General features: G+C 37.2%; 2 long non-coding RNA genes across 2 annotated transcripts; one reads left to right on the top strand and one right to left on the bottom strand.

Moving 5' to 3' along the window:
- Positions 1 to 46,372: 46,372 nt before the first annotated feature.
- LOC131251967 (uncharacterized) lies at positions 46,373 to 49,619 on the bottom strand. Its single transcript, XR_009174072.1, has 3 exons — positions 49,574 to 49,619; positions 47,785 to 47,835; positions 46,373 to 46,430 (listed from the first exon to the last, which is right to left on the bottom strand). It is a non-coding gene; the product is annotated as an uncharacterized LOC131251967 (long non-coding RNA).
- Positions 49,620 to 51,702: 2,083 nt separating this feature from the next.
- Positions 51,703 to 52,054, top strand: LOC131251966 (uncharacterized). Its single transcript, XR_009174071.1, has 2 exons — positions 51,703 to 51,846; positions 51,944 to 52,054. It is a non-coding gene; the product is annotated as an uncharacterized LOC131251966 (long non-coding RNA).
- The last annotated feature ends 20,035 nt before the right edge of the window (positions 52,055 to 72,089 follow it).

Genomic DNA, 72,089 nt, shown 5'->3' with positions numbered 1-72,089 from the left:
GAACCACTATTATGACCATGATGAAGCTGTCCATTTTTTATGGACAGTATTGGAAGGGCCTAGCAATTTGTGTCGGATGGCCGTGTTTATATCTGTATTTGCAGGGACCATACCCTTAACCTAAACCAAAACTTATGACCTAAAACCTTAACCTATAACCTAAACCTCAACCTTAACCTAAACCTAAACCTAAACCTAGACCTTAACCTAGACCTATAACCTATAGCCTTAACCTAAACCTGTAACCTATAGCCTTAACCTAAACCTAAAACCTAAATGTATTCTCAAATCCCTAAACCTAAACCTACACCTAATCCTAATCTCAACTCCCTCACCTAAACCTAAACCTAAACTTGAAAACCAAAACCTAAACCCGACCCCGAACCCGAACCCGATTTCCTAAACCTAAACCTTAGCCTATTCTCAATTCCCTAAACCAATTGCTTATAACCTAAACCGAAAGCTAAACTTATACCTTAACCTAAACCTATAACCTATAACCTAAATCAAAACCACCTTTCCCTAAACCTAAACCTAAACTTAAAACCTATAACTTAAATCAAAACCAAAACCAAACCTAAACCTAAACCTAAACCTAAAACCTAATGTATTCCCAAATCCCCAAACCTAAACCTACACCTAATCCTAATCTAAACTCCCTAACCTAAACCTAAACTTAAACTTGATAACCCAAACCTAAACCCGATCCTGAACCCAAACCCGATTTCCTAAACCTAAACCTTAACCTATTCTCAATTCCCTAAACCTATTGCTTATAACCTAAACCGAAACTAAAAATTATACCTAAACCTAAACCTAAACCTAAACCTATAACCTATAGCCTAAAGATAAACCTAAAACCTAAATGTATTCTCAAATCATTAAACCTAAATCTGAACCTGAACCTAAACCTTAACCTAGACCTATAACCTATAGCCTTAACCTAAACCTGTAACCTATAGCCTTAACCTAAACCTAAAACCTAAATGTATTCTCAAATCCCTAAACCTAAACCTACACCTAATCCTAATATCAACTCCCTCACCTAAACCTAAACCTAAACTTGAAAACCAAAACCTAAACCTAATCCCGAACCCGAACCCGATTTCCTAAACCTAAACCTCAACCTATTCTCAATTCCCTAAACTAATTGCTTATAACCTAAACCGAAAGCTAAACTTATACCTTAACCTAAACCTATAACCTATAACCTAAATCAAAACCACCTTTCCCTAAACCTATAATATATAACCTAAATCAAAACCAAAACCAAACCTAAACCTAAACCTAAACCTATAACCTATAACCTAAACCAAAACTTAAAACCTAATGTATTCTCAAATCCCTAAACCTAAACCTACACCTAATCCTAATCTAAACTCCCTAACTTAAACCTAAACCTGAACTTGATAACCCAAACCTAAACCCGATCCTGAACCCAAACCCGATTTCCTAAACCTAAACCTTAACCTATTCTCAATTCCCTAAACCTATTGCTTATAACCTAAACCGAAACCAAAACCTATACCTTAACCTAAACCTATAACCTATAACCTGAACATAAACCTAAAACCTAAATGTATTCTCAAATCCTTAAACCTAAATCTAAACCTTAACCTAAACCTTAACCTAAACCTATAACCTATAGCCTTAACCTAAACCTGTAACCTATAGCCTTAACCTAAACCTAAATGTATTCTCAAATCCCTAAATCTAAACCTATACCTAATCTTAATCTCAACTCCCTCACCTAAACCTAAACCTAAACTTGAAAACCAAAACCTAAACCTAAACTTGAAAACCAAAACCTAAACCCGATCCCGAATCCGAACCCGATTTCGTAAACCTAAACCTTAACCTATTCTCAATTCCCCAAACCAATTGCTTATAACCTAAACCGAAAGCTAAACTTATACCTTAACCTAAACCAATAACCTAAAACCTAAACATAACCTAAAACCTAAATGTATTCTCAAATCCCTAAACCTAAACATACACCTAATCCTAATCTCGACTCCCTAACCTAAACCTAAACCTAAACTTGAAAACTCAAACCTAAACCCGATCCCGAACCCGAACTCGATTTCCTAAACCAAAACCTTAACCTATTCTCAATTCCCTAAACCTATAGCTTATAACCTAAACTTAAACTAAACCTTAACCTAAACCTATAACCTATAGCATAAACCTAAACCTAAACCTGTAACCTATAACCTAAACCTAAACCTAAAACCTAAATGTATTCTCAAATCCTTAAACCTAAACGTAAACCTTAACCTATAGCCTTAACCTAAACCTATAACATATAACCTAAACATAAACCTAAAACCTAAATGTATTCTCAAATCTCTAAACCTAAACCTACACCTAATCCTAATCTCAACTCCCTAACCTAAACCTAAACCTAAACTTGAAAACCAAAACCTAAACCCGATCCCGAACCCGAACTCGATTTCCTAAACCTAAACCTTAACCTATTCTCAATTCCTTAAACCAATTGCTTATAACATAAACCGAAACCTAAACTTATACCTTAACCTAAACCTAAACCTAAACTTGAAAACTCAAACCTAAACCCGAACCCGAACCTAATTTCCTAAACCTAAACCTTAACCTATTCTCAATTCCCTAAACCTATAGCTTATAACCTAAACTTAAACCTAAACCGTAACCTAAACCTATAGCATAAACCTAAACCTAAACCTAAACCTGTAACCTGTAACCTAAACCTAAACCCAAAACCTAAATGTATTCTCAAATCCTTAAACCTAAATCTAAACCTTAATCTAAACCTTAACCTAAACCTATTACCTATAGCCTTAACCTAAACCTGTAACCTATAACCTAAATATAAACCTAAAACCTAAATGTATTCTCAAATCCCTAAACCTAAACCTACACCTAATCCTAATCTCAACTCCCTAACCTAAACCTAAACTTAAACTTGAAAACTCAAACCTAAACCCGATCCCGAACCCGAACCCGAACCCGATTTCCTCAACCTAAACCTTAACCTATTCTCAATTCCCTAAACCCATTGCTTATAACCTAAACCGAAACCTAAACCTATACCTTAACCTAAACCTATACCTATAACCTAAACATAAACCTATAACCTAAGTGTATTCTCAAATCCCTAAACCTAAACTTACACCTAATCCTAATCTCAACTCCCTAACCTAAACCTAAACCTAAACTTGAAAACTCAAACCTAAACCCGATCCCGAACCCGAACTCGATTTCCTAAACCTAAACCTTAATGTATTCTCAAATCCCTAAACCTAAATCTACACCTAATCCTAATCTTAACTCCCTAACCTAAACCTAAACCTAAACTTGAAAACCAAAACCTAAACCCGATCCCGAACCCGAACCCGATTTTCTAAACCTAAACCTTAACCTATTCTCAATTTCTTAAACCTAAACCTAAAACCTAAATGTATTCTCGAATCCCTAAACTTAAACCTACACCTAATCCTAATCTCAACTCCCTAACCTAAACCTAAACCTAAACTTGAAAACTCAAACCTAAACCCGATCTCGAACCCGAACCCGATTTCCTAAACCTAAACCTTAACCTATTCTCAATTCTCTAAACTTTTATCTTGTAACCTAAACCTAAGCCTAAAGCTATACCTAAACCTGTAACCTAAACCTAAGCCTAAAGCTATACCTAAACCTGTAACCTAAACCTAAGCCTAAAGCTATACCTAAACCTGTAACCTATAACTTAAACCTAAACCTAAACCTAAACCTAAATGTATTCTCAAATCCCTAAACCTAAACCTACACCTAATCCTAATCTCAACTCCCTAATCCAAACCTAAATCCGATCCCGAACCCGAACTCGATTTCCTAAACTTAAACGTTAACCTATAACCTAACATAAACCTAAACCTATTACTTGCACTTATAACCTAAACATAAGCCTAAAACCTAAACCTAAACCTAAAATCGAAATGTATTTTCAAATCCTTGAACCTAAACCTACACCTAATCATAATCTCAACTCCCTAACCTAAACTTAAACTTAAACTTGATAACCCAAACCTAAACCCGATCCCGAACTCGGACCCGATTTCCTAAACATAAACCTTAACCTATTCTTAATTCCCTAAAGCTGTAACCTATATACTATAACCTATAACTAAAACCTAAACCTTAACCTAAACCTATAACCTAAGCCTAAACCTTAACCTAAACCAAAACCTATAACCTAAACCTTAACCTATAACCTATAACCTAAACTTATAACCTATAACCTAAAACTTAATCCTGAACCTAAACCTAAAACCTAACACCTAAAACTTAAAACCTAAACCTGAACCTATTTTAATGATCAGTTTTATTTTCAAAAAGTGCTCACTTTTTTGGAAGAAGTATATGCAATTCTTCATGATTCTAAATTATAATGTTTTGTTGGTTTAATATTTTTTTTTTCAGGTGAAAGACACAAAAAGAAAATTGTTGCTGATTTTTTTTTCTTTTTTTAGTTATGATGTTAAACTTATATATATTTATGTGTGGATGAATGTAATGTGGATAAGATTGCTTGTGTTTGGATGAATGTAATTTATGTTGGATTTACGTAGTTTGGGTTTAGATGAATGTAGTTTATGTTTGGATGAATGTAGTTTATTTTGGATTTACGTAGTTTAGGTTTAGATGAATGTGAATGTGAATATGATGAAATATATTATATAACAGGTGTATATCAGGAAGAATATGATGATGTAACAGGTGTATATTGACCCTCTTATAAGGGACGGTCCATGACAGTCGTTTTGTAGGACGGTCTATGACAATCCTTTTTAAGGACGGTCCATGACCGTCCTTTTAAAGGACGGTCTGTGGCCATCCTTTGAAGGCCTAGTAAGAGACGGACCATGACAGTCCTTTAAAGGCTCATCAGAGACGGTCTACAACAGTCTTTTTTAAGGACGGTCGATGGCCGTCCTTTAAAGGCTCATAAGAGACTGTCCGAGACCGTCCTTTTTAAGGACGGTTCACGGCCGTCCTTTTTTAGGACGGTCCATGACCGTCCTTTTTTCGTCAATAAAAATGACGGTTTTTGACCGTCCTTTAAGTAATACGACACGTCAAAATTTGACGGCCCTTGCGACGGTCCATGACCGTCCTTTTTGGTCATTTGAGACGGTTTTGGACCGTCCTTTTTTCGCAGTTTTGGCGTAGTGAACATGAACAAAAACTGGTCGCAGTCCAATTTAGCAATTTAAAGAAGTGTACTTGCATTGATAATAGTTGATTTCTATCTTGATGGTTATATTTCTTCAATTCAAGGATCCGTGTTGGTTTTGAGTTTTTTTTTTTAGTGATTCTTGTCATATTGTCGATTTTTGGAGATCTTTGTTTACGACAGAACTTTTTTAGGCTTTCAAGCGTTTTATTTCGAATTTTCTGGTTCTTTTGATTTATACCTTTTTAGGATTTTGATTTTGCTTTATTTTGTAATGTTTGGTGAATTGGGTTCTTTTTCCATGTCTTAAAGCATGTCATTGTTCTGATTTTGGTAGATCACATAGTGGGTTGTTAGTCATTTTCATGATATTATTATTATTTTAAAATATCTTATATAGGGGGGATTCTGATTTTGGTAGATCACACAGTAGTTATACCTTTAGCTACCCCACCAATAGCGACGGACGTGCTACAGATCGTATCTGTAGCAAAAGGGCTTTTGCTACAGTTTTTGGCCGTAGCCTTTGCTCATTTTTCTTATAGTGTCCTCTCTTAAGACATACATCCCCACTTTTTCTCTAGGAATGTGTTTAGTTTGGCCTGGTTTAGCAGAGACATCCCATGTCTGCGTATTTTTTGCTAACATGTCTAAAAAATCCCAAGCCTCATTATGATCCTTGTCAAGAAAGGTTCCACCACACATCATCTCTATGAATTGATAGGTATCTATGGTAAGCCCCTTTCGGAGCTGTTCACTCCCCAAGTATAGGGTTGTGATGTAGTAATAAACTCGGTAAGACTGAGGTCGAATCCCAAGGGACTGAAACCTGTGTGTAATCTGAAACTCACTAGAATTAGAACTAGATTAAGATGAAATCTAAATCGAATGAATTTGAGAAAATAATGGTGAAATATTAATGTAAAACTTAAAAAATTTAGAGATAGAAAACTAGGGATTCAGAGGATCCACTTGTAGAGATCAGGGAGATCTACGCTTGATTCATGAACTCAATTGGACTTCGAGTCCCATCTTCATCCAGTTGGAAGATATGTCACTAAAACTCAATCTGAACTTCCTTCGATCTAGTTTTCAAAGAGATGAAAGGTATGGGAATTAGAGTTGATTCCATCACAAAACCATGCCCATGAGACAAAGTAAATAACAGAATTACACTAATCAACAATCAATCAGATAGATGTATGAATGTTAGGAAGGATTCCATCATCCAACCATGCCCAGGAGACGATGGTGAACAATGGGACTTCCTGACTACATAATCAAGATAATGAAAAGGAAAAACTCACGCCATCGCAGATTTACTGTAATACTAGTCACAATAAACCATTAAAAACTAAAGCCTTCCTTAAAATCAAACCAATCAATAACAAGTTCAACATGAATCAAACCGTACGATCATTCCATCATGCCACAAGCTTCACCTCTTAGCCCTAGCTAAGAGGTTTAGCCTAACATAATCAGACTAAATCTCAATATAATTCATAAGAAAAAGCAGAAAAAAATAAAGAAAATATCTAAAAATTCCCAACACTTCTCTCTTAGCCTCTCTTTCTTTCTCTGACGTCCCCTGTTCAAGCCCTCCCCCTTCTCCACGTTTTGGAACTCTTTTTATAGCTGATGGAGTGGTGGAAATAGGATTTGGAAAGCTATCGCTCGCGCAGCGAAAGCCTTTTCATAGCCAAGTTCGGGGCTTCATAACTCTTGCGTTCCTTACATTATTTCTGTAAATACAACGTCTCTTGGAAGTATTTTGGCTGGCCTACACGATGGACGGTTTAGATCTGCCATATGATCAAATATGGTGGGCCACAACCGCTTAAAAAATCGAATTTCATGATGGTGCATAGCCTTTCCCACGTCTAGCGCTTCGTGATCGGTGGGCCCCACAGAGGTGCTTTCATGGAAATCCACCCCGTCCATTAGATTGCCCTCGAAATTTCGATCAGAAACGGATGGTTTTTAATGTTCATTGACTCAAACCATAGAAGAAATCATGCTAAAATCAATTTGAACATTGCAGGGCAGTCCACTTATGGCCTCTGTATCACACACGTGTGCTTTCATGGGTACAAACAGTCAGCATAGGTTTGATGTCTTCGAGGCCCTCTACACGATGGATGGCTTGGATCATCCGTACGGACAATTTGTGGGGCCCACTAGTGTCCGCAAAATGGACAGCGTCTGTCCGTTACACGTTACAGGAAATGGAGGTTTCCTTTTTGAGAAGAAGGTCGGGTCAACGCCTGCTGACCCGTCTCTCAATTCCGGTGCGACGCAGGCTTGTGCACGCTCCATGCACATGCTGCATGTACGTGATCTGCTATGATGTTCTTGCCAAATCCAATCCATTCATTTAATTAATATCTCTATTTAAGGCGTTGAGACCAGATTTGAGGTAGCTCCAGATATCAGGTGGGCCTAGAATCAATGGTTTATGGGCTGATTTGTTAGTTGGGGCACTTCCTTAATGATTCGAGGGCTGAAATTTGATATGAACGGTTAATTTATGGCCCTCAGGCCATGTATGAAGTTTTGAGCCAATTAGATGGCGGGAACTATGTGATCTTGCATTCTTCACCAATTTCGGGCCTCCTTAACATGAATGACTTGATTTCTTCAGATCCTTGGCATGTAAATTCTTCAGTCTTGGTTCTCTGGAGTGCGTCCCTTGCTCTGGTAACTTTGGAGTGTCAAATCCACGCTTTTAGTGTTATTTTTCAATCCACGCTCCTGATTACATCCTGCAATAAAAATACAATTAAAATATGACATTAAGCATTATCATGTACGTAAAATCAGGCAATAACTGGGGTCTGATATGTAATATTTGACCCTCAACACAACCCCCAACCAGTATTTTGCTAGTCCCAAGCAAAGTATGAGAAAAATAAGTTGAGAATTACAGGACAATTTATATGAACTCGAGTGATTTTTGAAGAAAACAAATCAAATACTAGAATTTTAAGATTCATGAATGTTGGGCATTACTCTTTCCTGGCCTCATGCGCACGGTAAATTTCATAGTTAAGATCAAAGTATTAATCCACCAATTAGAAAAAATTCTAAACATTAGGATCCATGAGTGTAAGTCTAATCTCGGCTTATCATCATTAAAATTCACTTCTTTATTTCAGGATATCATTTGTAACCAACAAGAGAATTCATGACAACCAAACCTAAACCCAAACTTACTTCACAGATCATCCTTTATCTTTTTTTTTTTTTTTAATCAGCTTTTGAAATTTCTAGTAGAAGTAACGCCAAGAAGGGGAATCGAATCCTCACCTATAGGGAGCAAACCTATGGTGAAGACTATACACCCAACTTTTTTCACATATCATCCATGGGGGATTGAATCTACACCTATAGGGAGCAAACCTATGGTGTAGACCATTCGCCCGATCCTTTCAATTTCTCAGGTTGGTTCCTTTCAAGCTTAGTGATCACCAAGTTAATCCTTTAATATCGAACTGAACCCTTAATGTGCAAGCGAGATGTATTTTGTGAAATCATGACTCAATCAATATTTAAAACTTCTAATCATGGATTAACAATTCAAACTTAACTGAGAAATCTAACAAATAACTGAATTCAATAATCATAAATTACCAACATCACGTATCTTGAAATTCTTAGTGCCCTAGATGGTCGTCAAAATCACTTCGAATTCATACAAAATTCCAGAAAAATTTAAAAATTTTCATAATTTTCGAGCTTAAGACCAAGAAAACACTGATTAGGTAACCTAATTTCCCACCCCCAACTAAAAATCTACATTGTCCTCAATGTAAAAGATATGCTCACAATGTACATGAGACAATGAAAGTAAATGAGAAGTGATGGAAAAATTGTACCTGGATGAAGGATTCAAGAAGTTTTTATACAAGGATCTCAGCATGAAAGCAAGTCAGCACAAGAGAGAAACCAATAAAAGAAAACTATCCTAAAACAATGTAGAAAGCGAATGAATCTAGAATAACATAAAGCAAACTACCCTAGTCCTATGAAAACAGGAAACCTACCTATACCTCCATCAGACTAGGAGGTCAATCCTGGTAAACAGGATCAGTTAGAGGTATGGACATGTCCTCTGAATCAAATTTCTCGACAAATGGCTTTAAGCGATGTCCATTTACTTTAAACTCCTAGCCATTGTCCGGATCTCTTATCTCAACGGCCCCATGAGGATACGCAGTGACCACAATGTAAGGGCCAGTCCAACGAGATCGAAGCTTACCTGGAAAGAGATGTAATCGAGAATTATATAAAAGGACTTTCTGACCAGGTGTGAATGATTTTCGTAGAATACGTTGGTCATGAAACGCCTTCATTCTATTCTTATAAATTTTCGAGTTCTCGTATGCATCGTTCTGGATTTCTTCGAGTTCATTCAACTGAAGTTTGCGTAGCGAGCCAGCGTTGTCCAGATTGAAATTCAATTTTTTTATTGCCGAGTAGGCTCTATGTTCCAACTCCACAGGCAACTAGCAAGCCTTCCCATAGATAAGTCTAAAGGGAGACATTCCAATGGGGGTTTTAAACGCAGTATGGTAAGCCCATAAGGCATCAGTCAATCGGATTGACCAATCCTTACGGTCAGGGTTAACCGTTTTCTCCAAAATGTGTTTGATCTCCCTATTGGAAATTTCAACTTGCCCACTTGTCTGTGGGTGATATGGGGTGCTCACCTTATGAGAGATATTATATTTCTTCATTAAATTCTCGAATGGCCTATTACAAAAGTGTGAGCCCCCATCACTAATGATAGCTCAAGGCGTTCCGAATCGGGAAAGGATGTTCTCTTTTAGGAATTTAATGACCGTGCGATGGTCATTATTTCGACACGGAATCGCTTCAACCCATTTAGTGACATAGTCTACAGTGAGCAAAATATATAGATTTCCAAAAGATTGGGGGAATGGTCCCATGAAATCAATGCCCCAGCAATCAAATGCCTCGATGATAAGAATGAGATTCAAGGGCATCATATTTCGATGGGATAACGCTCCCAATTTCTGACAACGCTCACAAGCTTTGCAAAACACATGAGTGTCCCTGAACATAGTGGGCCAGTAAAAGCCACACTACAAAATCTTGGTTGTGGTCTTTTTGGTAGAAAAGTGACCCCCACAGGCCTGTGAATGACAAAAAGAGATGACACTCTGATGCTCAACGTCTGGCACATATCTCCTTAAGATTTGGTCTGGGCAATATTTAAATAAATATGGATCATCCTAGAAAAATTTGTGCACCTCGGTGAAAAATTTCTTCTTATCTTGCGCAGTCCAATGTGTCGGTATGGAACCTGTGGCAAGATAATTAGCAATATCAGCAAACCAATGTGAATGGGAGACTCTGAACAATTGTTCATTAGGGAACATGTCGTTTCAAGGGAATCAGAGGGATTAAGGCGAGAAAGATGGTCAGCCACTACATTCTCTACTCCCTTTTTGTCTTTTATTTATAGGCCAAATTCCTGGAGTAGGAGGATCCATCATATCAGGCGGGGCTTAGCATCATTCTTAGATAGAAGATATTTGAGCGCCGCGTGATCAGTGTAAATAATGATCTTGGATCCAATCAAGTAGGACCAAAATTTGTCCAAAGCGAACACTACGGCCAAGAGTTCCGTTTCCGTAGTTGAGTAGTTCACTTGGGTAGGATTTAGAGTCTTACGCACATAATGAATAACGTAGGGTTTCTTATCTTTTCGCTGGCCTAGAACCGCCCCAAGAGCATAATCAGACGCATCGCACTTAAGTTCAAAAGGAATGCCCCAGTCAGGTGGTTGTATGATGGGTGCACTAGTCAACATGCCCTTAAGCTTAGTGAAAGCTTCCTGACATGTCTCAGTCCACTCGTATGGTGTATCCTTTTGAAGTAGATTACACAAAGGACGAGAGAGGAGACTAAAATCCTTTATGAATCGCCTATAAAATCCTGCGTGTCCTAAGAAGGATCACACGTCTCTAATGTTCTTGGGTGGAGGTAGGTTAGAGATAAGATCGATTTTCACCTTATCCACCTCGATTCCTTTGGACGAGATAATATGTCCAAGGACAATTCCCTTATGAACCATGAAATGTCACTTCTCCCAATTAAGTACCAAGTTCTTTTCTTCACATCTTCTCAGCACACATTTAAGACTCTCCAAGCACTCGCTGAAAGATGAACCGAAAACAGAGAAATCGTCCATGAAGACCTCTAGATATTTCCCCACCATGTCAGAAAAGATACTCATCATAGATCGCTAAAAGGTGGTAGGGGCATTACATAATCCGAATGGCATCCTTCTGTAGGCAAAGGTGCCGTAGGGACATGTAAATGTAGTCTTTTCCTGATCCTCAGGGACGATTTCAATCTGATTGTAGCCCGAATACCCATTGAGGAAACAATAATAGGAATGACCAGCTAGCCTTTCCAAGATTTGATCAATGAAGGACAAAGGAAAGTGGTCCTTCCTTGTGACGGTATTCAGCTTCCTGTAGTCAATGCACATTCTCCAACCAGTAGTAACTCTAGTTGGCACGAGTTCATTAGTGGCATTGGCTATGATGGTGATCCCGGACTTCTTAGGAACCACCTGAGTTAGACTCACCCATTGACTATCGGATATGGAGTATATGATACCCACATCTAATAGTTTAAGAACCTAGGCCTTAACCATTTCCCTTATGTTTGGATTTAGTATACGTTATGATTGCCGAGCGGTCTTAGCATTATCCTCAAGATAAATGCAGTGAGTACAAATCGAGGGGTCGATTCCCTTGAGGTCCACTATCGTCCATCCAAGGGCTCCCTTATGCTCAATAAGAGTAGATATGAGCATACTCTCCTGTTCTTTCTCCAGGTGGGCAGAGATCACCACCGGGTATGTCTCATCTTGACCTAAATAGACATATTTCAAATCAGAGGGCAAAGGTTTTAGGTCAAGCTTCGGTGGCTTGAGGTTAGACGGTAGAGGCACTACATCAGTTTGGGGTAACTCTTCAAATTGTGGCCTCCACTGGTTACCTTCAAGTACCGGTGCAGTATCAAGTAAGGCACATGTCTCCCTAATCATGTCATCATCAAAATCATGGTAAAATCGAATTTCGTGGACGTGCATAGCCTTTCACATGTCCAACGCTGTCGTGATCGGTGGGCCCCACAGAGGTGCTTTCATGGAAATCCACCCCGTCCATTAGATTGCCCTTGAAATATCGGTCAGAAACGGATGGTTTTTAATGTCCATTGACTCAGACCAGAGAAGAAATCATGCTAAAATCAATTTGAACGTTGCAGGGCAGTCCACTTATGGCCTCTGTATCGCGCACGTGTGCTTTCATGGGTACAAACAGTCAGCATAGATTTGATGTCTTCGAGGCCCTCTACACGATGGACGGCTTGGATCATCCGTACGGGCAATTTGTGGGGCCCACTAGTGTCCGCAAAATGGACAGCGTCTGTCCGTTACACGTTATAGGAAACGGAAGTTTCCTTTTTGAGAAGAAGGTCGGGTCAGCGCTTGCTGACCTGTCTCTCGATTCCGGTGCGGCGCGGGCTTGTGCACGCTCCATGCACACGCTGCATGTACGTGATCTGCTGTGATGTTCTTGTCAAATCCAATCCATTCATTCAATTAGTATCTCTATTTAAAGCGTTGAGACCAGATTTGAGGCAGCTCCAGAAATCAGGTGGAATCAACAGTTTATGGGCTGATCTGTCAGTTGGGGCACTTTCATAGTGATCCGAGGGCTGAAATTTGATGTGTATAGTTAATTTATGGCCCTCAGGCCATGTATGAAGTTTTGAGTCAATTAGATGGCAGGAACTATGTGATCTTGCATTCTTCACCAATTTCGGGCCTCTTTAACGTGAATGGCTTGATTTCCTCGGATCCCTGACATGTATATTCTTCAGTCTTGGTTCTCTGGAGTGCGTCCCTTGCTCTGGTGACTTTGGAGTATCAAATCCACGCTTTTAGTGCTATTTTTCAGTCCACGCTCCTAATTACATCTTGCAATAAAAGCACAATTAAAATATGACATTAAGCATTATCATGTACGTAAAATCAGGCAATAACTGGGGTCTGATATGTAATATTTGACCCTCAACAGGAGCGCATCAATCACATGCCATGGTTCATAACCATGATGTGGATAAGTAAGTAGGTCTTTGAAGCGCTCCCAAGCTTGGAAAAATAGTTCATTCCCCTTTTGGGAGAACGACATGATTTCCTGTTTAAATGTATTTATTTTGTGCTCGGGAAAGAATTTTTTCAAAAACTCTCTACTTAAGGCTTGCCATATAGTGATGGTATTAGGTGTTAGAGAGTTGAGCCATTCTTTGGCCCGATCCTTTAGAGAAAATGAGAATAACCTAAGCTTAAGTGCATCCCTATTGCCATTGTTACTTCTAATGTTCCAATTACTTCCTCAAAGTACTTGAGGTGCAAGTAGGGGTTTTCAGAATCCAAGCTATGAAATTTAGGAATAAATTGAATCACACTTGGTTTAAAATCAATGTTCCTTGTGTGAGCAAGGAACACTATGTAAGATGGTAAAATTGATCTCTCAGGGTGTAGACGTTCACGTAAAGTCCGTGGTTGGTTTAACACATTCTTATGAACTTCATTTTCATCCTCAAGAGGAGGATTAGGTTGAATTTCTCTATTTTGATTTATAGTTAGATCCGACATATTTGGATTTAGATTATTAACTGGGTCTGCTATAGAATCCAAGTGATGTTGAGTGCCTCTTCTAAGTGAATGATCAAGGCCTGGAACTAGTCCCCCTTTGGAGGAAAGTCAATTGTTTTAATCCTTACTCCAACGGGATATAAACCATCCACACCACACAACAAATACCACTAATTCAAATAGCAAGTATGATACTTAAAATAAAAATAAAAACTTAACTAACAACCCAAGCAGCAGGGTCGATCATGAGGGTTCAATCCACAAAGCAAAATAAATTAACAACCCACGCGGTAAGGCCGACCATGAGGGTTCAATCCACAAAGCAAAAATAAATCAACAACCCAGGCGGTAGGGCCAACTATGAGGGTTCAATTCACAAAGAAAAATTAAATCAACAACCCAGGTGGCAGGGCTGACCATAAGGGTTCAATCCATAAAGCAAAAATAAATCAACAACCCAAGCGGTAGGGCCTACCATGAGGGTTCAATTCATAAAGCAAAATTAAATCAACAACCCAGGCGGCAGGGCCGACCATGAGGGTTCAATCCACAAAGCAAAATAAACCAACGACCCAGGTGGCAGGGCCGACTATGAGGGTTCAAACCATAAAGAAAAAATAAAAAATAAATCAACAAAAGTAAAACTAATGTAGAAATTAAACTATGTTAATATGAAAAATAGATTCAACGGATGATATTTGTGATCAAATAGCAACTGTAGGACAACCATAGCACGTGGGTGATAAAATCCCAAGCAAGGCAACCTTACGTCACAGTTAGTGCTTGAAAGACCCGATTGAATTTACTTAAAAAAACAGAAAATCTACAGAAATTTTGGAGGGTTTAAAAGAGAACTTACCTTAGCTATCTTGCACAGATCTAATTTATCTCAGTCTCTCCCCAGCAACTGTGCCAAAAACTTGATTGCTTGCCTCCAAGTGCAGAGGTTCGTAAGTAATATCCCGTGAATACAGGGTTGTAACGCCCTGAAAATTGGGGGTCGAGCATAAACTCAATCCATGAGTTCCAACGCATCACTTATGCAACATAAATAATGATGATTAAATGTTGTTTGTGTTAGTGCATTAATCATGAGTGGGATTATACCAAAACAGTAATTCATACTCCAGATCAATTCATATAATGCAAGCGGGAGACTGAAAAATGTATATAAACGTGTATGAACCAAAAAGATCACGATCGGTCTCCAGAGTATGAATACATCACTGAGTCATCATATACATGTAATAGTTCAAAATAGTTCAACTACAAAAATAAACCCTGTAGCCCCGTCGATCCGGATGGCCTAAGCGAAACCCCCGAAGAACTGCATATATGAGAACTCATCTTGATCATCATAATAATCGGGCCCACCTCCTGAGTCGCATCATCATCTGCAACTAAGACAGTCTGATGGGTGTTCAAAACACCGTCCTAGAACATGGGAGTGAGTGATCAACTTAGTGGAACAATAAAGCAAAGGTTAACATGTTCTCAATTCAGTCAAGCAATAATGATAAAGCAATACAATCAAACATCCCTAAGTACTCTGATTAATGTAAGGATGAAATGTAAGCATGATGCATGCCCTCACCTACACTCCCTCATGCGACACCATCTTACAGCCTCGGCATGCTTTTTTTCCTCTGTGCTCTTTAACCTGGGGCACATGCAGTGCGATGACATGAGCATGATTACCGAGTTATTATTAGTCCTTTTCATATAGCAGGATTGGGAAGCTAAGGTACCTCCCTTATATCAATTTCCAAACAATGATCCATTCTAGGGTCGTCAGTCCTAGTAAATCTCATACGATGATACGGTTCTAGGTCACTGCAAAGGGCTCGTCACCTTATCAGTGCAGGCCCAGTGTACTCTTGTTGCTACGTAAGGGCTCGTCGCCTCTACGCAGTCTTAGTGTTCACTCGAGATTACTACAAAGGGCTCGTCACCTTATCAGTGTAGGCCGATAGCTCGAATACAGTGTCCCATACCACCGTATTCGGCTTACGAGATTGGGTTGCTCACTGGTCACTACGGGGAGGCTCGTCACCCCAGCGTAGGCTGACAGCTCGACCACGGTGTCCCATACCACCATGCCCGGCCCATGAGTCTTAGCGGATCGAGGTACCAAGGTTAAAGTGGTTTTCACTGGTGAGTTTGGTACCTTAGATTCAAGCAGTAACGTCCATACATGGTGAAATACATTGGGTCAATCGGGTTACTTGACGAGCTCGATTAGTACGAGCGCATGTTGAGTTAATCGACATGAAGTGCGTAAGCACTCCGTGTGGCCTAACCACTGCCGACATCCCAAGTACGGCTCGGATTCATCAATCACATTCTATGTGACGAGACAACCTCAGCCACCTATTCAGTACCTGTTACCGATTGCCTGGACTATTTTGTAGTCCCAAACACATTCAATTATAACAGATAATCATACAGGCAAAACAGAATAGTAATGAATCAACAATTTCATTCGTACAAGCATGTAAGCATTTGATGAATTTCAACTTAAATATGAATTCATACATAAGCAGTGTCTAAGTAAAACAGTCAAAGAATGTAAGTTACATGGAGGAAATCATACAAATTGTTAAGGTAGTTAAGAATCTCTTCTCAACGCCCATATAAAGTACAATATATTACATACTTGTTCATTCAGACATTTCTACAAACACTTAGACTACATATTCCAACATACATGATGTATGTTTGTGATGGCACATATTAGGACAAATCCTTTCGCCAAGGAGTTGTTACACATACAACTAGCACAAACACACGACAATTAATCATGGAAAACACATGTTCAAATTTCATACGTATACGATACTTTCTACATATACATGGAATACACTAAACTCAATATAGTTCATATATATCAGAAACGCGATACAAACATCGCATTTGGCATGTGAAATTGCACCCACATCAGTAATAAACCATTAACCGACATTGAAAGCCTTGAAAACCATAACCTATACATTTATAATTCGCACTTTTCGCCGGTAGACTTGTAACGATCTCAGTTTTAAAGCTAAGTCTGTCTATGGCAGATTGGCAACCTATAGCATAAATTAGGTTAGCTATTTCATAACTTACACTATCTTTTTTTTTTTTCCAGCCTTAAGACAAACTTGCCTAATGGATGGACGGTTTGGATATAACACATACCTCGTGATCGGATTGATCCAAATCTTTTTTTGTAATTATTATTTATTATTAATATTTATTTTTATGGTGTGGGCCGCCTGAGTTCTGTGTACGGCTGAAATTTGGGGGTGACCCATTTTTAAATGGGACCCATCAAATGCACAGTGCTGATGTTCGTCATACATCAAGGTGGGGCCTGTGGTGAGGCCCACATCCTTCCAGCGTCAGACGCTGGCAGCAGTGCTATTTTTTTTATTTTGTTTTTTTTATTTTTCATATATGGGGCCCACAAAAGGATGATCCACCATCTATTGTGTGTGTCCCACTTGATGGAGGGGACGGTCCAAGTTTGAGATGCATCCAAATTTCAGGTGGGGCCCTAAGAAGTGCTTTTATATGTTTTAGCCATGTCTGCACATTATTTTAGATGGTGTGGGCCACCTAGGTTCTTTGTACGGTTAATTTTTGGCGTGACCCATTTTTAATAGGGGACCCATCAAATGCACGGTACTGATGTTCAATATACATCAAGGTAGGCCTGTGGTGGGGCCCATTTTCTTCCAGCGTAATAGAGACGTTGCAGCAGCAGCATTAGAGTGTTTTTTTTTTCTCATATATGGGGCCCACAACAGGACGATCCAGTCCATATGTTGTGTGTGTCCCACGTGGTGGAGCGTTCAATCCAAGTTTCAGATGCATCCAAATTTCAGGTGGGGCCCAGCAAGTGCTTTTATATGCTTTAGCCATGTCTACACATTAGTTTAGATGGTGTGGGCCACCTAAGATTTGGATTGTCTTCATTTTTCAGCTCCATGGCTAAAATGAGCTGAGAAATTAAATGGACAACGTGGATTAAATACATACATCACGTGTGGGGCCCGTTGGGGACCCACAACCCCTGCCCCTTTAAATCAAATGGCTGGAAGTGTCTCTCTCTTCTTTTTTTTTTTATACGTGTAAGTGTGTGTGAGTTTGGCCAGCCCAATGGGCCAATGGATGGGTGATTTGGATGCCATACAAACATTTTGGTGGGGCTCACTATCAATGGGTCCCACATGAACTCTATAATAAATTAATTTTATATGTTTTCTCCTATGCATCCCCACCATTAATAGCATCATCATCATTATTGCAATTATCTTCACCATCAATCATACTATCTTCATCATCCACACCATTAATCACATCATCATTAACATCATCTCTACCATACATAAACACAACAAAATAAAATAAGAATGAGTAGGGTGGGTGTACTCACCTTGATGAATTAGATGGATGGTTGAGATGAAATTAATGGTTGAGATGGATGGAAGGGATGTGATTGATGGCCCACCAAGATCAATCCTCTCTCTCTCTCTCTCTCTCTCTCTAATTGTAGAAAAATGGTGAAAGGCTAAGGGGTGGAGGTGTATTTATAGAGAAATGGATAAACTTTTGGTTAAGTTAGGCTAATGTGATTAATATTAGCTTAGGCTATAATTTTGATAATTAACTCATGATTTGTAATTAATGGTGGATTAAAGAAGCATGGGATGACATGGTTTGATGATGTCATACATGAGGTGTGGCATGGAGAGATGTTGACTTTGGGGAGCACATGAGAGATGGGAGGTATGGGTATGTGACATCACACACATGGGTAGAGATTCTCTCACCCATGTGTGGCATGTACATGTGTGCTTGACATGTGTTGTGCACATGTGTGGAATGAAATACATGGTGCCATGCGCACATGATACACTTATTATTCTTCACGACGTATCTCACTAATGAAGTATCATACCGACGCACGGGTGGTACCTCCACGATCGCGGCGATGGGGCAGTCGATATGAGATAGGTTTCAAGGTCTTGGGGTTCTGGTTAGTTGGGTGTGTATTATGAACGGTCAATCTATGTCTAGCTAAGGACATCAATCATCATGCACATATGCATGGAAAATAGTACCGAATGGACCAGGTGTTACAATCTACCCCCCTAATAAAAATTTCGTCCTCGAAATTTCTAGTCCTAAGCACAGTATCAAACTCACAACATAGAATCCAAACATACATCACCAAATTTATCAAACAATCATCCATCAAACACTAGAGGTATTGCTCACAGCTATTCCCTCATGCCTGGGTGATAGGTATAGCCTCTACATTCTCAAATAGAGGATCCTGTTTTAACTAGGTTCTCAAACCGGGAATCTTAAATTCATGTCTCTAGATTCATACAAATCAGGGGTACTAACAGCATCTAGGTTTTCGATCAACGACACTAGGAGACCAAGTTTAAGTTCCTCTATGTTTTCCACTTGCAGACCTTGCTTGTAATTGATCCCAAATCTTATGCTCTGATACCATCTTCTGTCATGCCCCAAACTCGGGGACGGACAGCTTCCGTGATGCCCCGAATTCGGCACTCGACTTCCATACACCAAGTCCCGAGTTCGGCGCACCACAAGGAAGATTTTTGACTGAATTTTTTTTTTATATACATAGTAATACCTGAGCATGAAGATCCATGATCAAACTACCAAGCAACACTCTCCATCATAAGTCCCGATGGTTATAAGTATAATGCTTTACAAAATATACGCAACGTCAACATTGCCAAATCGAAGAATAAATGCAATGCATCGAGAAAGCTAAGTCTTCCAAGCTACTCCAACCCTGAAAAAAAATGGGAAATAGGAGGCTTAGGCCAAAAAGCCTAGTGAGTACACACGTGTGTGAAGTGTGTCCTACAAGCAGGCAAGATAAATGTACTACAAGGAAATCATACCATAGCCATAACCATATTACATGCATCCGTAATCACGTCATTATCATCATATTGTCATGCCGTAATTATACAATATCAGAGTACGCAATATAAATCAGCATGTAAATGAGGAGTTATAAAGAGTCAAATATCAGATGTCGAGGATGCAACACAATATGTGGTGCGAATGAAATGACTATGCTGGAGTGAAGTCGGGATGGTGGTACGTAGTATCGCAGACTATGGGGTCTGTCACAAGGGGCTTCTATCCAAAATAGTCCCATACCTAATTTGGATAGTCAGACTCAATGTGGTAAACTCCTGATCTCAGGTTAGTCGCGCGCCCCAACCGAAATCTTGGCCATTGCGAAGGTACACACAACAGATAGTTGCGCACCACCAGCCCGAGTGAATAGTAAATGAATGAATGAATGAGTATGCAACTCCTGCTCAATAAGTCCACATATCGATACAGCTCATCTCTCTGAGATCATCACCGGGTTTAGTACACTCCAAATGACACTGTCTCTCTCCTAGAAGACACCAAGTGAGCGTAAGAAACCTCACTATCCGCCTGGCCAATAGTCTGCTAATACCTATCCGGCACATCGATAGCGGACCCATTCACGAGCTGGTCAAACTCAGCCTAGTAATGCCCCCTACCCTCGGGCGGGTAAGGCCACACCCCCTCCCAACCGACCACGACACAGTGGGAGACGCGGCCTCCTGGTATTCGACACTTGGGCGCTCATGTATCCACTCGGTCTCGACGTTGGGGCGTCTCCTGGCCTCGGAGGTTTAGGGATTTTCACCTAGGGACATCTATGGCACCCGTATGCTAGAACCAAATATTTTCGGTGTCCCATCTGGCCATCCACGATATGCCTGTGGAGGCTACGGCCCTGATGTTGCTAGGGCACACAATGCAAGATGCATGAGTCATACAATACAGTCATGCATCAATCCTGCGCATACCGTGCACTCATGTGAGATAACCTCCACCTATCAGGGAGTCTCATAACAATCTGTCCAACGACATATGCAATGGTCAACCACATCTCATAACAAACATGCAGATGATGCGTATGGGCATGTATGATAATGTTGTGCTGTCACATACTCATAATTAGTATCAATAACCGGCCTCAACAATCGGCTTCGACAATGTGAACATTTAACCAACATTGTCCCCAAGGAATGACCCACATAAATATCAATACATACATCATGGTGAAATCACACCACATCGGTCCTCAGATACATCACGTCGGGTCTCACACAAGGGCCGCACATTCATCGCATTGGGCCTCACTCATGGGCCATGAATACACCACATCAGGCTGTACGACCCATGGGCTTCAAATACTCAAGAGGTGAGCCCTACACATGGGCCTCAAATACATCACAATGAGCCACAACCCATGGGCCTAAAATATATCTCAATTAGCCACGCCCATGAGTCTCAATTACATCACATTGGGCTTCGCTCATGGGCCTCGAATACATTGCAAGTGGCCTCAAATCTATTTCACAGGTAGACCACATACCTGGGCCTAATACACATCACTATGGGCCGCATCACATGGGTCGAAAATACATCACAATGAGCTTCATCATATGGACCGGAAATATATCTCAATGGGCCTTGCCCATAGGCCACGAATACATGGCTACACCAATTATGATAAGTCCTATACTACAACCACTTCGCACATCACATAGATAATGACTCATATTCGGTGTCACCTGGTTAAGGGCCGAGAGCCACATTTCATCATACCATTTATAGTTTAAAGATCACATTGTATAAAAATCCAGGATCTTGATAGCATTAGCTTGGGTAATATAACCCTAAATCATATTCGGTTTAGTGTACAACTTGGTCATGTGTGATTCAAGTGGTGGTATCTATGTCGATAAGTACAAATCTACATTGTTGAATGGTCATCAATGCCACTTGATTTCATACGGTTAGGTGGCCTTGTACATATTTCACATTCATACAATTAGATGACTACGTATACTACATGTACTCCACCATTGCCTATGATTAGGTGGCTATACATACATCAAATACCCACATGATCAATGGGCCAAACAGGTAATATCACACCCTCACACCACTAGAGTTTATATATTTTTTATAATTAAACATGTTTTTAAGAGTTTAAACACAAGTATCATGATCTTATTACTTGGGGCCGCACTCTAACCAAAGTGTCAAGTGATCAAGGGATGTCCACAATCAGCCCATTTAAAGGATTAATCATCATTACTTCAAAAATTACAATACCAGTTCATCATACATCCCACACATGGAAATTACAAACTCTTATCGAAGAGGCCCAATGGTTAGCCCAAACAAGGCTATCACTGATGGGTCCACATGGCGTTCACTCAAAATGGGCCTTAACATTCTTAGGCTCACATATCAATGGAATTCATAATGGGTCCTATGCGAGAGTCCATGGGGATTTCCCATGAGGTTGAGTTGTGTGTGACCCACCTACGACTTAGGTTTGCTTTTGATTTTAGTCCAAGTCCTAAAATGATATGAGGAAGTGGATGGTCTGCATGGATTAAATAGATACACCATGGTGGCCTTAAGTTGAATTCAATAGTTAAGTACTTATCCTCACAGCCTTGTATTGTATGGTCCAATTCAGGTTGGATTGACTGTTCTGTGGGATAATGGCTTAAAGGAAACCCGGTATATGGGTCGATATCTAATACATCGTCAGGATGGCTCATAATGAATTTTCAATGATGAGAGTTTAATTTGCATTATTTCATAACGTACGACTATCTAATCATTGGATGGGCCTAAGTCTTGGTAACATATCGTCAAAAAAGTTGATAAAATAGATAAACGATGAGGATCTTAAATATAAATCATGCCATAACCATGGTGGATTAAGTGGCATAACACCTACATCAAAGTGGGTCATACCACACACAAGTTGAGAGGGTTACCCTCCCTTAAATATTCATAATTATTTGTTGGGCCCACAGAGGTGTGGTTCATAAATCCAGCCCATCCATTATGTGTGTCCCACTTGGTTGAGGGGTCAGACCAAGTTTCAAATACATCCAAATTTCAGGTGGACCTAACAGGTGATTTACATACTCGAGCTTCGAGTTGTACAGACAGTTAAGGAGATCAAGGTTACATGGGTGCAAAGAGATGTATTTATTGCATATACACAATTCACCTATTTTTATTTTATTATTATTATTATTATTATTTTTTTGAGATCATTTTATAGCATCATCCAAAAATGAATCATATCCGAAGATTATCTGGACCTCACCACAAACAGTAGTGGAGATAATGATTTCACCACTAAACAATTTACAGGGCCCACCATACCGTTTATTTTCCATCCAATTTGTTCATAAGGTCACAAAGACCTGAATTAAGGGGAAAAATAAATTTCATACTGCTCCAAAATTTCTAACCCAAAAGGGTTCCAATGGTTTATGTTCAATCCCCGCCACTTTTGTAGTGTGGCCCACTTGATAGTTAAATCTATCTCTTTTTTTTTTTTTTTTCCAGCCTTAAGACAAACTTGCCAAATGGATGGACGGTTTGGATATAACACATACCTCGTGATCAGATTGATCCAAATCTTTTTTTGTAATTATTATTTATTATTAATATTTATTTTTATGGTGTGGGCCGCCTGAGTTCTGTGTACGACTGAAATTTGGGGGTGACCCATTTTTAAATGGGACCCATCAAATGCACAGTGCTGATGTTCGTCATACATCAAGGTGGGGCCTGTGGTGAGGCCCACATCCTTCCAGCGTCAGACGCTGGCAGCAACAGCGTCACTGCTGTTGTGTTTTTTTTTTTTTTTTTTTAATTTTTTTTTAAAATTTTTCATATATGGGGCCCACAAAAGGATGATCCAGTCCATCTATTGTGTGTGTCCCACTTGATGGAGGGGACGGTCCAAGTTTCAGATGCATCCAAATTTCAGATGGGGCCCAGCAAGTGCTTTTATATGTTTTAGCCATGTCTGCACATTATTTTAGATGGTGTGGGCCACCTAGGTTCTTTGTACGGTTAATTTTTGGCGTGACCCATTTTTAATAGGGGACCCATCAAATGCACGGTACTGATGTTCAATATACATCAAGGTAGGCCTGTGGTGGGGCCCATTTTCTTCCAGCGTAATAGAGACGTTGCAGCAGCAGCATCAGAGTGTTTTTTTTTTCTCATATATGGGGCCCACAACAGGACGATCCAGTCCATATGTTGTGTGTGTCTCACGTGGTGGAGCGTTCAATCCAAGTTTCAGATGCATCCAAATTTCAGGTGGGGCCCAGCAAGTGCTTTTATATGCTTTAGCCATGTCTACACATTAGTTTAGATGGTGTGGGCCACCTAAGATTTGGATTGTCTTCATTTTTCAGCTCCATGGCTAAAATGAGCTGAGAAATTAAATGGACAACGTGGATTAAATACATACATCACGTGTGGGGCCCGTTGGGGACCCACAACCCCTGCCCCTTTAAATCAAATGGCTGGAAGTGTCTCTCTCTTCTTTTTTTTTTTATACGTGTAAGTGTGTGTGAGTTTGGCCAGCCCAATGGGCCAATGGATGGGTGATTTGGATGCCATACAAACATTTTGGTGGGGTTCACTATCAATGGGTCCCACATGAACTCTATAATAAATTAATTTTATATGTTTTCTCCTATGCATCCCCACCATTAATAGCATCATCATCATTATTGCAATTATCTTCACCATCAATCATACTATCTTCATCATCCACACCATTAATCACATCATCATTAACATCATCTCTACCATACATAAACACAACAAAATAAAATAAGAATGAGTAGGGTGGGTGTACTCACCTTGATGAATTAGATGGATGGTTGAGATGAAATTAATGGTTGAGATGGATGGAAGGGATGTGATTGATGGCCCACCAAGATCAATCCTCTCTCTCTCTCTCTAATTGTAGAAAAATGGTGAAAGGCTAAGGGGTGGAGGTGTATTTATAGAGAAATGGATAAACTTTTGGTTAAGTTAGGCTAATGTGATTAATATTAGCTTAGGCTATAATTTTGATAATTAACTCATGATTTGTAATTAATGGTGGATTAAAGAAGCATGGGATGGCATGGTTTGATGATGTCATACATGAGGTGTGGCATGGAGAGATGTTGACTTTGGGGAGCACATGAGAGATGGGAGGTATGGGTATGTGACATCACACACATGGGTAGAGATTCTCTCACCCATGTGTGGCATGTACATGTGTGCTTGACATGTGTTGTGCACATGTGTGGAATGAAATACATGGTGCCATGCGCACATGATACACTTATTATTCTTCACGGCGTATCTCACTAATGAAGTATCATACCGACGCACGGGTGGTACCTCCACGATCGCGGCGATGGGGCAGTCGATATGAGATAGGTTTCAAGGTCTTGGGGTTCTGGTTAGTTGGGTGTGTATTATGAACGGTCAATCTATGTCTAGCTAAGGACATCAATCATCATGCACATATGCATGGAAAATAGTACCGAATGGACCAGGTGTTACAGCTAAACTAATGATTTGATTTTGGGAGTTTTGAATGGATGTAATTCAACTGAATTAAAATAACACCCAAGCTTCAAAGTTTCACACATAGGTTAATGTTCCAAAATCACGATGACTTGGATAACACAACTAGGATCCGAGCACTATGGTCGGCCTAATCGGAAAATAAAACAATTTAAACATTTTAAATAAATGATATAAAAGATTAGAAAATCATGGATTTACACCATTGATATATATTTTCAAGCGCTAGTGATTTTAAGAATTCGTATCTTTAAGATAATGAATATTAAAGAAATGTAACAGGTTGAGAACCTCTCCTATCTAGGAAATCTAATTGATTCAGGGTAAGCATATCCATCAATGTGGATCTCATATGATGGAAACACATGAATCTCACATTATGATAAAAAACTAAAACTAAACAATAGATAACATGCATACATCATTCTTCTCAACATTAAAATAATTAATCATTATAACTATGAAAACATTAAACCAATGTGCTTCCCTTCTAACTTAGGCTAGAGGGAACTTAAAAAAACATAATTAGAAGAGAGAAAGAAAGCAACAAGAAAGAATAAATATCTAAAAGCTTGTAAAGAAAAACAAATTAAAACTATAAAACTCTTTAAAAACCCTAGATCTTCTTTGGAATGCCTTAAATGATGCTTAGGAATGCCCTAGGAAGCCCTATTTATATGTGGGGAATTCCAACTTTCGCAATTAGTTGAAAAATTCTAAAAACCACCTCAAATTTACATAGTTTGCTAAATAGACTTTAGCTGAGCAGTTTTCCAAAATAGATTTTAGAGTTTCAGAATATGCTTTTTCAGGACAATTTTAGGATTCTTCACTTCAAATCTTTGATTCTCTTCATTCCTCACTTGGTTTTTTTGGATCTTGGAATGTGAATTCTTCAATCTTGGTTTCCTAAGATCCATCCCTTGCCTTAGTGATTCTTGAGCATCAAATCCATGCTTTTAGCACCCTTTTCAATCTAAGCTCTTAAATTCACGTTGCAACACAAATATAAGTAAAATAGAACATTAAGCTGATTTATGTTCATAAAACCAAGATATAAATGAGGAAAATTATGCAATGTTTGAGTCTCAAAAACCATACCCGGAGTTGACGGTAGATCAAAGAATTTTACAGATCAGACAATTACTAAATAGGTAAGAAAGTATCAAAAGTCTTTCTAAGCATCCACTATGCCAAGAGTCGACAATAGATCAAAGTGAACTAAAAATACTACTTCATTCAAACTAGAAATCAATGAATAATTCAACATATAAAATAATGAACTTGAATCAAAATAAGATAAATATTAAAACAAACTACAAGCTTCACCTCTTAGCTCTAACTAAGAGATTAGCCAACCAAAGACATGATTGAACTAAAACTCTTAAAGAAAAATATAAAAACTAACTAAAAAAGAAATATTGGAGAAGAAGGAAGAACTCCTTGAAGCATCACCACTCCTTACTCTACTCTTCCTACCCTGATTCGTGCGTAGAAGAACTCAAAAAACATCTTTATATAGACTTTACTTGGACCGACTTTGAAACCAACTTCAATTTATGCAGCTTTCGCACCTTCGATGGGAGCTTCAATGACACTTCGATGGGATGGAAGTTCGTTTCGAATTTGGAAACCGTCAGCAATGTACTTTTGAAATCTACGTATGTCCTCGATGGCATAGCCCAAGCTTCGATGGCATCAAACTAGCTTCCATGTCATCGAACATGTTCTTAATGGGATAAAAAAAACATCCAAAACTATCCAACGAGTAAATTCCATAATTAATGATTTTTCTGATGTCATCGAACTTGCTTTGATGGCATCGAATGGGTCGATGAGATTGAGAGATCGAGACCTCCTTTCGATGAGATCGAGAGATCAAGCCCTCCTTTCGATGAGATCAAGAGTTGCACCCATATGTCCAACAACCAACCTTAATTTTCTCTGATTTTTCCAATGAGATCGAGCTTTCTTTGGTGGCATCAAACACTTACTTCGATGGCATCGAAGCTGTGTTCGATAGCATCGAACTATTTAGCTCAGCACTTTGATTTTCCGCACTTTGTAACTTAGAATTTCTTCTTTCTTCACTCAGTTTTCTTGAATCTTGAACTCTTGAATTCTTCAATCTTGACCTCCAAATATCTAATTCTCATTTTGGTAATTCTTGAGCATCAAATTCATGCCTTTAGAATCCTTTTCACCTTAAGATCTCAAAATTACCTCACAAGGGAAAACATGTAGAAATAGATGAATTAAGCATCATTATGTTCTTAAAACCAAGGAATAATGAGGGGAAAATATCCAATATTTCATACTCAACAAGGATATGAGCCGTTACCCGAGCAGCTGCATCCCACTCTAGGGTAGATCACTCAACCATGATGGATTCACAGTCGGTAGCCAATACAAATCAGACAGCAATGGCGAATGTGCCGTTCAATTTGGCCAAAACCACCCATCGTCTTCTACGCACCAAAGTTGGGCGTTACAAATCTCCATGCTATAACTTATAGGGGGTATTAGAAATGTTTTAATTTTCATACTTGTTGAGATTTGATTTATTTTTATTTTTTTTACAAACTTCCTTATTAGTTGAGATTTGAATTTTTTTTTTTTTTTTTTTTTCATATTTGCGGCCATCCCTTTTGTATATACATACCACCATATTATATTGAAATATGTAAGAAAATCAATCAATTATATTCTCCAAATTCATTTTGCATCCTTCAAAAAAAAATTGGATCTTTTTTTTTTTTTTTTTAAAAGAGAAAATCTAGAGCATTTTTCATAAAAAGATTATAAAAAATCTATTAATTCCATCGGTATGCAGCCCCATCTTTCCCACTAATTTCTTATTTTTTTATGCGATCTAGGCCCATATATATGAATGGTGGGTCATAACAAAAGATCACCAAATAAACAATCGATAGCCCAAGATTGTGAATATATCAAATCTTTATAAGAGACTAATATTAATTTTTAATACAGAAAAATTACTTTTGCAAAAAATAAAAATAAAATAAATAAAATAAAATTTCTTTGACACCCTTACAGAGTGCCAGAGATCATACGCAGGCACTCCAAAATTGCTTAGATATTGCATACGTTAGACAAAAAGAAAAGTCAAATAAAATGACAAACTATCGTTTTCAGTTTAGTTGTACACATACGATAATCTGATTCTTAAAGGACATTTAGTGGACGGTTAAAAATCACAAATATCCCATCATCCCTTTTCAGAAAACGACAAAACAAATGAACCACAGATTTTTTTATTTTTTATTTTTTTAAAAAAAAAAAAACATACATCGCCGTGGGCCATGTCGCCCGATACCTCAGGTATCAGGGTCACCATCCAGTCCACTTTCCTATTTTAATGATGGTGGACTGAGAGATAACGAATTGATTGGGTGGCGACCCCACAACACCCAACGTGATACATGTGTTTTATATCATGGTAGGCTGCAGAGTGATCATATCATTTATCCAGTCCATTCATCCGTTTTATCAGCTCATTTTAATGCATGAGCCCAAAAGCAAACCAGATCTGAAGCTTGACTAAGATTCGACCACACCATAGGAAACAATAGGAACAATGACACCCACCATTGAAAATTTTCTAAATCCCACCGTGAATTATCTTTTTCTATCCAACCAGTTGAAAAGGTCACATAAACCATCTAGGGCCCACCATAAATTTTGTTTTTTCCTCTCAAAAGATAAACATTCAATAATATGGGGGCAGAGATTTAATCTCCATAACGTTTATTTGCCATCCAACTCGTGGATAAGGTCATGTAGACTTGTACACAGTGACAATAAAAGTATAAGCTTAATCAAAAACTTTTGTAGCCCTCAACAAAATTTTAAAGGTAGGCATTCGATCAACATTATTTCCTATAGGGTGCTCACTAGACCTATTAATCTGCTGCCATATTTTGGACTCATGCTGTAAAATGAGCTAGAAAAACAAATGGACGGCGAGGATAAAATACATAGATCATGGTAGACACAAGAACGTTTGACACCACCTAACAAGGTAGCAAATTAGTGTCACCACCTGATCCACTTCCTTAGATTGGTGGCCAAAATTAAAAGAGGTTTTGTAAGCCACATAAAATGATAGTTGATAAGATTGGGTTAAAAATACAATGATAGAATGCGGATTGAGTGGTGGCCTAAAACAACCCAGTCGTCCTAAGTCTGTTTTGACAAGTCATTTGAGGAAACAACGCCAGCAGCCAAGTAAATCCAAAGTCATTTAAGGATGGCGCCGGCAGTCAAGTATATCCAAAGCTCACGTGAACCACGCCAAACGAAACAGTAGGGAGGCACCACCCGTGAAACCTTCCTAGGCCAAGATAATGTCATTTTTACACCCATTCTATTGGTAAGTTCACACATAAGTAGATATATGATGAGAAAACACAAATACTGCTTGATCCAAAACTCACGTGACTCCAAAGTAGTTTTTAGTGGCAAATGTGGTGCTCCACCGGGACTATTGATAAACTTTATTTTTTGGCATGAGCTCAAAAATGAGCTTACAAAATGGATGTACAGCATAGATAAAACACATACATCACAATGGCCCTACAGTGCATGACACTACCTAATTGGGTGGTGTTGGAGTCACTATCCAATCCGCTTCCTTAAGTGGTTGGCATTTAAGTGGGGCGAATTAGGTGGTGACCCACGGTGTATGGGTTTTATATTCACGCCGCCCATCCATTTTGCCATCTCATTTTAGGGGATGAGCTAAAAATGAAGAGGATCCAAAACTTCAGTGGCTCCTGAGAAGCTTTTATAATGGCGAGCATTTATTCACCATTGTTTCTTGTGGTGTGCTCCACTAGACCTTTTAATCAGATTTATTTTTGGGATCATAGCCTAAATTGAGCTAGAAAAATAGATGAATGATGTAGATAAAACATATAATCATGGTGGGCCCTACAGTGCCTGACATCACCTAAATTGGTGGGGTTAGGGTCACCAGGCAATCCACTTGCCAAACTTAAAAGAGGTATGTAAGCCAATTTTAATCCTAATTGTTAAGATTTGATTCATATGATGTTGATAGAAAGCAACTGAATGGTGACCTCAACACTAATCTACGCTGTATTGGGTGTTGTGGGGCCACTGTTATGTATGTGTTTTATATCCACACCATCCAGTTTTAATCCTAATTGTTAAGATTTGATTCAAATGATGTTGATAGAAAGCAATTGAATGGTGACCTCAACACTAATCTACGTTGTATTGGGTGTTGTGGGGCCACCGCGATGTATGTGTTTTATATCCACACCATATATCCACCATTTTTCCAAGTCATTTTATTGCATGGGCCCAAGAAACAAAGAAAATCTAAAGCTCTAGTGAACCACACCATAAGAAATAGCAAGGAATATGACACCAACCAAAGAAACCATCCTAGGGTCCACCCTAATGTTTATTTGCCGTTCACCCTGTTAATAAGGCAATACAAACCTGGACAATGGGAAAATGAAAGTATAAGTTTAATCCAAACTTTCATGGCCCCAAGAAGTTTTTAAATGGGGGCATTCAATCACAATTGTTTCTAATGGGGTGCTCCACTAGGCCTGTTGATCCACTACAATTTGGGTACATGCCATAAAATAAGCTAGCAAAATGGATGGACAGGTGAGGATGGTGGATGCCACAACACCTGACACCACCTAGCTAGGTATTATCGGTGTCACCACTTGATCCACTTCCATAGGTTGGTGGTGCAAACTTAAATAAATTTAGTAAGCCAGTTTTAACTATAGTCAAAGAAATTGGATTAAGATAACAATGATAAGAAACAGATTTGGTGGTGCAACACAACCAATTTCCAGGTGGTGTTAGCATTGTGAGGCTTACCGCGAAATATATATTTTATACCCACATTGCCCGTCCATTTCGCCAGCTCATTTCAGGACAACCCTAAAATTCAAGCAAATCCAAAGCTCATGTGAACCACGCTAAAGAAAACAGTGGGGATATTAACACCCACCCTACCCTTGAAGCCATCCTATGGCCCACCATAATGTCATTTTTCCATCCATCTTGTTGATTAGTTCACACATACCTGGATGATGAGAAAACACAAATACCACTTGATCCACTTGTCCACGTGATGTTGGGTGTTGTGGGCCCAAGAGATAAATATCTCACAAATTCCATTGAATGGTTTGCAATACCTAAACACGGCTGTCGGGAGGCATCCATATGTTTTACTATCTCATTTTAAGACAAGACTAAAATAAAGCATATCTTAAGTTCAAGTGCACCACAATATAAGAAATAATGTGGACATAGACGGTCACAGGAGAAACCTCTTGAATGCCCATTGTAATGTTAAAGTGCCTTTAATGTATTGATAAGGTCACACATACTTGAATGAAGGAAAAACACAAGTATTAGCTTAAAAACACAAGAAGTTTTTAAGGGAGGACATTCAACCGCCATTGTTTCATGCAGTGTTCTCCATTTGAGCTCTTGATGGGCAGCTTGGATAAATTGTATATATCACTGTGGACCCACAATGCTGACACTACTAGCTGGATAGTTTTAGGTCACCTCCCAATCTCTACCCTAAGTTGGTGGAGCCAAACTCAAATAGGTATGTAATTCAGATTTAATTAGGTCCTCGTTAAAATTGGATTCATTTGATGGAAATAAGAAGCGGATTGGGTGGTGACCCAACACCACACATCTACATGTTTTGGGTGTTGTGGGGCCACCGTGATATATGTGTTTTATATCCACGCTATCTATCCATTTTGCTAGCTCAAAAAGGAAGTACATCTAAAGATCAAGTGCACCATACCACATGTAGATGAGGTAGATTCAAGGCTCAAATGGACTGCACAATGGGGATTAAACTCTTACCGTTGAAAACTTCTTGGGGGCCACAAAAGTTTTGTATGGAGCTGATATTTGTGTTTTCTCTTCATCCAGGTCTATGCAACTTTATGAATAGGTTGGATGGCAAATAAACATCACGGTGGGCCCTAGAAAATTTTCAATGGTGAGAATCATTATCGCCACTGCTTCCTATGGTGTGGTCCACCTGAGACTTGGATCTACCTCATTTTTGGGTCTATAACCTACAATGATACAAAAAATAAAAATAAAAATGGATAGACGGTGTAGATAAGACCATACATCATGCTGACCACTCAAAGCTGTTACCTGTTCCCAGCTGGAGACGGGCAGGGGTAGGACACAATCCACGTCCAGCCGACTGTAATATTTATTTGCCATCCAACTCGTTGATAAGGTCACACGACATAACCTGGACAAAGGGAAATGCAAATATAAGCTTGATTTAGAACTTTTGTAGCCTACAAGAAATTTATAAAGATGGGCATTCAATCACCATTGTTTCCTATCAAGTGCTACTTAAAGCTGTTGATGTGCTACACTATTGGACTTATGCTGTCAATTGAGATGGAAAATTATACATTACAGTGGGCCTTACAATGCCATTAGTGGCGTTGGGGGGCACTACTTGATCCGCTTCCCTAGGTTAGAGGCCCAAACATAAAGAGGTTTGAAAGACTGTTTTAATGATAGTTAGTAAGATAATATTGAGTAGACATTCATAGGAACTGGATTGGGTGGTGACCCAACACAACCCAGCCAGGTAGTGTTGGGCATTGTGAGGCCCACCCTAATGTATGTGTATTCTACCCACATCATTCATCTATTTTGCCAGCTCATTTTAGGACAAGACCCCAAAAGTGAGGCAAATTCGAAGCTCAAGTGGACCAAACCACTGGAAATAGTGGGGATATAATGGCACCCACCCTTGAAACCTTCCTAGGGCCAATGTAATTTTTATTTTCCATCCAACCAGTTGATATGGTCACACGGACTTGGATGCAGGGAAAACACAAAGATCACGTTAGGGCTCACAAGGCTTGACTCGACCTAGCTGGTTGGTGATAGGGTCACCCTCCAATCCACTTCCCTAGGTGTGTGCTGCCTAGGGCTATAAATGGTCAAGTTTGGGGCAGGTTTAGCCAAAACTAGACCCGCTTCTTTACTAAATGAGTATGGGTCCAAATTTTAGATTTGTACCCTATTACTAAATGGGCAGGTATGGGTCGGGTTTGAGTCAACCCAATAAATGGGTCTGGTCTGGTAGAGGTAGATCCACCCATACCCATTTACAAATGGATCAGGCCTAACGGGTCTCGTTTTCCCATGTTACTTATTAAGGTATGTAAGTATTTTTACCAGGTTTAAAACAAAGTTTGGACGGGTCCGAATCTTGATGGGTCTCTTTCAACGTAGATCATACTACCCATTCACTAAATGGGTTCAGGTCGGGTCAGGTCAAGTCATGTTGGGCCGGGCCTAATATAAAGCAAAACGAATTCAGACCCATTTAGCAACTAGATCTGTTCCTGGACCCAGACCCATACGATTTAATAAACATGTTGGGTCTAGATCAAGTATGGGTACCCATCGGGTCCACTGACCCATTTATAACCCTAGTGTCGCCAAACTTAAATAAGTACATAAGCCAGTTTTAATTATAGGCGGCAAAATTATTTTCATATGATGAAGATGGGAAGCTAATTTGGTGGTGGTTCAATGCCACACGTCTATGTGGTGTTAGGTGTTTTTGGGCCCACCGTAATGTATGTGATTTATATTCATGCCATCCATTCATTTTGCTACCTCATTTTATTACAAGACCCCAAAACTAAAGAGAGCTAAAGCTCAAGTGGATCACACCAAAGGACACAGTGGGCATAATGACTCCACCCTTGAAACATTTGGGTTATGGCCCAATACCACCTAGCTCTGTGTGGCCCACTATAATGTATATGTTTTAGACCTAGTTCACGAGACCAAAAATGATGCAAATACAAAGCACAATTGCACCACACAACAGGAAACATTAGGGTTAATGACACCCAATGTGGAAACCTTCCTTAGCCCACTGTAATGTTTGTTAATCATTCATCCTATTGTTAAAGTCATGTAGACTTGGATGAAGGGAAAACATAAATATAAGCTTAATCCAAAACTTTTGTAGAACTAAAACTCTAACAGAAAAATATAAAAACTAATTAGAATTGAAGGATTGAAGAGAAGGGAGGATTCCTTAAAGCTCTACAACTCCTTACTCCACTCAATTTACCCTAATTCGTCCTTAGAAAGACTCAAAACATCCCTTTATATAAGCTTTTGATCGAACCAACTTCAAAACTGCCTCAATTTATGCAGCTATGACAGCTTCGATGGCATTAAAGTCCCATCGAAAAGTCCGAGTGAAAGCATGAAACTGTCAAGCAACAAACTTTCAAAATTGCTTATTTTTATGATGTGATCGAACTGCCTCCATGGCATCCAACTTAGCTTTAATGGCATCGAATACTCCTCTGATGACATCGAAAAGTGTTCCCCAATATGTCCAGCAAGAAAATTGGATTTTTCTGATTTTTGCAATGTGATTGAACTAATTATGATGTCATCGAACACTTAGATCGATGGCATCAAAGATGTCATCGATGGCATCGAACTATTAATTTCAACATTTTCGATTTTCTACACTTTGCAACTCCAGTTTTCTTCATTCTTCAATTGGTTTCCTTGAATCTTGGACTCTTGAATTCTTCAATCTTAATCTCTATAGATCTAATCCTCATCTTGAATCATTTGATCTTCAATTCACCGCTTTAAACGTCCTTTTTTCCTTAGCTCTCAAAATCACCTTATAAGAGAAAACATGTGTGATTAGATTGCTTAAGCACATTTATGTTCATAAAACTAAGGTATAACAAGAGGGAAGTATGTAATATTTCATACTCAACAAGCTACAACCCACTCTGGGGCTAGACCAATCAACCATGACGGATTCACAGCCGGTAGCCAATACAAATCGCACGACAATGCCAAATGTGCCACCAACATTTGGCCAAAACCACCCTTTGTCTTCTATGCACCAAGTTGATTGTTACATATCTCCACGCTGTAACTTAAAGGGGTATTAAAAATGTTTTAATTTCCATGCTTGATGAGATTTGAGTTTTGATTTTTTTTTTTTCAAAATTCCATGCTATTTGAGATTAGATTATTTATTTATTTATTTTTATTATTTTTTCAAAATTCTATACTTGTTGAGATTTGAATTTTGAATTATTATTATTATTATTTTTTCCATATTTGAGGCCATCCCATTTGTATATACACGCCACCATTTTATATTGAAATATATAAGAAAAGTCAATCAACTATATTCTCCAAATTCATTTTGCATCCTTTGAAAATTTTTAGATATTTTATTTTTTTGAAAGAAAAAATCTAAAACATTTTTAATAAAAAGATTTTTTTAAAAAAGAAAATCTATTAATTCTGACAGTATACAACCCCATCTTTCCCACTAATTTCTTTTTTTTTTTTTTTTTTTACGTCATCTAAGTCCATCTGAATGTTGGGTCATGCCAAAAGATCACCTAATGAGCAATCGATGGCCCAAGATAGTGAATGGATCAAAGCTTCATGAGTAGCTTTAACATTTTTTAATACAGAAAAATTACTTTTGCAATAAAAAAGAAAGGGAAACTTTAACACCCTGGCAGAGCATCAGGGATCATACGAAGGCTCTTAGAAAAGTCAAATAAATTGCAAAATTATCGTTTTCAATTTAGTTGTATCATGAACGAACATATGAGACATTTAGTGGACCGTTAAAAATGACAAATATCCCATTATCCCTTTTCAGAAAAATAGAAAGTATCCATGAATCAAAGGTTAGGATTGCTCAAATCATCTTCTTTTGGAACAATGACTTAAGAGTAAGTGGGCTCCTTAGTATCATCAGTTTAATTTGATATAATATATGCCATGTGTATAATTTTAGAGTGCCTATGTCAATTGTTATCCGCTGCCAGAGTATGCAGCATATAATCCATTTAACCTGCTAACAAGGTCGCAACGATGGAAAACACAAATATCATCCTTATACAAAACTTTTATAGCCCTCAATATGTTTTTAATGTTGGGCATTCAATTACCACCATTGTTTCCTGTGGTGTGGCCCACTTGAGCTTTTGATCTGGTTTATTTTTGGGCTGAACAGCATGGGTAAAACACATATCATAGTGGACCCCACAGTACCTGACATTGCCTATTGTCATTCTTCCATTTTACCCCCTCATTTTAGGGCATGAGCCCAAAATGAAGCAGATCATAGGCTCAAGTATACTGCACCAAAGGAAACAATGTAGATAATGACACCAAACCTTTATAGGGCCCATGACATAGGGATGAACGTGATGAGGTCGATCACCGTCTTCCTCAAGGGGATAATTACTCTAAATCCACGGAGCTTCTCTAAACTCCTCATGGAGACCTCTCGAATCCATGAGGAAAAAGCAAGAAAAATAGAAATAAATTCTAGAGAATTTGTAATTTGATTGATGAATAAAATAAATGAGTTCACAACCCTTTAAATAGGGATACTAAGCAATGTAAGAAATTTCATAATCAAACTACAACTAAAACTCCTAGAATTCGCAACTTACTATAAATACTAAACTTACTATTTATAGACGGCCGTGATGTCTACTACTACGCAAGGTTTTTTCCAAAATTAGTAAATGTCCTATTTGGCTTCACCATACTGTTCTCCTAATTATTCTAAGCACTTTTTATGTTGGGCACAACTCCTAAAGCCCAACGGATGAAGAGTTATAATCAAACTAAAACTTACTATTTATAGTCAAAATGGAATTAAAACAGGGAAACAACCGTCGATCAGATGATATTTCGTAAATTCAGCTTGCGCAACCCAGCGTAGCGGGGTTGGATGGCTAAAATAGCTCATCTTATACCAAAATCATATATGGTACGTCGAATAACTCATTCCAAATTGAGAGATACACCCGATTTAAAGTCTGACTGTCCGGATCAATTCTATCATCGACCAGGCCTTTTCTAATCATCTTCGCCATGAAACTGTCTGCAACCCACTCTACATCAGCCCACTGTTTAGTTGACATCCAATAACAAAGGTCACATGTACAGAGATTTAAAGAAAGCAAAAAATATCAACTTTATCCTATACTTTCATGGCTTCCAAAAAGTTTTTTAACTGCTGGTGGTTAGTCACCACTGATCCCTTGGTGTGGTACACGTAAGCTTTTGATCTAGTTCATTTTAGAATCATATCCTAAAATGAGCTGACAAAAAAGATGAATAGCAGATAAAGTACATACATCAGGGTAGGCTAGTTGCCCCACACACCAAATATTAGGGTTATGGACGTCTGTTTAGCTACTGACAGGTTAAGTAGCCAGACTCGCTACTAAAGTGACATCACCAAGTTCTATGGGACCCACCAAGATGTATGTGTTGTATTCACACCATCCATCCATTTGGAGATATCATTTTAGGGCATGAGACAAAGAATGAGACAGATCCAAAGCTCGAGTGGACCCCATCACAAAAAGCAGTGGAGAGAGTGACGCCCACCATTAAAAATTTCTAAGGGCTACAAAAGTTTTCAATCAAACTGAAATTTGCTTTTTCCCTTCTTTCATGTTTGTCTTAACTTATAAATAGGTTCAGATAAACATCTTAGTGGACCTTAGAAAGGTTTCAAAGATGGGCATCACTCACCCCACTGTTTTCTGTGGTGGGGTCCACTCCAGATTTGGATCTGACCCATTCTTTGACCCATGCCCTGGAATGATCTTTGCCAATGGATGGACGGTGTAGATACAACACATCCAACACATTCCAAAAAGTTTTCACTACCAAAAAATCGAGCAATGGCCATAGAAGTTGAAAGCTTTTAGCTACGAATTTAATCCGTAGCAATATAGCTAAGGATTTAATCCGCAGCTATAGCCTAAGTGCTCTGTAGCTAAAGTGTACCTCTTCACCTAAAACATATTAAATATAGATGGTGCTTAAGGGAATCCATGAGGTCCATTAGAATATATGTGTTTGATCTAAGCCGTCCAAAAATTCTGAAATATAATTTTAGTGCATGAGCCCAAAAATTATGTAGATTAAATGTCAAAGTGGACCACACCATAAGAAATAATATAAATTAAATTTCTACTGTTAATATGTTGTGTGGTCTCCTTACAAATTTGATCTAACTCATTTTTTTTATCAGCACTTAAAATAATAATTTAAAATTAATGGACGGAGTGGATATATGAAATACATCATAGTGGGCCCCACAGTCCTAAAACCATAAAATGTCCAGGGAGCCGTCCGTCACGCGCCCCTCTAAAACCCTAAACCCCTCCAAAAATAAAAACCCCGTCTGCCATTTTCTCCCGCTAGCTAATGAACCCATCTCTCCATCTCTCTCTCTTGCACTCGGTCTCTCTCTTTCCCTTGCCCTCTCTCGTTCTCCCGATCTCGCTCACCCTCTCTCCCTGTCTCAAGGCCGCATTCCCCTCTCTGTTTTCAAAAACCCATTTCGCTGCAAGAAGGAGAAGAAGACAGAGCACGTACGGTTAGTTTCTTTCTTTCTCACTCTTTATCTCTTTCTCAAATCTTTCAATCCTTCAATCCGCATTCCCCTCTCTCTAGTTCTGAAATCTAAGGGCCCGTTTGGCTGGTCGGATTGGAAGGGATTGGATGTTATTGGAAGGGATTGGAAGTTAAATCCTGGGATTGGTCGGGCGTGCCAAACAGAGTCGGTGATCTGATCCCAATCCTTGAGACGTGTTTGGCTTGAGAGATTGGAAGGGATGGGAAGGTTTAATCCCGGTATTGGCTGGGCGTGCCAAACAGACTAGATATATCAATCCAGGGATATAACAATCCCATGTATCTGAAGACAATCCACTGACAACACCATCAATACCTAGAAATCCAGGCCATCCACCATAATACCATTCAATCCCTTTTAATCCACCCGACCAAACGGGCCCTAAAAATGCTTTGTAGGTTCCACCATAATATATGTATGCAGGCCATTCATTTTTTTCAGCTCATTTTTGGGCCAAATCTCAGGTGGACCACACCATAGGAAACTGTGGTGATTGAACGCCCACCATTAGGGCCTGTTTGGCCGAGCAGATTGGATGGAATTGGATGGTATTAGAGTGGATGGCACAGATTTCAAGGTAATGATAGCTGCACCAGTGGATTGGTACAAGATCTATGGGATTGCTATATCCCGGGATTGCTATTTTCGATCTGTTTGGGACGCCTGGCCAATCCCAAGATTAAACCTTCCAATCCCTTTTAATCCCTTGAACCAAACACGTCCCAAGCAATTTTGAAGGGATTAGGGTGGATTGGATGGGATTTAAAGGTAATGATGGTGATGTCAGTGGATTGTCTTAAGATCCATGGGATTGCTATATCCCGGGATCAAGATCCCGAGTCTGTTTAAATTTCTATGTTTTTTTTTTCAATGTATTTTATGTTACTGGCACAGGCATTCATATACATTGAAAAATATGATTGAAGTGCTAGACTAGCATGTGCATTTACACCATTTTTTTTTAAATGTTGGTGACTCATCCACCACACGTGTCATAAAACATGTTAATCCATTGCATTGCATTCATCAGGAATCAAGCAGTGTTATGGAGCTACTGAGATGCATCTGACTTTATTACACACTATTGCAATGGTTGGTCATAGTGTTTGCAAACATCAACTAACTTTCATTCAGCATATATATATATATATATATATATATATATATATATATATATATATATATATATATATATATATATATATATATATATTTATAGATATATATAATATCTTGAAGGGAATTTCAGAAAATTTGTTGGTTTGTCAGTTTTCGAGATCAATTTGAATGTCTTTTAATTTGGTGTAATGTCTGTTATGTTACTGGAACAAGCATTCATATATATTCAGAAATGTGATTGAAGGGCTAGATTAAGTCACTAAGATGTGCATTTCCACCATTTCTTAAATGATGGTGGCTCATCCACCACACATGTGCCATAACACATGTTAATTCACCTCACTGCATTTGTCAGGTATCAAGTAGTGGCATGAAGCTACCAAGATGTGCATTTCCACCATTTCTTAAAAAGTTTGCAAACTCCTTAATATATTGTATTTGGTATATAATATCTGTTTGGGTCTAATCATCTGATAGCACTTCCTTCATTTCCAACTTTGAGGAGGATGGTGCATTAGGTTAATTTCTAACTTTAAGGAGGATGGTGCATTAGGCTAATTTGGACAAATTTGGTACTCTATAAGTGAACATGTGTAGTGTGCAATTTGAACTAATTTTAAACATGTAGTGTGCATTTTGAACTAATTTTGAACTAATTTGGCACTTTTTAAAAAAAATATTGAATGAATTTTGTACTCTATATTTGAACATATTTATAGTCTTAGGCTCCATTTGGTTATCACATTAGTATTTATGAAAATATTTTTTTTTGAAAACCAAATGGAGCCTAAGCCCTTTTTTAACTCCGCCAATGCAACTCCTTGCATTGCCGGTTCCAAGCCCGAGTAAAGGAGGAGGGAGAAGGGCTTTAGAATAAGATCGTTAACTATGAAGGAGATCCTAAAAATGCAGTGAGTATCTCTGGTGTTATGGTTTTACTTGTACATTCCTTTATTAATTACTCAAGCATGACGGTTATGCATATTCTTTCAAGTGGATGTTGCATGTAGGAGGATTGGAGCTGTATATTTCAGATTTAAGCATTTGGTACGTCTCTTATCAAGAATGCACATATGTAGTTCATCAAACAATACATTATGTGATATTGTGTGCATGATATCTATGTTGTAATTACAGTTATTTATAATAATAATAATTTGTTCATTATAGTGCATTCACAATAGTTATCATTGTGGTTACAGTTATTCATTATGTAATAAGTTTTCAGGTGAGATGATCGACTTTCAAAATAAAACAGTCTGCAATTTTGAGAAGCGATTCCCAGGATGTATGTGTGTTTCAGGGGCCATCTGCACCTTGGAAGCATACAATGGAAGGTAAGGAAAACTCTCGAGTTCCCTTCTTTGAATCATGAAAAGGTATTTGTACTGAATCTCATGCATTGGCAATATTAGGCATGCTCATGAGCAAGACATGCATAATTCTGTAAAAATTGATGGACCAGACCCGGATGTGCGTTGGAGCTATCTTGATGTTGAGCGGGGGTCCCTGGAAGGTGGGAACCGCTGTTATGACCATGATGAAGCTGTCCATTTCCTATGGATAGCATTGGAGTGGCCTGGCCATTTGGACAGGCCGTGTTTATGTATTTAGTCGCCATTAATGGAGTAGACCCGGATGTGCATCGGAGATATCCGGATGAGTGGGGGTCCCTGGAAGGTGGGAATCGCTGTTATGACCATGATGAAGCAGTCCATTTTCTACGGACAGCATTGGAAGGGCACGACCAATTGAAGCAGGCCGTGTTTATATCTATATTTATAGGGACCACACCCTTATCCTATAACCTAAACCTATTCTCAAATCCCAAAACCTATAACTACAACCTAATCCTTAACCTAAACCAATAACCAAAACTTAATTCCATAAATTTTAACCTACAACCTAACCTAAACCTATACTTATAACCTAAACCTATTCTCAAATTCCAAAACCTATAACCTAAATCTTAACTTAAACCTATAACCTATAACCTATAACCTGAACCAATAACCTAAACTCAATTCCCTAAACCTTAACCTATAACCTAACCGAAACCAATACTTATAACTTAAACCTATAACCTACAACATTAACCTTAACCTATAACCTAAACCTATACTTATAACCTAAACCTAAACTTCTAACCATAACCTAAACCTATTCTCAAATCCCAAAACCTATACTTATAACCTAAACCAAAACCTTAACTTATAATCTTAACCCAAACTTATAAGCTTAACCTAAACTTATAACCTTAACCTATAACCTTAACCTATAACCTATAACTTAAACCTATACTTATAACCTTAACCTAAACTTCTAACCTTAACCTAAACCTATTCTCAAATCCCAAAACCTATAACCTTAACCAAAACCTATTCTCAAATCCCTAACCTAAACATAAACTTAATAACCCAAACCTAAACCCGAACTTGAACCCGAACCTGATTTCCTAAACCTAAACCTTAACCTATTCTCAATTCCCTAAACCTATAGCTTATAATCTAAACCTAAACCTTAAGCTAAATTATAACATAAACCTACAACTTTAACCTAAACCAAAACCTATGACCTAAAACCTTAACCTATAACCTATAACCTAAACTTACAACCTATAACCTAGCCTTAACCTAAACCTAAAACCTAAACCTAAACCTTAACCTATAACCTAAAACCTAAATGTATTCTCAAATCCCTAAACTTAAACCTACACCTAATCCTAATCTCAACTCCCTAACCTAAACCTAAACCTGAACTTGAAAACCCAAACCTAAACCCAACCCCGAACCTGAACCCGATTTCCTAAACCTAAACCTTAACTTATTCTCAATTCCCTAAACCTATAGCTTATAACCTAAAATTAAACCTAAACCTATAACCTAAACCTAAACCTAAACCCAAAACCTAAATGTATTCTCAAATCCCTAAACCTAAACCGACACCAAATCCTAAGCTCAACTCCCTAACCTAAACCTAAACCTAAACTTGAAAATCCAAACCTAAACCCAATCCCAAACCCGAACCCGATTTCCTAAACCTAAACCATAACCTATTCTTAATTCCCTAAACCTATAGCTTATAACGTAAACCTAAACCTTACCCTAAACCTAAACCTAAACCTAAACCTTAACCTAAACCTAAACCTATGACCTAAAACCTTAACCTATAACCTATAACCTAAACTTATAACCTATAACCTAACCTTAGCCTAAACCGAAAACCTAAACCTTAACCTATAACCTAAAACCTAAACCTAAACCTAAAACCTAAATGTATTCTCAAATCCCTAAACCTAAACCTACACCTAATCCTAATCTCAACTCCCTAACCTAAACCTAAACCTAAACTTGAAAACCCAAACCAAAACCTACGACCTAAAACCTTAACCTATAACCTATAACCTAAACTTATAACCTATAACCTAACCTTAACCTAAACCTAAAACCTAAACCTTAACCTATAACCTAAAACCTAAACCTAAACTTAAAACCTAAATGTATTCTCAAATCCCTAAACCAAAATCAACACCTAATCCTAATCTCAACTCCCTGACCTAAACCTAAACCTAAACTTGAAAACCCAAACCTAATCCCGATCCCGAACCTGAACCCGTTTTCCTAAATCTAAACCTTAACCTATTCTCAATTCCCTAAAGCTATAACCTATAACCTAAACCTATAACCTAAAACCTAAACCCAAAACCAAAACCTAAACCTAAAACCTAAATGTATTCTCAAATTCCTAAACCTTCACCTAATCCTAATCTCAACTCCCTAACCTAAACCTAAACTTGAAAACTCAAACCTAAACCCGATCCTGAACCCGAACCCAATATCCTAAACCTAAACCTTAACCTATTCTCAATTTCCTAAACCTATATCTTATAATCTAAACCTAAACCTTAACCTAAACCTATAACCCTAACCTAAACCAAAACCAATGACCTAAAATCTTAACCTATAATATATAACCTAAACTTATAATCAATAACCTAACCTTAACCTAAACCTAAAACCTAAACCTTAACCTATAACCTATAACTTAAACCTAAACCTAAAACCTAAATGTATTCTCAAATCTCTAAACCTAAACTTACACCTAATCCTAATCTCAACTCCCTAACCTAAACATAAACCCGATCCCGAACCCAATTTCCTAAACCTAAACCTTAACCTATTCTCAATTCCCTAAACCAATAGCTTGTAACCTAAACTAAAACCTAAACCTTAACCTAAACCTAAACATAAACCTATATAACCTAAACCTAAACCTAAACCCAAAACCTAAATGTATTCTCAAATCCATAAACCTAAACATACACGTAATCCTAATCTCAACTCCCTAACATAAACCTAAACGTAAACTTGAAAACCCAAACTTAAGCCCGATCCCAAACCCGAACACGATTTCCTAAATCTAAACCTTAACCTATTCTGAATTCCCTAAACCTATAGCTTATAACCTAAACTTAAACCTTAACCGAAACCTAAACCTAAACCTTAACCTAAACCTAAACCTAAACCTATGACCTAAAACCTTAACCTAAAAACTATAACCTAAACTTATAACCTATAACCTAACCTTAGCCTAAACCTTAACCTATAACCTAAAACCTAAACCTAAACCTAAAACCTAAATATATTCTCATATCCCTAAACCTAAACTTACACCTAATCCTAATCTCAACTCCCTAACCTAAACCTAAACCTAAACTTGAAAACCCAAACCTAAACCCGATCCCGAACCCGAACTCGATTTCCTAAACCTAAACCTTAACCTATTCTCAATTCCCTAAACCTTTAGCTTATAATCTAAACCAAAACCTTAACCTAAACCAAAACCTATGACCTAAAACCTTAACCTATAACCTATAACCTAAACTTATAACCTATAACCTAGCCTTAACCTAAACCAAAAACCTAAACCTTAACCTATAACCTAAAACCTAAACCTAAACCTATAACCTAAATGTATACTCAAATCTTTAAACCTAAACCTACACCTAATCATAATCTCAACTCCCTAACCTAAACCTAAACCTAAACTTGAAAACCCAAACCTAAACCCGATCTCGAACCCGAACCCGTTTTTCGAAATCTAAACTATAACCTATTCTCAATTCTCTAAAGCTATAACCTTTAACCTAAACCTATAATCTAAAACCAAAACCTAAAACCAAAACCTAAACCTAAAACCTAAATGTATTCTCAAATTCCTAAACCTAAACCTACACCAAATCCTAATCTCAACTTCCTAATCTAAACCTAAACTTAAAAACCCAAACCTAAACCCGAACCCGATTTCCTAAACCTAAACCTTAACCTATTCTCAATTTCCTAAACCTATATCTTATAATCTGAACTTAAACCATAACATAAACCTTAACATAAACCTTAACCTAAACCTATAACCTTAACCTAAACCAAAACCTATGACCTAAAACTTTAACCTATAATATATAACCTAAACTTATAACCTATAACTTAACCTTAACCTAAACCTAAAACCAAAACCTTAACCTATAACCTAAAACCTAAACCTAAACCTAAAACCTAAATGTATTCTCAAATCTCTAAACCTAAACTTACACATAATCCTAATCTCAACTCCCTAACCTAAACCTAAATCCGATCCGGAACCCAATTTTCTAAACTTAAACCTTAACTATTCTCAATTCCCTAAACCAATAGCTTATAACCTAAACCAAAAACTAAACCTAAATCTAAACCTAAACCTAAATCTATATAACCTAAACCTAAACTTAAACTCGAAACCTAAATGTATTCTCAAATCCATAAACCTAAACTAACACGTAATCCTAATCTCAACTCCCTAACATAAACCTAAACGTAAACTTGAAAACCCAAACCTAAATCCGATCCCAAAGCCGAACCTGATTTCCTAAACCTAAACCTTAACCTATTCCCAATTCCCTAAACCAATAGCTTATAACATAAACTTAAACCTTAACCTAAACCTAAACCTAAACCAATGACCTAAAGCCTTAACCTATAACTTATAACCTAAACTTATAACCTATAACCTAACCTTAGCCTAAACTTAAAACCTAAACCTTAACCTAAAACTTAAACCTAAACCTAAAACCTAAATGTATTCTCAAATCCCTAAACCTAAACTTACACCTAATCCTAACCTCAACTCCTTAACCTAAACCTAAACCTATACTTGAAAACCCAAACCTAAACCCGATCCCGAACCTTAACCTAAACCTAAACCGAAACCTATGACCTAAAACCTAAAACTTAACCTATTTTTAATTCCCTAAACCTATAGTTTATAATCTAAACCTAAACCTTAACCTAAACCTATAACCTTAACCTAAACCAAAACCTATGACCTAAAACCTTAACCTATAACCTATAACCTAAACTTATAACCTATAACCTAACCATAACCTAAACTTAAAACCTAAACCATAACCTATAACCATAAACTTAAATGTATTCTCAAATCCCTAAACCTAAACCTACACCGAATCTTAATCTCAACTCCCTAACCTAAACCTAAACCTAAACCCAATCCCGAACCCGAACCCGATTTCCTAAACCTAAACCTGAACCTATTCTCAATTCCCTAAACTTATAGCTTATAACCTAAACCTAAACCTAAACCTATAACCTAAACCTAAATCTAAACCCAAAACTTAAATGTATTCTCAAATCCCTAAACCTATACCTACACCTAATCCTAATCTCAACTCCCTAACCTAAACCTAAACCCGATCCCGAACCCGAACCCAATTTCCTAAACCTAAACCTTAACCTATTCTCAATTCCCTAAACCTATAGCTTATAACCTAAACCTAAACCTTAACCTAAACCTAAACCTAAACCTATGACCTAAAACCTTAACCTATAACCTATATTCTAAACTTATAACCTTTAACCTAACCTTAGCCTAAACCTAAAACCTAAACCTTAACTTATAACCTAAAACCTAAATCTAAACCTAAAACCTAAATGTATTCTCAAATTCATAAACCTAAACCTACACCTAATCCTAATCTCAACTCCCTAACCTAAACCTAAACCTAAACCTGAAAACCCAAACCAAAACCCGATCCCGAACTTGAACTCGATTTCCTAAACCTAAACCTTAACCTATTCTCAATTCCCTCAACCTATAGCTTATAATCTAAACCAGAACCTATGACCTAAAACCTTAACCAATAACCTATAACCTAAACTTATAACCTATAACCTAACCTTAACCTAAACCTAAAACCTTAACCTTAACCTATAACCTAAAGCCTAAACCTGAAACCGAAAACCTAAATGTATTCTCAAATCCCTAAACCTAAACATACACCTAATCCTAAGCTCAACTCCCTAACCTAAACCTAAACCTAAACTTGAAAACCCAAACCTAAACCTGATCCTGAACTCGAACCCGTTTTCCTAAATCTAAACCTTAACCTATTCTCAATTCCCTAAAGCTATAACCTATAACCTAAACCTATAACCTAAAACCTAAACCTAAAATCTAAACCTAAACCTAAAACCTAAAAGTATTCTCAAATTCCTAAACCTAAACCTACACCTAATCCTAATCTCAACTCCCTAACCAAAACCTAAACTTGAAAACCCAAACCTAAACCTGATCCTGAACCCGAACCCGATTTCCTAAACCTAAACCTTAATCTATTCTCAATTTTCTAAACCTATATCTTATAATCTAAACCTAAACCTTAACATAAACCTTAACCTAATCCTATAACCTTAACCTAAACCAAAACCTATGACCTAAAACCTTAACCTATAACATATAACCTAAACTTATAACCAATAACCTAACCTTAACCTAAACCTAAAACCTAAACCTTAACCTATAACATAAAACCTAAACCTAAACCTAAAACCTAAATGTATTCTCAAACCTTTAAACCTAAACTTACATCTAATCCTATTCCCAACTCCCTAAGCTAAACCTAAACCCAATCCCCAACCCAATTTCCTAAACCTAAACCTTAACCTATTCTCAATTCCCTAAACCAATAGCTTATAACTTAAACCAAAACCTAAACCTAAACCTAAACCTATAAAACCTAAACCTAAACCTAAACCTAAAACCTAAATGTATTCTCAAATCCATAAACCTAAACCTACACGTAATCCTAATCTCAACTCCCTAACATAAACCTAAACGTAAACTTTAAAACCCAAACCTAAACCCGATCCCAAACCCGAACCTGATTTCCTAAACCTAAACCTTAACCTATTCTCAATTCCCTAAACCTATAGCTTATAACCTAAACCTAAACCTTAATCTAAACCTAAACCAAAACCTTAACCTAAACCTAAACCTAAACCTATGACCTAAAACCTTAACCTATAACCTATAACCTAAACTTATAACCTATAACCTAACCTTAGCCTAAACCGAAAACCTAAACCTTAACCTATAACCTAAAACCTAAACCTAAACCTAAAACCTAAATGTATTCTCAAATCCCTAAATCTAAACCTACACCTAATCCTAATCTCAACTCCCTAACCTAAACCTAAACCTAATCTTGAAAACCCAAACCTAAACCCGATCCCGAGCCCGAACCCGATTTCCTAAACCTAAACCTTAACCTATTCTCAATTCCCTAAACCTATAGTTTATAATCTAAACCTAAACCTTTACCTAAACCTATAACTTTAACCTAAAGTAAAACCTATGACCTAAAACCTTAACCTATAACCTATAACCTAAACTTATAACTTATAACCTAACCTTAACCTAAACCTAAAACCTAAACCTTAACCTAAAACCTAAAACCTAAATTTATTCTCAAATCCCTAAACCTAAACCTACACCTAATCTTAATCTCAACTCCCTAACCTAAACCTAAACCTAAACCCGATCCCGAACCCAAACCCGATTTCCTAAACCTAAACCTGAACCTATTCTCAATTCCCTAAACCTATAGCTTATAACCTAAACTTAAACCTAAACCTATAACCTAAACTTGAACCTAAACCCAAAACCTAAATGTATTCTCAAATCCCTAAACCTAAACCTACACCTAATCCTAATCTCAACTCCCTAACCTAAACCTAAACCCGATCCCGAACCCGAACCCAATTTTCTAAACCTAAACCTTAACCTATTCTCAATTCCCTAAACCTATAGCTTATAACCTAAACCTAAACCTAAACCTAAACCTATGACCTAAAACCTTAACCTATAACCTATAACCTAAACTTATAACCTATAACCTAACCTTAGCCTAAACCTAAAATCTAAACCTTAACCTATAACCTAAAACCTAAACCTAAACCTAAAACCTAAATGTATTCTCAAATCCATAAACCTAAACCTACACCTATTCCTAATCTTAACTCCCTAACCTAAACCTAAACTTAAACTTGAAAACCCAAACCTAAACCCGATCCCGAACCCGAACTCTATTTCCTAAACCTAAACCTTAACCTATTCTCAATTCCCTAAACCTATAGTTTATAATCTAAACCTAAACCTTAACCTAAACCTAAACCTAAACCTTAACCTAAACCTATAACCTTAACCTAAACCAAAACCTATGACCTAAAACCTTAACCTATGACCTATAACCTAAACTTATAACTTATAACCTAACCCTAACCTAAACCTAAAACCTAAACTTTAACCTATAACCTAAAACCTAAATGTATTCTCAAATTCCTAAACCTAAACCTACACCTAATCCTAATCTCAATTCCCTAACCTAAACCTAAACTTAAACCCAATCCCGAACCCGAACCCGATTTGCTAAACCTAAACCTGAACCTATTCTCAATTCCTTAAACCTATAGCTTATAACTTAAACCTAAACCTAAACTTAAACCTAAACCTATAACCTAAACCTAAAACTAAACCTATAACCTAAACATATTCTCAAATCTCTAAACCTAAACCTACACCTAATCCTAATCTCAACTCCCTAACCTAAACTTAAACCCGATCCCAAACCCAAACCCGATTTCCTAAACCTAAACCTTAACCTATTCTCAATTCCCTAAACCTATAGCTTATAACCTAAACCTAAACCCGATCCCGTACCTGAACCTGATTTGCTAAACCTAAACCTGAACCTATTCTCAATTACTTAAACTTATAGCTTATAACTTAAACCTAAACCTAAACTTAAACCTAAACCTATAACCTAAACCTAAACCTAAACCTATAACCTAAACGTATTCTCAAATCTCTAAACCTAAACCTACACCTAATCCTAATCTCAGCTCCCTAACCTAAACTTAAACCCGATCCCAAACCCAAACCCGATTTCCTAAACCTAAACCTTAACCTATTCTCAATTCCCTAAACCTATAGCTTATAACCTAAACCTAAACCTTAACCTAAACCTAAACCCGATCCCGTACCTGAACCTGATTTGCTAAACCTAAACCTGAACCTATTCTCAATTCCTTAAACCTATAGCTTATAACTTAAACCTAAACCTAAACTTAAACCTAAACCAATAACCTAAACCTAAACCTAAACCTATAACCTAAACGTATTCTCAAATCTCTAAACCTAAACCTACACCTAATCCTAATCTCAGCTCCCTAACCTAAACTTAAACCCGATCCCAAACCCAAACCCGATTTCCTAAACCTAAACCATAACCTATTCTCAATTCCCTAAACCTATAGCTTATAACCTAAACCTAAACCTAAACCTAAACCTATGACTTAAAACCTTAACCTATAACCTATAACCTAAACTTATAACTTAAAACCTAACCGTAGCCTAAACCTAAAACCTAAACCTTAACCCATAACCTAAAACCTAAACCTAAACCTAAAACCTAAATGTATTCTCAAATCCCTAAACCTAAACCTACACCTAATCCTAATATCAACTCCCTAACCTAAACTTAAACTTAAACTTGAAAACCCAAACCTAAACCCGATCCCGAACCCGAACCCGATTTCCTAAACCTAAACCTTAACCTATTGTCAATTCCCTAAACCTATAGCTTATAATCTAAACCTAAACCTTAACCTAAACCTAAACCTATAACCTTAACCTAAACCAAAATATATGACCTAAAACCTTAACCTATAACCTATAACCTAAAATTATAACCTACAACCTAACCTTAACCTAAACCTAAAACCTATACCTAAACCTATAACCTAAAACCTAAACTTAAACCTAAAACCTAAATGTATTCTCAAATCCCTATACCTAAACCTACACCTAATCCTAATCTCAACTCCCTAACCTAAACCTAAACCTAAACTTGAAAACCCAAACCTAAACCCGATCCCGAACCCGAACCCGAACCCATTTTCCTAAATCTAAACCTTAACCTATTCTCAATTCCCTAGAGCTATAACATATAACCTAAACCTATAATCTAAAACCTAAACCTAAAACCTTAATGTATTCTCAAATCCCTAAACATAAACCTACACTTAATCCTAATCTCAACTCCTTAACCTAAACCTACAAACCATATGGTGAGACCAATCCTTTTGTATCAATTTCATTCCTCTTTGAGTTTTTATTAATTCATTAAGGAAAAAAATTGATTATGCATGATGCACTTTTTTCACTTTATTTTTCTTTCCCCTAAATGTCATTCTGATTTATGAATGTCATGGCTATTTGTAGGATGATGGAATATACGAAGCTGTTACTGGAAGTGACTTTATCATTACTAGAGTTGTAGTTCGAGACAACTCTTCAAAGTACTACATAAATGACCGTGGAAGTAATTTTACAGATGTCACTAAGAAATTTAAAGGAAAAGGAGTGGACTTGGACAACAATCGGTTTTTTATTCTTCAGGTGGGTGATAGCTGAAAAAGACCTATTTACTTGTAAAAAAAATATCATACTGTCAAAATATATCTTCTCTTTCAATTCTTTATCATTGAAATTTCAGGGTGAAGTCGAGCAAATTTCTCTAATGAAGCCAAAGATTTATATTTTCAGCATTATTGTAATTATAATTGTAATTGTAATTGATTGAATGAATGATTGTAATTGATTGTAATTGTAATTGATCGAATGAAGGATTGTAATTGTAATTGATTGAATGAAGGATTGTAATTGAAAGAATGAATGATTGTAATTGATTGTAATAGAATGAATGAATGATTATGTAGGTGGTAATTGAATGAACAAATGATTATATATTTTTTTTAATGTATGAAATAGCTATGGATATTGACCGTAGCCGGTTATCTGACAGCTGTAGCCGTTAATAAATTTGGTATATTGCTATAGATTTTTAGCTACAAATAATATCCGTAGTTGTTTGTGGTTTTCACTGCAGATATAATTGCTACAGATTATATCTGTAGCTATTAGGATCAATAGCTACGGATTAAATTCGTAGCCATAGGTTCAAGACCTATTGTTACGAAACCTACAACTATGGTCATCCTATGGACTAAAACCGTAGCTATAAGTCTATGGCTACAGCTTTTATCCGTAGCCTTTGCCCATTTTTTTGGTAGTGTTTTAACGTTGGCAGCTTCACCTCTGAAATCTATCTTATTTTACAATCTTAATGTTCACTCCCTAAGTATAGGGTTGTGAAGTAGTAATAAACTCGATGAGACCGAGGTCGAATCCCAAGGGACTGAAACCTGTACATAATCTGAAACTAAATAGGACTAGAACTAGAATGAGATGAAATCTAAATCGAGTGTAAATTGAGGAATAATGATGAAATAATTTTCTAAAACTTAAAGAATTCAGGGAAGGGAAACTAGGGATTCAGAGGATCCACTTGTAGAGATCAGGGAGATCTACGGTCAACTCATGAACTTAACTGGACTTCGAGTCCCATCTTCATCCAGTTGGAAGATATAACCTGCAAATCAAATCTGAACGTCTTTTGATCTAGTTTTAGAGAGATAAGATAAGTGGAAATTGGAATGGATTCCATCACAAAACCATGCCCATGAGATAAAGAAAACAACGGAATTAAACCAATTCACAGTCAATCTGAGTGATGTATGAACAGTAGGAAGGGTGCCGTCATCTAACCATGCCCAGGAGACGATGGTGAACAACAGGACTTCCTAACTGCGTAATCACAACAAGAGAACAGGAATACTTAAAGCCATCGCAGATCTATTGTAATTTCAGTCACAACAAACCATTAAAAACTAGAAATATTCTTATTATTCAAAACTAGAATCAACATAGTTCATGTCATGAATCAAAGTCATAGAATCAGTCTCATCACGTCACAAGCTTCACCTCTTAGCCCTAGCTAAGAGGTTTAGCCCGACATGAGTGGGATAAATCTCTCAAAAATCATAAAAACAAACAAATAATAAAACTCTTAAACAATTCTCTCTCTCTCTCTCTCTCACGTCAGAATCTCGGCTGCGAATTGAATCCCATCCTATGTCTTTTTCTTTTCCTTTTATAGAGCAAGGAGGTCGGTTGGAGAACCTACGCACTTACAGAAAGTGCTGGAGTCGGTGCGCAAGCCTGCTTTACGCAGCTGTTTCCTTTACGCAGCAACATTAAGTGCATTGTGTTCGGCCTGTAAATGTTTCATATGCTAGATCTGAGCCATTCAGGCTCCTTAAGCTTGATCGGTGGTCCCCTGGGGTGGCTTTGAACAGTCCAGATCATGTCCACAATTCGGATCTTGATCACCAAATGGCCTGCGGTGTTGCCAGCTTCTTCCAGATCACACTTGCCGTGGAAACCGCAACTATGCGATAGTTGGTGGGCCTACGATCGGGATTTCTAAAGGAATCTACTTCGTCCAATGGATGAAGCATGAAAAACCATTCATATCTGATCGGTTTTGGATCAAAACCGTGGTGGCCCACATATTATTTCATTACACCGTCTATTCTGTGCTTGGAAGATCAAAAGCCATCCTTCGCTTCATTCTGTGATTCCGACACCTAGGAAATGTTTATAGAACCCTTTTAAGCATGATGGACGGTCTCGATTATCTGGATCATGGACCATGGTGGCCCACAAGAAAGGACCGTAGCCTCTATTCCGAAACAGAGTCGATGCATGTCGACTCTGTTACTTGCGTTGGCCCACTTATTGAATCCAAATGGAAAATCCACTCTGTCCATTGGTTTCAGGACGAAAAACCATCCGGGAATGAGTATTTTTTTAGTGAAATCGGTGTAGCCCATGAGATCTTCTACTTCGTCGTTCATTCTACGTTTAACGGCTGGGAACATGCGAACGCTTTCATGGGGCCAAAATTCCACCTTGGAGAGATTCGTGGCCACCTCCCAGGACGAATGAACGGTTAGGATTGATGAAATGTGAGCTGGGTGGGCCCCACTACACAAAACGGACGGACATCGTCCATTCGCTGTCTTGGTGCAGGAGACGGATCGGGTCAGCCTGGTTTTGACCGGGCTACCCGATCGGTGCACGTCCAGTGCATGTGTGCTATGCACATGCATCATGTAAAGTGGGTCCCTCCTTGATGTATATGAGAAATCCACACCATCCATCTTGTTCCCCATCTCATTTTAATCGTGGGGACCTAAGTTGAAGCGTATCCGGACAGCAGGTGGGTCCCAAATCGCTGTTTTGTGGGCTGATCTGTCCATTGGGTCACTTCCACAGGGATCGAACGATTGAAATTTGACATGTATGGTTAATTCATGGTCATCAGGCCATGTATGAAGTTTTGAGCCAATCGGATGGCAGAAACCCTATGATCCTGCATTCTGGACCATTTTCGGGCCTCTTTAATGTGAATGACTTGATTTCCTCAGATCTCTATCGTGTAAGTCCGTCAATCTTGGTCCTCTGGGGTCCATCCCTTGCCTTGGTGACATCAGAGTATTAAATCCATGCTTTTAACACCCTGTTTCAGTCTAAGGTCCTAAATACACCTTGCATCACAAACACGATTAAATCGGGCCGTTAAACAGTACCATGTTCGTAAATCTAGGCAATAACTGGAGTTTGATTTGCAATATTTGACCCTCAACACAACCCCCAACCAGCATTTTGCTAGTCCCGAGCAAAGTATGCAAAAAATAAGTTGAGAATTACAAGACAATCTCTAAAAACTCGAGCGATTTTTTAAAACAATTAAGATACTAGAAGTCTATGATTCATGAATGTTGGGCATTACATTTCCTATACTCAAGCGCTATGTAGACTTCATAATCAAGATCAACGTATTAATCCATCAATTAGATAAAATTTTAAATATTAGGATTCATAAGTATATAGTCTAATCTTGGCTAATCATCATTAAAATTCACTTCTCTATTTCAGGATATCATTGGTAACCAATAAGAGAATTCATGATAACTAAATCTTAAACCAGAACTTGCCTCACAGATCATCTTTTCATTCTTTCAGCTTTTGATTTTTCTATTAAAAGTAACATCAAGAAGGGATATCAATTCTCACCTATAGGGAGCAAACCTATGGTGAAGACTGTACACCCAACCCTTTTTTTTTTTTACATATCATCCATGGGGAATCGAATCCTCACTTATAGGGACCAAACCTATGGTGAAGATCGTACACCCAATCCATTTAATTTTCTCAGTTTGGTTCCTTTCATGTTTAGTGATCACCAAGTTAATCCTTTAATATCGAACTGAACCCTTAATGTGCAAGCGAAATGTGTTTTATGAAATCATGACTCAATCAATATTTAAAACCTCTAACCATGGATTAATAGTTCAAACTTAACTATGAAGTTTAATAGATACTGAATCCAAGAGTCATAAATTACCAACATCATGTATCTTATAAGTCTAAATCCGGGATGGGCGTCTAAATCACTTGGAATTCATGTGAAATTTCAGAAAAATTAAAAAATTTTCACAATTTCTGCTCAAGACTAAGAAAATACTAATTAGGACACCTAATCTCCCACCCCCAACTTAAAATCTACATTGTCCTCAATATAAAAGATATGAGCATGCAATGTACATGAGACAATGAAATTGAAAGAGAAGTGATGAAAAGATAGTACCTGGACGAAGGGCTCAAGAAGCTTTTTCCAAGACATATCAGCATGAGAGCGGGTCAGCATAAGAGAAAAAGAAAAAAAAAATAACTATCCTAAAACAACGTAGAAAATAAATTAACCTAGAACAATATAAAGCAAACTACCCTAATCCTATGAAAACAGGGAACCTACCTATACCTCCATCAGACTAGGAGATCAATCTTGGTAAACAGGATCAGTCAGAGGTATGAACATGTCCTCTGAATCCAATTTCTCGACAAATAGCTTTAAGCGATGTCCATTTACTTTAAACTCCTTGCCATTGTCAAGATCTCTTATCTCAATGGCCCCATGAGGATACGCAGTGACCACAATGTAGGGGCCAGTCCAACAAGATCGAAGCTTACCTGGAAAGAGATGTAATCGAGAATTACACAAAAGAACTTTCTGACTAGGTGTGAATGATTTCTGTAGAATACGTTGGTCATGAAACGCCTTCATTATGTCCTTGTAAATTCTCGAGTTCTCATATTTTCGAGATCTTATTTGTAGCTGAAGGTCCGTAGCAATATGCCAAAATTGAAAAGGCCACACCTGTCTGATTAGTGGCTACGGTCAATATCCGTAGCTATTTTGTACATTGAAAAATTAAATCATTTGTTCATTCAATTACCACCTATACAATCATTCATTCCTTCAATTATAATCATTCATTCATTCAATTACAATCCTTCATTCAATCAATTACATCATTCGTTCATTCAATCAATTACAATTACAATCCTTCATTCAATCAATTACATTACAATCAATTACAGTTACAATTATAATAATGCTGAAAATACAAATCTTTGGCTTCATTAGAGAAATGTGCTCGACTTCACCTTGAAATTTCAACAGATACTAAAATTACATCATCCTACAAATAGTCATGTCATTCATAAATTAGAATGCCCATTGGGGAAAAGAAAAACGGTGAAAGAAGTGCATCACGTATAACCACTTTTTTTTCTTCTTAATGAATGAAAAAAAAATTTAAAGAAGAATGAAATTAACACAAAAGAAATGGTCTCACCATATGATTATAAGTTTTGGTTTAGGTTTAGGTTATAGGTTTAGGTTAAGGTTAGGTTATAGGTTATAATTAAGTTTAGGTTATAGGTTATAGGTTTTGGTTAAGGTTTAGGTTAAGGTTATAGGTTTAGGTTTAGGTTTAGGTTATAGGTTATAGCTTTTGGGAACTTGATTATAGGTTAAGGTTTAGGTTTAGGAAATCGGGTTTGGATTCGCGATCGAGTTTAGGTTTGGATTTTCAAATTTAGGTTTAGGTTAAGTAGTTCAGATTAGGATTAGGTGTAGGTTTGGGTTTAAGGATTTGAGAATACATTTAGGTTTTAAGTTTAGGTTTAAGTTAAAGGTTTCGGGAAAGGTTATAAGTTTAGGTTTAGGTTTAGGTTTAGGTTTAGGTTATAGGTTATAGCTTTAGGGAATTGAGAATGGGTTATGGTTTAGGTTTAGGAAATTGGGTTCAGGTTCGGAATTGTGTTTAAGTTTGGGTTTTCAAGTTTAGGTTTAGATTTAGGGTAGGGAGTTGAGATTAGGATTAGGTGTAGGTTTAGGTTTAGGGAATTGAGTTTAGGTTATAGGTTAAGGGAGATGTTAGTGAAAAGGCCAAGCTATATGTCCTAGAGGGGGGGTGAATAGGACAGTGCCAAATTAAAACTTATAACAGCGGAATTAAAATGAATATGATAGCCAAAGTAAATCACAATGCAGTAAATTAAAGTAACCTCAAAATTCAGATCTTGAGAGGTTGATACAAACGTTGTTCTAAGGACAACCTTATACCAAAAACAGAGTTTATGGTAGGACAACCTTATTCCTAGAAAGATCTTTGTATCAAGTCTCAAACCGAAGAGGAATACAATAATAAATATAAACTGAATTGAAATAACTTGTAATTAAAAATGTATTGTTCTAGGGACAGCCATACACCATAAAAATGGTAGGGCAACCTTGCTGGAACAACTTTCAAATGAAATTGAAAATCAAGCGATAAAGGAATAGCAGAAAATAAATTCTAAGCTATTACAACATTCTCACAAAGCTTGAATTAAATAATTACAACATTCACCACTATACATACATCCCACAAAAGAATAAAAAATTAGAAATATAAATCATTCAAACACAAGGGTTTATAGTGGTTCGCCTGTGTGTTCACCAACTGTTAAACAACAGCCACACAAAAAGCTACTCCACTCATAATATCCTCACACAGGGGATATTAGCGTTCACTAAAAATAGGTTTTCCCAGGTTCACCCAAAACCCTTACAATTGTGTCTTTGTATGTGGGCTTACACAATTAAAAAAACTCCACTTCTGAGTTTTCCTGGCTTTCCTCAGACAACCAATATAACAAGATTTTTCTGGCAAATCTTGAAAGAAACCAAAATAATAGAAAGGAATTTACAATATGTAAAATACCTGAATATCTCCTTCGTTGTAGCAGCCCGGTAGAACCAAATCAAAGTAGATGATTGAATGTCCAAGTTCAATGTCCAGTACTTGATTACAATGGTTCTAATTCTAATAGATTTTAAATTAAACCAAATAGGGCTTGCCTTAATTGATTTGATTCCAAAGAAAGGAAATAATTCCTCTTATCAAATCAGATTGGAATAGCAGAAATAAAATCAATTAAATAAAGCTAAGGAAAGAGAATATTAAATAAGCACACTTAGCTTAGATGGAGCACAAAATTATCTCTCAGAAGTTCGACGAAGATTGGCTTGAATGAATTAATTAAATCGATGATTTCTTCTGAGATTCGTGCACTATTTATAAGTGAGAAGATCAGGTCTTCGACTGGTCTAGAGTGCTCTTCGACTAGTCGAAGCAACAACAGATATTTGAAAAATCCGGCGGAATATGCTCTGACCGTTCTACGACTGGTCGAAGCTCTCCTACGACTGGTCGTAGGTCACCCACGACTGGTCGTAGCTTTCCTTCGACTGGTCGTAGGTCCTGAAAATCTTCGCTGGACTTCGAGTCGAAGATTGTACGACTGGTCGAAGAGCAGTCGACACTGTTCCTACGACTGGTCGAACAGATTCCTGGACTAGTCGAAGGCTAACAGATTTTATCCGGAATTTGTAACAAAATCACGACTGGTCGAGGAATTTCTTAGACTGGTCGAAGCAAGTCTAGGACTAGTCGAAGAAAGCCTAGGACTAGTCGAAGAACAGACCAATCACATGTAAAATAAACATTCGACTTATGTATCCAAAATGACCTACTTCTAAGGTCAACCTATGGTCAATCAAACCTCAACCATGAAGTATGGACATTGAAACATTAGGAACAAGAGACCTTAAAGTATGAGCCTTGAAGTCTTGATGTAGATCAAACCTTGATGTAGCTCAATCTTGAAAGTGTACAAACTGCCTTGAACTCTTCTTGAAGTCTTGCAGCTTGAGTCTTGTCTTGTGAGCAGTTCTTTTATTCATGATTGATCCTTGTACTTGTGAGCTTTGCTTGTTGTGAACTTAGCTTGTTCATGAATGTTGATCCTTGAAAGAGCTTCACTTAAGCAAGTTATATATAACATAACAGTGATTTTGTCATCATAAATTTGACAACAGACAGGGATATAAACTATAGCACTTACAATCTCCCCCTTTGTCAAATTAGTGACAAAACACATAATCAAGATAAACAAGAGTAAAACAACTGGTTAATACCTGCAAATCAATATTCAATATTCAACATTCAACCAGTTTCAACCAGTTTCATTCAACAAGATCAAACATATACTCAAAATCAAACATATTATACTCCCCTTGACTCCCCACTCCCCCTGAGTAACATAACCAATGCTACTCCTCTCATAATCACATTAAGATCAAACCATTCTCCCCCTTTTTGTCACAATATGACAAAGGAGAACTAAATAAAGGAAGTCATGAGAGGAAACATGAGAAAGTAAGAGAGTATAGCAAAAGATTCATAGAGAAACTCAAGATAGCATCACATATATCCAGCATAAATATTACATCAAGAACAAATATCCAGCATAAAATCCAACTCAAACTCAAGCAAACTAGTCAGAACTAGAACTTGATGACGGAGCAGGAATAGAAGGATCAAGTTGGTGCATGCCTTTGTTCAATCGCCTAAGATATTTACGCATGTACTTGAATTGCAAATCATGAGCAACAGACATGTTTTCCAACTTAACATTAATATCCTCAACTTTACCCTCTAATGCACTCAGACGTGCATCAACATCAGATGGTACAAAATCTGGATCATTTGCTGAGTCAGAATCCAGTTCCTCAAAAATATCATCCATATTAATGTCAACACCAGCTTCTTCAGGACCACCACCACCACCACCTTGTTCAGGAAGCAGATCCAACTTCATCTTATTAATATTTGTATTGTTGAAGATCAGATGATGGATTGGTGCTTCATCAACAGGCATATCGACTAACATATGAGTAGCCAATACAGTCATAAAATATGCAAAAGGAATGTCACTATGACCAGGATGGAGTCGAAACTGAATAATGAAATGACAGATTAAGGATGGCAAACAAATCTGAGTACCATTTGAGATAGCATGGATAACACGAACCATAAACGAAGTCAAGTCAGATTTATTACCCGAACGAGGATACAGATTAGACACAAAGATTCTGTGGAGAATTCTGTATTTGGGTAACAAATACCTTACAGGGAGCGCATTCCCTTTTTGAGTCCATTGAACATCCATATTGCACAAGTCTCTAGTGAGCATGCGTTTTTCAGCCATTGAGGGTTTATCGGTTAAATTATGGATAGGAATACCCTGATCATTCACAGGAATTTCCATAAGGGCTGAAATTAAATGACGATCAACGTCAAATGGCCCTTCTCTAATAGAAATTTGAAAAGTTAAATTATCCTATGAAAATGCATTAATACATGTAAACATGGATTGGGCAATGGACCGGTATGCAGGCCCACCCCATTGCAATAAGTTAACCCAACCTACAGCTTCAAGCATAGGAAGAATGTCAAAAGGAGCAATGTGATTAACATCAACGGCATGCTCAACAATAACATTACGAGATCTAATATCCCTAAAATATGATGGATCATCATTAGGAACAAGAAGATGACGTTTAGAGATAGCGGTCAATCTGGAGGAAGAAGAAGGACCACGTGAAGTAGTTTTTCTACCTTTAGAAGCCATTTGCAACAAGGATTTCAAGAAAATAGGAAGTTGCAAAGGATTGAGAAGTGGGTTTGATCAAAACAGATTTTTCACAATCTAAACCCCAAATCTCAAAGATTTTCAAAATAGAAAGCTTCAAGAGAGGAAAGGAAACAATCTTGACACAAATCTGCAAGAAAAATGGGATTTTGAACACTAACCTTGAAGGACTTGAAGGATGGGTTCGACGAGTCGAAGTTCGGCTCCAAGGAGAAGAAAGAAGAAATGAGGAAGAAAGTGAAAAATCCCCAATTTGAAGTGGAACCCGTGTTCCACGACTGGTCGTGGGTATCTACGACCGGTCGTAGTACGACTGGTCGTGTATACTCACGACTGGTTGAATAAACCCCAAAAAATTCAATTTTCTTGCAATTTGAACAAAAATTGGAATTCAATCTAGCAAATATATACAATATTATACGAGAAGGCATAAATTATCAATTTAAAATGCACATGCCAAGATCAAATTTCATCTTTTTGAACCTACTTTTATCAAGAGGTTTTGTGAAAATATCAGCACGTTGATCTTCAGTAGGAATATATTCTAGAGATATAACTTTTTCTTCTACTAATTCCCTTATATAACGAAATCTAATGTCAATATGCTTAGTACGAGAATGCTGAATAGGATTTTTTGAAATATTTATCGCACTGGAATTATCACAATGTAATAACATAGAATCCTGTTTAATTCCATAATCACTTAGCATTCGTTGCATCCAAACAAGCTGTGTACATGCATTACCAGCTGCGATACACTCAGCTTCAGCTGTTGAAAGTGATATAGAATTTTGTTTCTTACTAAACCAGGAAACTAGACAATTTCCAATGTATAAACAACCACCACCGGTTGATTTTCTATCATCTAGATTACCGGCCCAGTCAAGTACCCAACTAATTGGACATTAGTCTCATGAGGATACCAGACCGAGATTTACAGTATTTGCGACATATCTAATAATTCGCTTGACGCAATCAAGTGAGATTCTTTTGGATCGATTGATATCTTGCGCAAATACCAACACTTAGTGAAATATCAGGTCTACTAGCGATTAAATATAACAAACTACCAATCAAACACCGATAAAGTTTTGAATCAAACATTGTACCAATAGCGTCTATTGATAGTTTCCGTGTAGTACTCAAAGGCGTATCGAAATTCTTGCCAGTCTTACATCCAAATATCATGATTAGATTCAAGGCATACTTAGATTGAGAAATGAATATTCCTTTAGGTTGTTGCTTTACTTGCAATCCAAGGAAATAAGTCAATTCCCCAACCATGCTCATTTCGAACTGTGATTTCATCAAATCTGCAAACTCAGTAGTCAAGCTGATCCATAAATGATATCATCAACATAAATCTGCACCATTAAGATATGATCATTATGTTTCTTAACAAACAGAGTTTTATCAACAGATCCCATTTGAAAATTATGACTTAAAAGAAATTTTGTTAGTTTCTCATACCATGCCCTAGGTGCTTGTTTTAATCCATAAAGTGCCTTTTTAAGCCGATATACATGATCAGTATTTTTGGAATCTTCAAAACCCATTGGCTGTTCAACATAGACTTCTTCATGTAAATCACCATTTAGAAAAGCACTTTTCACATCCATCTGATAGATCTTTATCTTTCTAAAACATGCAATGGATACAAATAGTTTGATAGATTCAAGACGTGCTACTGGTGCAAAGGTTTCATCGAAATCAATCCCTTCAATTTGAGTATAACCTTGTACCACCAGTCTAGCCTTGTTTCTAATTATATTTCCACATTCGTCAGACTTATTTTTGAAAATCCATTTTGTTCCAATGATGTGTTTTTCTTTAGGTCTTGGTACGAGATACCAAACATCATTTCTTACGAATTGGTTGAGTTCATCTTGCATCGCAACAATCCAGTTCTCATCAGCCAGAGCTTCTTTTACGTTAGATGGTTCAATTTGGGATGTAAAACATACATAATTACATATATCCTCAAGTTGTCTACGGGCGCGAACACCGGTGAGAGGGTTTCCAAGAATTTGAGTGGTTGGATGATCTTTAACAGTCCTCAACTCAGAATCAGTCTGACTCAATGAAGTATCGGGTTTATCAATGATTAGTACTTCATCATTATCTGAATTAGAAATTGGTGTGTTTAAATGATCATCAATGACAACATTAATGCATTCTTGAATCACACCAGTCCTTTTATTCAGGACCCTATAAGCTCGACTGTTTAAAGAATATCCTAGAAAAATACCTTCATCACTCTTCATATCGAATTTTCCCAAATTTTCACGATCACGTAAAATATAGCACTTACTGCCAAAAACTCGAAAGTATTTAACAGTAGGCTTTTTATTGAACCACAATTCGTAAGCCGTTTTATTATTATCTTTTCTAGTGTATACTCGGTTAATAATATAGCAAGCTGTGTTGACTGCTTCAGCCCAAAGATTTTTAGAGAGCTTCATGCTATTCAACATGACATTAGCCATTTCTTGAAGCACCCTATTCTTTCTTTCAACAACTCTATTTTGTTGTGGAGTTTTGGGAGCAGAGAATTCATGTAATATTCCTTGGTCGGTACAGAACTTCTCAAAATTGCTATTCTCAAATTCAGATCCATGATCACTACGAATTTTACTGATTTGAGAAGATTTTTCAGTTTGAATCCTTTTGAGAACTTTTCTTACTTCTTCAAGGGTTTCAGATTTATCCCTTAAGAAGACTACCCAAGTGAATCTAGTAAAGTCATCAACTATTACCAAGATATACTTTTTACCACCACGACTTTCCGTTCTGGTAGGTCCTATCAGATCCATGTGGAGAAGTTCGAGTGGTCTTGATGTGGTATTTGAATTCACCTTTTTGTGTGAGTTCTTTGTTTGTTTGCCTATCTGGCACTCACCACATATTTTATCTAATTTCTGAAGTTTGGGTAAACCTCTTACAAGTTCTCGTTTGCTCAATCGATATAAATTTCGATAATGTACATGTCCAAGACGTTTGTGCCATAAATCAGTCTCGTCTGTATGGACCATGTAACATGTTTGATTAGATGAGCTGGATTCACTAATAATATAGCAATTTTCAGACGTTCTACGTCCAGTTAATATTACAGAACCCTTATTGTTTAGTATTTCACAGCTTTGATTAGAAAACCGAACATTATGGTTATTATCACATATTTGTGATATACTAAGCAAGTTGTGCTTTAAACCTTCAACGTATAAAACATTTTTAAACACCGGAAGATTAAAAAGTTGAACCGTACCTTGGCCTATAATCTTGCAGTTGCTACCATCACCAAATGTGACTGAACCATCAGTCATATCTTTCAGATCGGTGAATAAAGCTTTGTCACCTGTCATATGCCTGGAGCATCCACTGTCTAGGTACCACTTTGAATAACTTGTTGCTTTGAAAGCAATGTGAGCAACCAAGCAGGTGACTTTAGGAACCCATTTCATAACTGTTTTGGGTTTAGGAACATAGTTGGTCTTCTTTTGTGTACATTTGTAGGAATGACCTATAGAGTTAGATTTTAAGAGCTCCTCGAGTAAATCAACTATCTTTTCAACTAGTGGATTTCGTTTCTGATTAAAGTTGACATGGCTGTTTCTAGGTTTTTGAAAAAATTTTGAATTTTTAGAAAAATCTTGATAAGTACTTTTCCCTTTTGAGTTTGAGGACTCTCCTTTAACAAATATAGGAGGAGTATACTTTTGTTTAGGAGGTAAATTTTTATCATAGCCCAACCCGGATCGATCGCCACATTTTCTTGATCCGGATAAAAGTTTCTCTAACTTTAGATCACCTTGAGCATATTTCCATGTGTCCTTTAGACTCAGAAGAGAAGATACTTCAGTTTTAAGATTCTCAATTTCAGATTTTAAATCAACAATTAGTGAGTTTTTGAATTCCAAATCGCACTTTGATTTTTCAAAACAATCTGAAATTTGTGATTTTTCTAAGACAAGTAATTCAAAACAATTTTTGAGTTTAGAAAACTTTTCTTTTTGAAGTTTAAGTTTGACAGCAATTTTACAACTTTCCTTATATAGGGCATTGTAGGCGTCTTGAAGATCATCTTCATTTTCACATTCACTATTCAGATTTTCTTCACTTGTAGAGTCATTATCTGAAAATGTGAATTTGGCTAGAGTCATAAGAGCTTTAACCTCATTACCCAACTTAGTTTCAGAATCTTCTGATTCAGAAGAACCTTCAGAATCAGATGATTCATCCCATGTAGCCAACATACCCTTCTTCTTAGGTTTGTCCCTTTTAGGACATCTATTTCCTAAGTGCCCATATTCTAGACAGTTGTAACATTGACTATCTTTCAAAGATTTTCGAGATTTGGGTCTAAACTTCTTTTTGTCATTTGATTTTTGAAAATCAACCCTTTTCTTGCTTTTAAAAATCTTGTAAAATTTTTTAGCTAAAAGAGCCATATCATCTTCTGAATCAGAATTTTCTTTTGAATTACATTTAGAAGATTTTAGTGCGATAGATTTTCCTTTAGGAGCTTTAAAGTTTAACTCGTAGGTTTGTAGTGAACCAACTAGTTCTTCTACCCTCATATTATCCGTATCACGAAGTTCCTGGATCGCAGTTACTTTAGAATTGAACCGTTCAGGAAGTGAGCGTAGTATTTTTGCACACACTTTACTTTCTGGGATTTTATCACTAAGACCCCACATTGAGTTTACAATGTCATTCAATCTAGTGTAAAAGTCCATAAACATTTCATTTTCCTCCATATGAATTTCTTCAAATCTGGTTGTGAGGAGTTGGACTTTAGATTTTTTGACAATTGTAGTACCCTCGTGTGTCATTTCTAATATATCCCAAGCTTTCTTTGCAGTATCACAGGAAATGATTCTTTTGAACTCATCCGGTGATAGTGCGCAAGTAATTGCATTTAGTGCTTTAGCATTTGCACTACTCTCACTTTTCTCAAGAGTGGTCCATTGGTAATATGGTGTGTCTTTCATAGATTTTGAACCATCAATCCCAGTGATTTCCATGATAGGAGGTTTCCATTCAGTCACTGTGGCTTGCCACACATTTTCATCCATTGATTTGAGGAAGATCCTCATTCTGGCTTTCCAATAGGCATAGTTGGAGCCATCAAAGGGTGGAGGCCTTGTGACTGAAAGGCTATCAAAATTTGACATCTTAAATAGCTTAAATCGTTAGCTTAGGAATTAAATCCAAGAATAAAAAAGAGCTATTAGGCTTTGATACCACTTGAAAAGGCCAAGCTATATGTCCTAGAGGGGGGGTGAATAGGACAGTGCCAAATTAAAACTTATAACAGCGGAATTAAAATGAATATGATAGCCAAAGTAAATCACAATGCAGTAAATTAAAGTAACCTCAAAATTCAGATCTTGAGAGGTTGATACAAACGTTGTTCTAAGGACAACCTTACACCAAAAACAGAGTTTATGGTAGGACAACCTTATTCCTAGAAAGATCTTTGTATCAAATCTCAAACCGAAGAGGAATACAATAATAAATATAAACTGAATTGAAATAAATTGTAATTAAAAATGTATTGTTCTAGGGACAGCCATACACCATAAAAATGGCAGGGCAACCTTGCTGGAACAACTTTCAAATGAAATTGAAAATCAAGCGATAAAGGAATAGCAGAAAATAAATTCTAAGCTATTACAACATTCTCACAAAGCTTGAATTAAATAATTACAACATTCACCACCATACATACATCCCACAAAAGAATAAAAAATTAGAAATATAAATCATTCAAACACAAGGGTTTATAGTGGTTCGCCTGTGTATTCACCAACTGTTAAACAACAGCCACACAAAAAGCTACTCCACTCCTAATATCCTCACACAGGGGATATTAGCGTTCACTAAAAATAGGTTTTCCCAGGTTCACCCAAAACCCTTACAATTGTGTCTTTGTATGTGGGCTTACACAATTAAAAAAACTCCACTTTTGAGTTTTCCTGGCTTTCCTCAGATAACCAATATAACAAGATTTTTCTGGCAAATCTTGAAAGAAACCAAAATAATAGAAAGGAATTTACAATATGTAAAATACCTGAATATCTCCTTCGTTGTAGCAGCCCGGTAGAACCAAATCAAAGTAGATGATTGAATGTCCAAGTTCAATGTCCAGTACTTGATTACAATAGTTCTAATTCTAATAGATTTTAAATTAAACCAAATAAGGCTTACCTTAATTGATTTTGATTCCAAAGAAAGGAAATAATTCCTCTTATCAAATCAAATTGGAATAGCAGAAACAAAATCAATTAAATAAAGCTAAGGAAAGAGAATATTAAATAAGCACACTTAGCTTAGATGGAGCACAGAATTATCTCTCAGAAGTTCGACGAAGATTGGCTTGAATGAATTAATTAAATCGATGATTTCTTCTGAGATTCGTGCACTATTTATAAGTGAGAAGATCAGGTCTTCGACTGGTCTAGAGTGCTCTTCGACTAGTCGAAGCAATAACAGATATTTGAAAAATCCGTCGGGATATGCTCTGACCGTTCTACGACTGGTTGAAGCTCTCCTACGACTGGTCGTAGGTCACCTACGACTGGTCGTAGCTTTCCTTCGACTGGTCGTAGGTCCTGAAAATCTTTGCTAGACTTCGAGTCGAAGATTGTACGACTGGTCAAAGAGCAGTTGACACTGTTCCTACGACTGGTCGAACAGATTCCTGGACTAGTCGAAGGCTAACAGATTTTATCCGGAATTTGTAACAAACTCACGACTGGTCAAGGAATTTCTTAGACTGGTCGAAGCAAGTCTAGGACTAGTCGAAGAAGTCCTAGGACTAGTCAAAGAACAGACCAATCACATGTAAAATAAACATTCGACTTATGTATCCAAAATGACCTACTTCTAAGGTCAACCTATGGTCAATCAAACCTCAACCATGAAGTATGGACATTAAAACATTAGGAACAAGAGACCTTGAAGTATGAGCCTTGAAGTCTTGATGTAGATCAAACCTTGATGTAGCTCAATCTTGAAAGTGTACAAACTGCCTTGAACTCTTCTTGAAGTCTTGCAGCTTGAGTTTTGTCTTGTAAGCAGTTCTTTTATTCACGATTGATCCTTGTACTTGTGAGCTTTGTTTGTTGTGAGCTTAGCTTGTTCATGAATGTTGATCCTTGAAAGAGCTTCACTTAAGCAAGTTATATATAACATAACAGTGATTTTGTCATCATAAATTTGACAACAGACAGGGATATAAACTATAGCACTTACAGTTAGGTTTAGGTTATAGGTTTTGGGATTTGAGAATAGTTTTAGGTTATAAGTATAGGTTTAGGTTAAGTTATAGGTTAAGGTTTAGAGATTTGAGTTTAGGTTATAGGATTAGGTTACGGTTTAGGTTTAGGTTATAGGTTTTGGGATTTGAGAATGGGTTCCGGTTTAGGTTATAGGTTTTGGTTTAAGTTTAGGTTATAGGTTTTGGTTTAGGTTATAAGTTTTGGTTTAGGTTATAGGTTATAGGTTTAGGTTAAGGATTAGGTTATAAGTTTTGGGATTTGAGAATGGGTTCAGTTTTAGGTTATAGGTTTTGGTTTTGGTTTTGGTTATAGGTTTTGGGATTTTAGAATGGGTTCGGGTTTAGGTTATAAGTTTTGGTTTTGATTTAGGTTTATGTTATAGGTTTTTGGATTTGAGAATGGGTTATGGTTTAGGTTTAGGAAATCGGGTTCAGGTTCGGGATTGGGTTTAAGTTTGGGTATTGAAGTTTAGGTTTAGGTTTAGGTTAGGGAGTTGAGATTAGGATTAGGTATAGGTTTAGCTTTAGGGAATTGAGTTTATGTTATAGGTTTAGAGAAAGGTTAGGTTTAGGTTATAGGTTTTGGAATTTGAGAATGGGTTCGGATTTAGGTTATAGGTTTTGGTTTTGGTTTAGGTTATAGGTTTTGGTTTAGGTTATATGTTTTTGGATTTGAGAATGGGTTCGGGTTTAGGGTATAGGATTTGGTTTTGGTTTAGGTTATAGGTTATAGGTTTATGTTAAGGTTTAGGTTTAGGTTAAAGGTTTTGGGATTTGAGAATGGGTTTGGGCTTAGGTTATAGGTTTTGGTTTTGGTTTAGGTTATAGGTTTTGGTTTAGGTTATAGGTTATAGGTTTAGGTTAAGGTTTTGGAATTTGAGAACAGGTTCGGGTTTAGGTTTTAGGTTTTGGTTTTGATTTAGGTTATAGGTTTTGGAATTTGAGAATGGGTTCGGGTTTAGGTTATAAGTTTTGATTTTAGTTTAGGTTTATGTTATAGGTTTTTGGATTTAAGAATGGGTTATGGTTTAGGTTTAGGAAATCGGGTTCAAGTTCGGGATTGGGTTTAACTTTGGATTTTCAAGTTTAGGTTTAGGTTTAGGTTAAGGAGTTGAGATTAGGATTAGGTGTAGGTTTAGCTTTAGGGAATTGAGTTTAGGTTATAGGTTTAGGGAAAGGTTAGGTTTAAGTTATAGGTTTTGGGATTTGGGAATAGTTTTAGGTTATAAGTATAGGTTTAGGTTAGGTTATAGGTTAAGGTTTAAGGATTTGAGTTTAGGCTATAGGTTTAGGTTTAGGTCTAGGTCTAGGTTTAGGTTTAGGGAATTGAGTTTAGGTTATAGGTTTAGGTGAAGGTTAGGTTTAGGTTATAGGTTTTGGGAGATGGGAATAGTTTTAAGTTATAAGTATTGGTTTAGGTTAGGTTATAAGTTAAGATTTAGGGATTTGAGTTTAGGTTATAGGATTAGGTTTAGGGATTTGAGTTTAGGTTATATGTTTAGGTTTAGGTTTTAGGTTTAGGTTTAGGTTTAGGTTTGGGTTTTGAGATTTGAGAATGGGTTCGAGTTTAGGTTATAGGTTTTGGTTTCGGTTTAGGTTATTGGTTTTGGGATTTGATAATGGCTTCGGGGGTTTAGGTTATAGGTTATAGGTTTTGGTTGTAGTTTAGGTTATAGGTTTTGGGATTTGATAATGGGTTCGGGTTTAGGTTATAAGTTTTGGTTTTGGTTTAGGTTTATGTTATAGGTTTTTGGATTTGAGAATGGGTTATGGTTAAAGTTTAGGAAATCGGGTTCAGGTTCGGGATTGGGTTTAAGTTTGGGTTTCAAGTTTAGGCTTAGGTTTAGGTTAGGGAGTTGAGATTAGGATTAGGTGTAGGTTTAGGTTTAGGGAATTGAGTTTAGGTTATAGGTTTAGGGAGAGGTTAGGTTTAGGTTATATGTTTTGGGATTTGAGAATAGTTTTAGATTATAAGTATAGGTTTAGGTTAGGTTATAGGTTAAGGTTTAGAGATTTGAGTTTAGGTTATAGGATTAGGTTACGGTTTAGGTTTAGGTTATAGGTTTTGGGATTTGAGAATGGGTTCCGGTTTAGGTTATAGGTTTTGGTTTAGGTTTAGGTTATAGGTTTTGGTTTAGGTTATAAGTTTTGGTTTAGGTTATAGGTTATAGGTTTAGGTTAAGGATTCGGTTATAGGTTTTGGGATTTAAGAATGGGTTCAGTTTTAGGTTATAGGTTTTGGTTTTGGTTTTGGTTATAGGTTTTGAGATTTTAGAATGGGTTCGGGTTTAGGTTATAAGTTTTGGTTTTGATTTAGGTTTATGTTATAGGTTTTTGGATTTGAGAATGGGTTATGGTTTAGGTTTAGGAAATTGGGTTCAGGTTCGGGATTGGGTTTAAGTTTGGGTTTTCAAGTTTAGGTTTAGATTTAGGTTAGGGAGTTGAGATTAGGATTAGGTATAGGTTTAGCTTTAGGGAATTGAGTTTAGGTTATAGGTTTAGAGAAAGGTTAGGTTTAGGTTATAGGCTTTGGAATTTGAGAATGGGTTCGGATTTAGGTTATAGGTTTTGGTTTTGGTTTAGGTTATAGGTTTTGGTTTAGGTTATATGTTTTTAGATTTGAGAATGGGTTCGAGTTTAGGGAATAGGTTTTGGTTTTGGTTTAGGTTATAGGTTATAGGTTTATGTTAAGGTTTAGGTTTAGGTTAAAGGTTTTGGGATTTGAGAATGGGTTCGGGCTTAGGTTATAGGTTTTGGTTTTGGTTTAGGTTATAGTTTATAGGTTATAGGTTTAGGTTAAGGTTTAGGTTTAAGTTATAGGTTTTGGAATTTAAGAACGGGTTCGGGTTTAGGTTATAGGTTTTGGTTTTGGTTTAGGTTATAGGTTTTGGAATTTGAGGATGGGTTCGGGTTTAGGTTATAAGTTTTGATTTTGGTTTAGGTTTATATTATAGGTTTTTGGATTTGAGAATGGGTTATGGTTTAGGTTTAGGAAATCGGGTTCAGGTTCGGGATTGGGTTCAACTTTGGATTTTCAAGTTTAGGTTTAGGTTTAGGTTAGGGAGTTGAGATTAGGATTAGGTGTATGTTTAGCTTTAGGGAATTGAGTTTAGGTTATAGGTTTAAGGAAAGGTTAGGTTTAGGTTATAGGTTTTGGGATTTGGGAATAGTTTTAGGTTATAAGTATAGGTTTAGGTTAGGTTATAGGTTAAGGTTTAGGGATTTGAGTTTAGGCTATAGGTTTAGGTTTAGGTCTAGGTCTAGGTTTAGGTTTAGGGAATTGAGTTTAGGTTATAGGTTTAGGGAAAGGTTAGGTTTAGGTTATAGGTTTTGGGAGTTGGGAATAGTTTTAAGTTATAAGTATTGGTTTAGGTTAGGTTATAAGTTAAGGTTTAGGGATTTGAGTTTAGGTTATAGGATTAGGTTTAGGTTTAGGTTTAGGGATTTGAGTTTAGGTTATATGTTTAGGTTTAGGTTTTAGGTTTAGGTTTAGGTTTAGGTTTGGGTTTTGAGATTTGAGAATGGGTTCGAGTTTAGGTTATAGGTTTTGGTTTCGGTTTAGGTTATT

The sequence above is a fragment of the Magnolia sinica genome, chromosome 7, assembly GCF_029962835.1.
Source record: "Magnolia sinica isolate HGM2019 chromosome 7, MsV1, whole genome shotgun sequence".
NCBI lineage: Eukaryota > Viridiplantae > Streptophyta > Magnoliopsida > Magnoliales > Magnoliaceae > Magnolia > Magnolia sinica.
This window is presented reverse-complemented; position numbering and strand designations above follow the sequence as displayed.